We start from the raw sequence: 72089 nt of genomic DNA, 5'->3' as shown, positions 1-72089 counted from the left end.
GGGTCCTGAGAGAGAGCCCCACATTGGGCTCCCTGCTCAGCAGGGAGTCTGCTTATCCCTCTGACCCTGCCTCTGCTCGTGCTCTCTCGCTTTCTCTCTCTCTCAAATAAATAAATAAATAAATAAATAAATAAAATCTTAAAAAAAAAACCACATAATTATATCACGAGATGTTCAAAAGCCATTTAATAAATTCAGCAGTATTTCCCAATTTTGAAAAAGTGTATTTATCCAAAACCAGCAGCTAAGGTTATCCTAAATGACAGAACACTAGAGCAATTTCAATAAAATCAAGAATAAGACAGGGATGGGTACAAACCTTGTTACAATGGAACATTATTGCAGAGGTAGGCTCTAGCGAGTAAATCAGAAGAAACTATTAAATATGTGTAGATAATTTTTTAAAGGAACAGAACCTACATGAAGAAAGCATAAAATCAACTGAAAGAAAATAAAACTTTCACAAATGAAGTCTTTCCATATTTTTCAATGGAAAGATCTGATATAGTAAGAATATCAATTTGCCAAAAATTGTTGCTTAAAATTAATGTAATATAAGCTTTAACATTACTGAAGTTTTGGGGAGGTGGATAGAAAAACTTCAAAGTTTGTAAAGAAGCAAATGTTTCAGAGAATAGCCAAACAAGTTTTGACAAAGATGACTAGTGAATAGGGACTTGCCTTACTATCAGAACATACTATTAAAACAGTTGAAATTGAATTAATATGGTATAGGCATGGCAAGAAACAAATAAACCAGTAGAACAGAATAGAGAATCCCAGAAAATACATGATTTGATATAAGAAAAGAGGGAAAATAATGGATTATTTCATAAATAGTGCTGGCACAAAAAGCTAACCATCTGAAAAAAGTGAAACAACTTTACACAAAAATTAAGTCCATATGGATTAAAACCCTTAAATATACAAAAAATAATAAAATAGAGGAAGACAATTTAGTACACAACAAGTATAATCCAGGGGCAGGAGAGACTCAGCAGCATAAAAATCATTTTGACAATACAAAAATTAAACTTTTTGAATGACAAATTTACCTATCATCTATTATATATTATAATATTAAATATTTGCACATAAATATATCCAATACATTTATAGAATATTTGGGAAAAAACTCACAATTCAGAAGATCACCAGAAGTTTACTAACTACAATAATAAAAAGTTCTTACTTATTGACAAAAATGAAATATGAATCCCAATAGCAAAGGATATGAAGAATCAATCAAATGGCCAACAAATATATGAAAATATTCTTACTTTAATTTATATTTCCCAGTTCTCTTCATTCCCCATTAAATTGACAAAATTAACAACTGTCAAAACACGTATTGTTGTCAGGTTCATGGAGACAGGTTCTCCTATATTCCTGGTGAAAATGTGAATACTTTCAGCTTTTATGGACATTAATCTGGCAAAATATTAAAATATACAAGACATGTACACTTTAACCCAGTAAATCCTACTCCTGGATATCTGTCCACCATGGAGGGAAAAAAACGTCAATTTTTAAAAATGGATTTTATATGACTGGATATATATTGAAGCACAGTTGACACAAACAAAAATAAAATAATAAATTAAATATACGTGAGCAAATAAACAGTAATTTATGGGAAACTACACCACAGGATATAATGGAGGTAGTCATTAGAAAGAATGAATTAGGGGCTCCTGGGTGGCTTAGTCAGGTAAGCGTCTGACTCTTGACTCAGGTCATGATCTCAGTGTTGTGGGATCTAGTCCCACGTAGAGCTCTGCATTCAGTGTGGAGTCTGCTTGAGATTCTCTCTCTCCCTTTCTTTCTGCCCTTGCCCTTGCTCATGAACTCTCTCTCCTTCTCTCTCTCTCTCTCTCAATAAATAAATACAATCTTTTTTTTTTTTTAAGAATGAATTAGAAGTCTAGAAGTTAATTTGGAGAGATGTCCAGTACGTGTTTTTGAATATTTTTTTGATGTTTTGAAATATTTTTGAATAGAAGGAAAAATAAAGAAAAGTATATGATTTCATTTATAAAACAATGATAAGATGCTATATATGGGTATCTGTGAATAGGTAATAGAAGGATGTGACCATAGGAGAAATGTGAATGATACCATACTAAGTTACTAGCATGGTATGGCAGAGTTAGTTAATAATTGTGTCTCTGTTTTTTCTCTCAATTTCTTCCTTTTGTCTCCCAACATTTCCAAACTATCTTTGCAGTTAGTCTGGGGCCATGTGACAAGTTCTGGCCAAAGGGCTGTGAGTAAAAATGAGGCAGTTAAGAAATGATGTGCCTCCTGCATTTCTTTCTTCCCTTGCCTTGGAAAACTTGGAGGCCACATGTTCCAGATGGCATAGCTACAAGTTTGAGGAAGACTGCCAATCTACATTAAACTTTGGATGAGAAAATTAAACTCATTTCACTAAGCTTTTGAGATTTTGGCATTTCTCCTTTATGGCAGCTATATTAATTATCCTAATCCAGAGATTAATATTTTGAAATGAGGTATTGCTGAAATAAAAAATCTAAAATATGTGCCTTGCATTAGTGTGAAGTAGGCAGTGAGAAAAATGACAACAGGGGAAAGAAAGAGAAATGGATGTTATTCGGTGGGAAAGAAAGAAAGAAAGAAAGAAAGAAAGAAAGAAAGAAAGGAAGGAAGGAAGGAAGGAAGGAGGGAGGGAGGGAGGAAGGAAGGAAGGAAGGAAGGAAGGAAGGAAGGAAGGAAGGAAGGAAGGAAGGAAGGAAAGAGAAAGAAAGAAAGAAAGAAAGAAAGAAAGAAAGAAAGAAAGAAAGAAAGAGAAAGAAAAAGAGAAAGAGAGAAAGGGAGGGATGAAAGAAGAGAAAAAAGAAAAAAGAAGAAAGAAAAGAGAAGGCAGAACTATCACTTGTGAGAACTTGGGCATGAGGCCAGACCACATGCATAGCTGAAGAGATTAGAAACCATAACAATTAGAAATGAATATTGGCTATTGCTAATTGCTTTTGTCAAAAAGCAAGAACGTGTTGAACTCAGAATTGGCCAATTTGTAAGCAGAAATTAAAAGAATTACAGAGAGAAGAGAAATTTTAGATCATGCAGGGTTGGAAAACTGATTTTTTAACACCTCAAAGAGTATGAGATAGTAATGGCAAAAAATTAAAGGGTAAATATCCCATAAAACTTCCCTGTTGGCAAAACTGATCACATTCCAATTTCTCACCTTCAAGCCTGAAAGGCTCCAGGTGACTACTGTTAAGCTGAAAAAGATAAGTGTAGAGATAAGAAAGCAAAGACATAAAGCAGATCTGAAAACTATGCGTAAAAAGATTTAGAGTGAGGTTATTGGCACATAGAACGGTGCAAGTAGATGAGAAACCTACTACATTTTTAACATATTAAGCCTACCAAGATTTTAAGGAACTACATTGTCAAAGAAACTAGTAGTTTTAGACCATGGTAACACTTTGCTCAAGATAGAGATTTCTACAAATCAAGAGATTTCTTCTTCCTATCAAAGTGGATTACCATCCCACATAAAACAACTAAGGAACCAAAAAAAATATGTGAAAATTGCTTTTCAAGGCATCAGACATGAGGCAATGAAGGAAAATTATTTTGAAAGATGGAGACAAACAAGGTGAGTCCTACAATTGTCCCAGCTTAGAGTCCAGACAAAGTTTCCAACCAGGGCACAAATGGAGCAATTCAGGTAGATAGTGTCAGTCTCCCTAAATTGAGGAGGCAGAGCTGGGAACCTGGGGGGTATGGCATGGCTAGATCTTGCAGGCAGAGTACCAGAGAAGTGAGAGCTGCACATAGAAAATTCTAGACATCTAGGGGTGCCTGGGTGGCTCAGTCAGTTGAGTGTCTTACTCTAGGTTTCAGCTCAGGTCATGAGATGGAGCTCTGCATCAGGCTCTGTGCTCAGCATAGAGTCTGCTTGAGACTCTCTCTCTCTCTCTCCCTCTGCCTCTCCCCCTGCTCTCTCTCCTCTCTCTCTCTCTCTAATAAATAAATAAGTAAAATCTTTTTTTTTTAAAGAAAATTCTAGACATCTGTAAAGGGTTCTTCTCAAGTATGCAGCTAAATACCGATAAGTATGTGCATTTAATGAAATACCCAAGACTGAGGGAAAAAAAACACCTAAAAAGATCAGTGAAAACAATACCACGAATCAGAATGGAAAGCCTCATAATGCATGGAGCTTTAATTATTCAGAAGGATTTTGTCTCAAAGTAAAGAAAAATCAGTCCCTGACTCAATATTGCCACGTTCTAGTCTAACAAAACTTAAAAGCAAGATCTAAAAGATCAAACCATTTCCAAATAACCTAACAATGTCCCAGAATAAAGCTCAAGAATATTTATAGAAATAAACATGATTAGGGGCACCTCGATGGCTCAGTCATTTAAGCATCTGCTTTTGGTTCGGGTCATAATTCCAGAGTCCTGGGATCGAGACCCTGCTCACTGGGGAGCCTGCTTCTCCTTCTCCCTCTCTCCCTCCCCTCTCATTCTCTGTCTCTCTCTCTCTCTCTCAAATAAACAAATAAAATCTTTAAAAAAAAAAGAAACATGATCAAAGGAAACAAAAAACTCCCAAACCAACAACAATGTAAAACTCACAATGTCTGTCATCCAATCAAAAATTATCAAGCATGCAACTACTATGATTGATAATATAGAAAAAATTAATAAAACCAAATCATAAATGACACATGATATAATTAATAGGCAAGGACATTAACACAATTATAACTGCATTATATATGTTCAAGAAGTTAAAGAAAAGATTGAATATATTAAGTAGAGACAGAGAAGATGTGAAAGAGAACCAAACTGACTTATAAAAATGAAAACTGCAATGTCAAAAATGAAAAATACACTGGACAAGATTAAGTGCAGATTAGACATCACATAGGAAAAGACTAGTGAACTTGAAGACAGAGCAATAGAAACTATCCACAATTAATCACAGAGAGGAGAAAAGGGTACTGAGGAAAGAACAAACAGAGCTTCAGGAAGTTGTGGGGTAACTTTAAGCAACCTAATCTACACATAATCCTAGTGCAGAAGGATTATGTGTAGGAGAGGAGGGGAGGGACAGAAAAACATTTTGAAGAAAAAATGCTGAAATAATGGTCAAAATAATTTCACATTTGATGAACACTATAAATCCATAGGTCCAAGAGACCAAAGAATCCAAAACAAGAATAAAACTGTGAAGCTCATGACACCAGGAACATCATAATAAAATTTTCTTAAAATTAATAAAGAGAAAATTCTTACAAGCAGTCAAAGAAAACACATCACAAACAGAGGGATAAAGGTAAGAATGATAGTATATTTTTAATCAGAAATAATAAAAGAAGGCTGACCACTGTTTGTGACCTATCTGCCCCCTGTTTCCCTGCTTCAACTTGTCCCTGAAAACCTTTCTAGTATTTGGCACTTTTGGAACCCACTTTTCTATCTTAAAACCTCTGTCTGAAGGCATGGAACACACACAAAAATTTTTTTACTACTAAAGTCTCCACTATTTAAAGAAAAACATATCATTTCCTTTAAGAAGACATACTATATGCCATCAACTAAAATATATAGAATTTAGAAGAAATTTATATTCCACCAAGAAAAGAAGGGGTAAGAAATAGATTTATCAAGTGGAGAATTAAGCTAGTTTCCTGAGGAAGTCTTCATGAAGGACATAATCTTGAGTTGTGGCTTAATATACATCCTGGACCTAACACATTGAGAAAAATAGGATAAGTAACGAGATGCACTTGAGACCTTTTCTTTTTGTGTGCCAGTTTGGCACTTGGCAGAGTTAAGAGATGCTGGTTAATGAATGAATTGGAACAGAAGAGAAGGGCAGAAGGTCAGATAGTCTGGGTTTACATTCCTGACTCTGTCACTTACTAGCTTGGGAACTTGGGCCATTCCATAACTTCTCTGAGCCTTAGTTTCCTCATCTATAAACCAGGAATAACTAAATGTACTTCATATGGTTATAGTAAGAAGTAAACAGTTTACATCTGTAAATCACCATGCTCAGTAGATGCATAGTCAACAGCAAGGACAGCAACATATCAAAGTCCTGCTCCCAGTGGAATGCAGGCTGCATATGTGGAAAATATGCTTGTTAAATGTCAGTAGTTTATCAGATGTATCATCCATTATGAGGAATCTTTGAATGAATTAAATTAGGTCAAGACTGAAATAAATGGAGCATAACTCACCAGTTTGTTAAAGGTATTGACAGAGTTACCAGCTTCCACTAACAGTTTTTGACGGAATGTTTGACTTTTGCTTAGTGGCTACATGGAAAGAATACACAGGTACAAGGGGCCACCTGTGATCCATAGTGGAGTTGAATTCATGGTTATTTCATATTTCTTTGCTTTAACAAAAGGGAGAATAATGCAGCAAATTTCCTAAGGGGTTAAAAAAACACAGGCACAAAAGAAATGATTTCAAGAGTAACTATTGAAAATCACTTTATAACCACCCAATACCAATTGAATAGTCAGTAATGATTCACTTTGGGCCCCTGATTTTACCTTTTCAAGGGTTGTGGCTGGTGTGAAATGATCAAGGCTGTGGACCACTGCAGTATTGAAAAAATCACTCAGCAGTTTGGGAGCTGTCCTTTGGACATTAGGAATGTCAAGGGCTCTGAGCAGACTCTGAACCTGATCCAGCTTGAGTGTCACTGAAACAGGGATCTGGCCAGTAGGAAAACTGTGTCCTTCTCCTGTCTCTGTGGATCTCTACTCTGGTTAGTTGGAGAGCTGCCAGGGGCTGACCGTGCATCTGATCTTCATCCTGTTGCCCATGAGGCAATGAGTAGCACCTTACTTTCCTCATCTACAAACTGAAGACGGACTTCTCTCAGCAAACTTCCAGACTGTGTTGTTCTCTGGCTCAAGGGTCAGAACCAATCCTGCTGATTTATTTTCAGGCTTTGCAAATGGGAATGGAATTTAAAACATTTTTTAATTTCCAAATGCTAAATTGGATTTCCCACACACATATACGTGTACATTCGGTTGAGCATCAGGGAAAACCCAGGGTTTGGTGGCTTTGGATTCCCATAAGCCACCATTCTCCGTTCATGTGCTGACTTCCCCGGCCTCTGCTACCAGGATTGCCATGCCTTATCTCTGCCACAGAAATGCCAACCGTGCAGAATGGTGAATATCATAGATTTTGTCTTTCTTCACCTCCTGGCAGCCCAGAAAAACAAACAGATAAACTGAGCCTAACTGTAAGTTAGTTCTTCCATGTAAATATAATAATACATATTTTACCCAGATATAGTAGGCACATAAACACAAAAAGCTTTCTAGCCACTTCATATTGCTTTCCAAAAGCTGAATAAATGTTTTCCTGGGATTCATTTTAGGAGGACAATGTTTTCAGACATGCCTTATGCTAATCTGTGAGACTTATGTCTCCCTTTCACCTTGGAAGCTCTTTCAGTGTTGTACATCATTTTAGGAAAAGAACAAAACACCAAAGTGTTTTCATTTTCCCCTCTTCCCTTATGTTTCTACTACTCCCTGTCTCATCCATGCTAGTATTAGGTGGATTTCTTCCAGAAGCCTTGCAAGTGTCTGTCTTCTTTCTAAGTTGCTCCTTCCCCTCTCCCGGGTGGCTCCCTGGTATTGACAGTCAGTGTTCAAGCCTTCTCTGCCTTTCCTCAGTGCTCAGTGTATGCTTGTTTGTATTTTCCCTGAGGTTGGGCTAACTGTGGGGCTTTCCACAGAAGAGGCAGGAGTTTGGATAAGCCAGCAGTTTAAGCAGGTTTTATGACCAGCCAGTGTAATAAAATGCATTCAGGGGTCACCCAAGAAACTTTAATCAGCACCAGGGGTCACTGGATAGCACTTCTAGACAGGAGAGAAGAAATGAGGAACAGAGATTCAAAAAAAAGGAAGAAGTCTTGGGGGAGGGGGTTAGGGAATCAAAGGTTCTCAAGTTATCAGAAATAACTTAAAAAAAAAAATCAATGTGTCTTGCAATCAGAAATGGCAAGAAGCGCCATAATTGCCCAGCGGAAATGAGAGATCTGCTGCAAATTTAGATGAGAATTTTACCCAAAGACTTAATTTTTTCCCCTTGTGCAGTTTTGCATGAAAGTTTAGCCTTATGATTGGTCTCGGGATGGATATCAGATATCTCACCCTGAAGGGAGAAACATTCCCACCAAATCCTTCTCCCCTGAAAGAAAAAAAAAAAAAAAAAATTCTGCATTCAATAATCAGAGCCTGGGCAGACAAATTGGCACCACTTTTTTGGTTTCCAGCCTCCTTTTTATTTTCTGCTAGAAATAAGACTGCAGACTTGAGTCACAATTCACAAATATTTGGTAGTATTATGTTGCAAGGAACTGGGGGGGAAACCCAGAAGAAGGTAATTCTTAAAAGCTTTGCCTTCACTCATGCAAACAAACTTTATGCTTCTCAATAAATCTCCTGTTTTGTAAGTGGCCATTAAAATAACAGATCATTTGATTAAAATTCTGTTTTCTTTTCACAACGGTCATTTGGAGTTTTGGGGAACCTCCAAATGTGGTCTTGGCCATGATGTCATTAGCATTTTATTAATGCATTCAAAAGGTTAAAAGCTCTTACTTTTTATAGGGCTTTTAAAAGCAAACATTTGATTGTCTCTTGCATAAACTGACTCTGAACCCATTAAAATGTGACAACAACTTCAGAACTGACCCTGTTTAAGGGTAAGAAAATTGATCAAGGATTTGCCACATTTTTAATTGCTTTGAATGAAATGGAAACTGAACTGAGGCCAATATTTAGGAATGGAAAGAATTAAATCCAGTCCAACACCTTTCAATATAATAATGATATTTTTTAAATTAAGGTTTTTCCTTTTTAGAGTTCAATGATTCTTTATGGCACAAAAATAGTTTATAGTATGAAAGGTTTATTTTTTCCTCCAGTCCAGTCACAATGCAGTTTGTCATTAAAAATAAGATGGAAATATTTTTTTTTTAAATATGTTTCAGGTGTCCTAGCCTAAAAAGAAATGCTCAGGGCGGCAACTGTAAATGTGCCTTTGTTGTTTATTTGGATGGAAAAGCATGTGTGGCTGTGTAGATCTGAAATGATGTTATCAAGCTTTTAGGCTCTTATTTTTAAATTAGGCATTTTGGGGAATTATGTAATAAATCCATAGTAAAATAATAAATCCAGTGGTGCTGGGGTTTAGGCAGCCATTTATTGTTACTTTCCATTTTGTCTCATTCTCATCACATATATTTTTAGGTTGGAAGGCCCCATTTCATTGAATATTTTGTATACAAAGAGAAAACTCCTGTTCCCCCCCCCCACCCCGCCACTAGCTTCTACTCTAAATGAAAATATACACCCTCCATTCTTATTTTTTCCTGTTCTTACATCACTGATTATGAAGAGTTTTCAATCACCTGTATTGTTTTATTTCTTTAGTTTTTAGTGACTGATCACATTTCTAACTCTAGCACATTTTGTTTTTTTTCAGAGCACAGGCCTTTATTTTTTTATCCCTCACAAATGAACTACTGAAAAACCATCTCCCTGAGCCTTTCTTTTTTAATTGCTTCTGTGTTCTGAGGCATTGGGGGAGCTACATAACTAGCAGGAGCCGATCAGCAGATAAGCTTGCATAACACGCACTTAATTATACAAACAAGTCTTTCTGGAGAAAGTCTTCTGACAATTACCTCTCGAAATAAATATACCTTGGTGACTGTCAATAGTAATAAAACCTGCACAATCATTTCTTAAAGCTTTTATTGTTTGCCTGTAATTAGCATGTTGATGTGATTAAAGCTACATTTGACTTTTGATAAACCCCAGACTCCTATAGATAACATTTCCAGCAGTTCAAAGCTGCTTTCATTAGAAGCGATATTTATCTGATTTGTAACCAATCAATTGGAAATAAAACTTTCCTGTGGCATGCCGTTAAAACAGCCAGCAGCAGCCCTGGTTTCCTCAAACCCCTCTTCTCGTCTATGTCCTTGGATGAGATGGATTCCATATGGTCAGGCGCAGGAGCCCCGGCAGGGAATTGGAAAGGTAGAGAACGCAGCTCCACCGAGGCCCCTCCACACTTACTGCCTTCTTTCTACTTGCTGCTGTTAGAAGGCACGGTCACTGCTGTAACCAATTTTCCTGAAAAATACACTTTTGTGTGGCAGTAGAAAAGCTGCACAACTGGGGTTTGCTAAGGGCATATTTGCGATGTTTACTGTGCTTCCATATTTTTACATTTATGTTTGATTCTTTTACCAGACCTTTTCAATTCTGTTTTTAACTTTATCCTCTTTGCCCTTCCCCAAAGTTCTTTCTTCCTTTATTTCCATACTATTATTCTCATTTTATATCTCCTTTTTTTCTTCCTTTCTGATTTTTTATGTGTTTTCTGTGACAATATTTGCTTTGCAACTAGTTTAAATTTCCTTGTTCAAAAAATCACAAAGCCCCAACTTTTGAAATCTTGACAAATAGACAAAAAATGATTTTCAAAAGTTTATCTGACCCAGCAAGTATGCTGAGGACGTTCTAAATGTCCCCAACACTTGCGGAGCACGGAGCTAATGGCACCTCTTCATAATCACTGCAGTGACACTGCATCCTACACCTCAATTTCTGTATAATTTCACCTCTGCATAAATTTACTTATTCTTGTTCTCAAGAGGAAGAAAGAAGAAAGAAAGAAAGTCCACTTTTAGAATCAGTATGCATTTATTCAGAGCATTTCTCCCCTCTTATCCTCCACACTCTTCAAACATTTCATATTTTTAGAAATGAAATAGAGAAAGGAAAGTATTTTCTACAATAGAACCAGTGTTGACATGCAAACCTTTATGGATTTCCAGCCATCGCTCATTAAAAGCTGTCTTTAAATATATGGTAAACATGTGCATAAATGCCATATATGCCATGTTTTTTAAGTAGAGTTTTAAAGTGAATGTACATAAACAAAATATTTTATTACTATTAAGAAGAAAACATGAAATCTGTGTTTGTGAAGCCATTTATACTAATCTGGACATGTTCAAAGGTTTTCAAATTTTATTTAATTATATGGTTTCTCAGTGTCCAGGTCAAGCATTTTCTTGAGCACTGTAATTTATAACTTTATAGGTACTCCTATATATTTCCAAACTTATTTAAGCACACATATGTCTTTGCACAGATTCAAGAGCATTACCTGGAAAATATTGACTCTTTCTCATCTTAAAATGACCTCAGTTATGACACTTAATATCTTGGAAATGAACATCATTTCATGTATTTATCACCCAGAGGCAGTTGCATTTAAAAATTGAGGATCTAGGAGGAGGAATCATTTCTGTAAAGTGAACAACTAAGAAGATAGCAAGATTGGGTGTGACAAGTATGTCTTTACTGGTCTGGTGTTTATGAATATGCCCATAGCCAGGAGAATTTCTAGAGAACTCCAAGCTCCAGGGAAAAGGTCAGTAGTACACTATGTGCCTCTTGAAAGCAGCTTTTATCAAACAGTTTAAACATTTTCTTTCCATTTTTTAAGAAAATATTTTAGAAATCATTAAAAATCCATTTTAAGTGAGTCAACTGTAAAGTAGGTCACTTTAAATGCATTCCCTCATTTCTCCACCTCCTAATTAATAAACATTAAGGTAAGCTTGTTGGCAAATATTTTATGCTACTAAAACACAAAATATTTATTCTCATCATCTTAATTTTGGATCCCTTAATTTAAGATTATAAATTGTGTTCTTCGGATAAAATTTTCATTTCTGCTGAAAATATGTTAAGTATATTTTAGAAACTAAAGCTGGAATATTTTTTTGCACATAAATTATCTTATATTTCAGCAACCATACGATCACTAAAATAACAGACAAGTTCAGAGCATTCTGGACTTGAGTAGTGCTTTCAAAATATACTCTACGCATAACTGAAACCACAATATTTCAAGTAATAGAAGGAAAAATCGTTTGCAGATTTACAAAGGGAAATCATATACTTCTGCAAAGTTTTACTCTCGTAGGAGTTGTCAGGCTTACGGACGAGTAAGATTAAGATAATATCACATTAAATAACTAAAGATAGAGAGGGAAATCTGGCTTAACTGGACTTTTTTTCTAAATTGGTGCTTGAGTGTATGCTTCCGTGTGCGTGTTTATATGTTTGTGTATAATATAGGCACACAGGTGACCGTGGCACAATGATTGAGCTCTTTATTTTGTGTCTCTAAGATTTACTTCTCTTGAATTACCTATTTTATATAATTTTTAAACCTTTTTTTTTTTTAGTGGGGAAAAGATATACTTAACCAGTCACTGATTATAGCTACACAATGACAAATATCAGAATGAAAACTGAAAAATCTGAATTGTTTCCCTTTACAATGCCAAGGAGCTGAGGGTCTGAAAATCATCAAGGCACTGAACTAATGGTTTCAGTTTTGCCCAAGTGTTTGGTATCATGTAGACATGGCCACAGGCTCTGTTCCTTCTTGGCTGTGGGTTCTTATCATCTGTAGATACAGGATATTTCAAAAGTACTCAGCAGAGCAATTGCAGAAGTGATCGAAATGACAATCCCCAGGCTACATACTTAAAGGGGGAAGGTCTGACCACTTTTTCTTGCAGTAAGCCAAGCCAAATCATTCCGACTCATGTGTCTCATCTTACACGTCAGGTGATTTGCTCCCACATTAGTCTTTGCACTTGTGTGTGTTAACGCCTTTATTTTTGTTTCCTGAAATTAGTATGACAATTTTTAAAAATCCTATACACAATGGAGATTTAAATTTTGTTCATAAATCCTATGCACATCATCAACAAATGGCTCTGTTTCTATGTCTTTTGAGAAAAGCTCCTGATAGAGTAAAAGGGAAAGAATCTTATTTCAAATTTTACCTGAAGAAAGAGTGGGCTTCATTCTTCACAGGTAAGTCTTTCAAAAATATGGAATGTCCATGAACTTGCGCAGGGTCTAAAGAGTAAAAAATACTCTGATTCTACTGTCTCATTAAACCACAGAGTTAATTCAAATTCACGTAATTCAGTTTGTTAAAGGGATTGATTGGCCCATTTATTTATTTATTTATTTAGCATTCCTGATCTGAAGCACACTTATGAGTGTGTTTTGATGTTAAATGTCCTTTCCAGTCTGATCACACATGATGGAATCAGTAACACGAGCTAAATCCACTCCAGCTCCCCAAACAAGCTGTAAATAAATTAAGATAGTAACCTCTACTCTTTGGATCTCAAAAAACTAGCTCTTAAAAGCAGATTGGAAGATTGGAAGATTCTTCTGAAGGAAGTCTTCCACACAAAACGGCGGTGTTGGGCAAGTCCGCTCACAAGGGAAGGTTTTGGGGGAGCTACAAACCTTGGCAGAGAAGTGGGTCACAGACAACACGCATTTGCCTTTGTGAACATGTCACTCCTCAAGCCTGCTCTTTACGTGTTGTATGAAGGCCTGATGGAGGTGGACAGAGTGGGCTCCAGAGGCACGCCTTGCATTTGCTCTGGTCTTGGCAATTTTTGCAGAGTCACTGCAGAGCCCAGGAGAAAGAACACTAAAAAATAACCCTGAAGACACTAAAAAACTTTTTAAAGGAAAGAAAGGGTGGGGGAGAAGAAAGAACAGGCCCTCTCAGCTCCAACGGAAGCTATGCCAAGAAGCAACTAACTAAAAACAGACTGAACAGAGAGGAGAAATGAGGAAAGAATAAAATGGTTTGGAGTCAGGCTGACAAATGCACGAGAGAAAAATTCACATGGTTTTAGAGCAGCACTTGGCATCTATCTCAGAATTTCGTGCGTGTGTGTGTGTGTGTGTGTGTGTGTGTATGTGTGTAGTTTTTCATTTTTATTTCTGGAAGGATAGTTTGCAATTTCTTTTTACTGAAAAAAGATGAGTTATTTTCCTTCTTTAGGAATAGTGCAGAGGCCACCCCCATCTCCCCTCAAAAAGTCTACCTCCTCCGACTTAATACAGTTTTTGAAAATGTTTTCTTGTGCTGAATCACCGGATTGCTTCCTACTGTGTCTAACCAAATAGAGTACTAAAACCCAAATGCCTGGGCCTACTGTCTTTGAACTAGTTTGCTGACACCCTTATGAGGAAATAGAGGACCACTGGCTTGTTTCAAAAGAAGGCAGGGTACAGCGTGGGCCAATTTTGATTCTGCATAACTTTGAATAGTCGAAGCAGCCCCAGGGCTGCGGTCTGCAAGTATTTGACTTATTAGCTCTAATCCACTGATGGCTTGTGTGGTAATGAATGTCTGAAATGCTTGTCTATGATTAGAAATTTTTAATGCTGTCCTCATGGGCTCGGAGGCGCTCTCCTGCTTGTAAATGGAGGCTTAACGCACTCAAATCATCCATGGAACTGTGTGAGCTGGCAACACCCAGAGAGAAAACTTGCCATTGTGATGCTAATTTCCCTCTCACCTTTGACCAGAAGGGGTAATTATATATAATTTGCAGAAACAGTTCTTCTGGAATGAGAAAACCTAAGGGAAACATGGAAGTTTGTTTAAACTAAATTGAATACTTTTTGATACAAATGCAGTTTGAACTGAATTATTCCTCTCTTTCCCGTGATCAAAGTACTGGGGGATTTTGACAGCTCTAAAAGCCAGGAAACAGTGTGGACATTCTTGTGTGGACCTCTCTCTGCAAGGCTATAAAGACTAGAATTGATGAAGCAAAGACCCTCCAAACAGCTGCCAGGGGGTTTGTTTTCTTCTGTGACTGACATATTCTAAAGGTACTGATAATGACTAATCATAAATGACTGTCCAAAGCGGTAGCATTCAAGCAACCTTTCTCTGTGCCTCCCCCTTGCACTTCCCTTCCCCTCTCCCCTCTACCAACCTTAACCAAGTTGTCAGGACAGACAGACCTGGAAAGTCAGTCTGGAGAAGTGTGTAGATGACTCCCACCTCAGGTGGCCGCCATTGTTGCCCTGAGACCATTTGTATAAGATGCATGTTCCCTGTGCCTCTGAGAGGAGTCTTTTGAAATATTTGCTCTGTCTTGTGTCCCAATTTCCAGCATTTTTTTCATCAGAAGTGAGCTCTTTCAAGCAGTAAACCTTTCAGTAGTGCGGAAGAAGATGAAGTCCAAGCAGACTGATGTGGATAACAGTCACGATTCCCAGGTATCACACTAACCCCCTTTCTGGGGTAGATGGTAGGAGCTGAAGTGCATGTATTTTAACCACAGTCAAGCAAGGAGCCAGAACGTTGGTATTTTGGTATTAACTGAAATATTATTTATATCGATTTCTACTATTGACTAAAAGTTTCAAATAAGTAAAAGTCAAATCTGGCCACTCCCATGTCCTGGAAATAGCATGAGTTTTCAAGTCAGATAGGTCTGGATTCACATATTAACACCACTATATATTAACTGTATGACCCTTGACTTTTCTGACCCTCAGTAGCCTCACCTCTAAAACGAACACCACCTCATGGGATATTTAAGATAAGATACAGAAAGTGCTTAGTATGTTAAAACAAACAAATAAAAAAGAGAGAAAAAACCCTCAACACTCAATGAAAGTTAGTTATCTCTTCTCCCCTAAAAATAAGACAACAATTTAGAAGGGAACCATTTTGTTGCAAATCATTCTAGAGTCTAGTAATCATTTCTCCTTAATAATTGACGTCCTTGCTATACCATGATAGATTAGCATGGCTGCAGAAATTGAAGAAGACATGATGACCAATATCCTAAATGCTGAATTTGCTCTCTAATCTGTCTTTGTACCAAATGTCTCTAGACAGTTTTCTTAGGCTGTAATAATCATAATCATATCTTTTTGAACATTGTGGTGAGAGCTATATATTTTTTTCATTTATTTCACAAAACAAGTTTACAAAGTAGTTATTCCTGTTTTACAAATGAGAGAATTGAAGCTCAAAATGGTAAAAACGTTTGCCACCACATGAATAGTGGAGATGAGATTCTAACCCAGTTCTATTTGGCTCTAAATCCTACACTCTTAACTGCTGTGTATACTGCCTTATGTTGCTGGATGACACCAAACAGAACTTCACCATGGCATCAGGGCAGATAACCGCTTAGACTCAACTCAGATACACTGATGACACGAAATTCACTTTGCTATGTAGGCAACTCATTCCACTTTTGGATAGTTATGTTTTTCTGTGGTTCTTTACTTTGAATTTGATGATCATTGCTGTAAAGCTGGGAGGGATACTTCAACAACTGTCTGAAAAGCACTGTAATAGAGAGGAAACAAGAGAAGAAACTGTTGAATTCTCTGCGGGTCCCCTGGCCATTATCCAGTTTTTAGAAATATTCCCCAAGGTCACTAAGTGTTATTTTTCATTTGTTGGAACATTTTCATGGCCAATATTTTAGAACTGTCCTTGCTACATTTGGCTATTAAGAACTTGAAATGTGGCTAGTCCAAACTGAGATGAAAATGCAACATATACTCTGGATTTCAAAGACTTCACACCCCCCCCCAAAAAAACCCCATAATAATATGTTTTAAAAACAACAGAAAGTTCTTTGTTAATTGATTACATATTGAAATGATAATATCTTGGATATGAAGAAGTACATTATTAAATTTTTCACCTGTTCTTTACTTTTTAAAATGTGCCTACTAGAAAATGTTCAATTACAGTATATACAGATTCACATTTGCAGCTGACAGTATATTTCTACTGCACAGAATTGTTGTGCACCCTTAAGCGTGGAATGTACCAGAGGTTTGAAATGTATCCATACCTTGCCCTGTATAGTCTCAGAGAACAATAAAAGCAAAACCTTATTTTCCTTCCAATCAATGCTGCTTTAGAGTTTAGTTACTTTGTATGCACAGAGACTGTTTATATTTTGGCACGCAGCTATTGCTAAAGTGACTCCCTTACTCACCCTTGTTTATGGTTGACAGAATCTTTCTTTACCCCACAAATAGGACTCTTTGTGTTACAGGACAACGCGTGGCCTCAACCCTTGAAATCCTTGGAGTTAGCAATGGAAAAATTCAGGCACTTGTCCCCAGTTGTGCGGGGTGCGAGTAGATGAGTATGGAGGGTGACAAATGGGGAGCTGTCCTAAACAGACTCCAGGTATAAGGATGTTCACCTGAGTATCTATAATGAACACCAACGTCTTTTCACATCCTGAGGTCTCCGTCTAAACACAACAGAACACTATCCAGGGTAACCAACCATGTTAAGGACCCGAGCCACCTCTGATAACTGTTACCTAAGAAATCAAATGGTGTTTCCAGTCACCCCACCTAGAAATAGGAGGCTACAGCTGATTTCCATCTTGGAGGAAGGAATTGTTCCCGTCAGCCTGCCTGCCGCCTGCCTGCCTTCCTGGGATTGCAGCTGAGCCATATTTAGCCTCTAAAGCTAGATGTTTTAGTGCCTGGCTCTTTTTAACTGGCATATGTTAAGAGCTTTGAATTAACAGGTGCATAAAAACTGTCAAAAAACACTTAAATCTCAAGACAGACTGTCAGTTGTATTAAAAAATATGGTGTTACATAACCATGCACTCTCAACACGTCCAGCGTGTAACAGCTCGGAAAGTTCTTTCTCCCTGCTAGCAGCCCAGCAATGCTAATCCATCCCATGAAACAAAAGGCCACGGTCCCTTAACCTCTTGATGGAGGATGCAGGCTATGTGTGTGCATGTGCTCGCACGCACGTGTGGACAGGGGAGTGGGTCAGAAGCATGGAGGGGGAACTTTTCCCTTCTGCAACAGAATGTTCTTTCAGTTTCCAAGACCCGCATTTGTAAACTAAGCAGATTGAAGGGAAAAAAACTTCCTAGGATCCTGGAAGGCACACTTGAAGCTGTTCTTTTTAAGAAAAATAAACAATTTATCATGTAATATGGTGAAATTTAAATTACAGTTAGCACAGGATGGCAGAGAGAGAGAGGTTTGAAAATGTGTTGCTTAAAGCTGTACGAATGACAACAGTTTCAAGAGAGTGTATAAAAGTCACTATGTGGTTTAAAAAAGTAGAATCAAGAGTGATCCAGTTAAAGCAGAGCATAAATAATGTTTGCTTCCACGATATTAAGAGCTGCTTTACTGTATTTTTAAAGACAATAGTTATATATCATTAACTCTAAAACTGGGATGAGAGAGCCAAGCATTTCTGAATTAAGTACTTTCTTGCACATACTATACACTATAAAAACATTTTAATTTAATCAAATTAAGTATGACCTTGGCTGTGTTTTATAGAGTGATGTCTTGGATTCAGAATTGGGTCCTAATCTACCAAATAGCTGTGTGACTATGGCCAAGTCTGTTACCTCAAACTCCTTAATTTTTAAAAAATTGTGATATGAAGGTGGAGGGGGGTGGGATGGGAGAGAAAGACCCCTTAACATTCATTTTGATTCTAAAAAGAGTAAAATCCTATGATTTATGAAATTCTACCTGGAATAAGAGTGTCACTTCTGGGTATCCCTATGTAGAATATTAGAACCACTCTATTGAAATGATGAGGCAGGTTTTTATCTTTTTATTTCTTCTGTGTCTTGGCATTACACTTGCGTTTTTTTGTTTGGTTTGCTTTTTGTTTTTTTGTTTTGTTTTGTTTTCCTTTTAATGCATATTCCAGAAGGCCATCACAGGTCAGCTTTCCCAGAAAACAGACTCTGGGATGGAGATACGTATGCAAAAGTTGATTGGAGAGTATGTTTGAGGACAACAATGGTTAAGTGGGTCAGGGAAGCAGCACCAGGCAGAGAAAGGTTGTATTGTAAGGTCTGTGACCTCAGCCGGTTGAGGAGTTCTGGCCCCCGGTTCTTCCCAACTGAGACAAGGGGGCCAGTCCTTAGTGTCCCCTCAACTATTAGTCTTTGATTGCAGGCTGCCCCCCGGGAAGGGGGCACAACCTTTGGCAAGGCCACTCTCATTAGCCCAGGCCAACTCCTGGAGAGCATCACCAGTGAGCCATCAGCAGCCAACACTTCCCACAGCTGGGGGCTCGGTGTCTCGGTCCTGAAGGGGTCACCTGGCAGAGTGCACCACAGTACCCACTACAAAGACAAATGTAGGATCTGTTCTCACGGTTATTATTGGAATTTACTCTTACTAGATGTACGATCTTAGACAAGATACTTAATTTTTGTCTTCTTAACCCATACTTTGTGCATTCCCAAACTGGGGAAAATAACAGAACCAGGTAAAGTTATAATAAAGACTAAAGGAAATAATATTTGTAAAGCAGCTAGCGGAGTGCCTGACACATAATGGGCTCTCTTTAAACGTGTGCTTTGCCTTCTGCTCTTATTAAGTGATAATCCTTTTTCATGTCTAGGGGTAGTTTCAAGAAAGGAAGATCTAACACACATTAGACTGTCCTTGAGGTTAGTCTGCAGATCAAAATATTTTCCTGTTGTAAAATGCCTTTTTTTTTTTTTAAGGATGCTGACGTTTTGGATCTAAGTTGTACTTTCTGCCTTCTGAAGGATGTCACTCTTGTCAGAAAAATACATACCGAAATGATATAATCTCCCCTGCCTCACCGCCAACCACCTCATCTCAACAATCATCCCAGGCGCTAGCATCGCTGAGCAGTGACTGAATATATTAGGGCCCGAGGCAGGCTGTGTCCTCCAGAAAGGCCTTTTCTGCCCTACGTCTACATTAACTTGAGAGGCCATCACGAAGCACCCTGCCAGGTTCCTCTGACATCAGTTTATTAAGATGCACAGGTTTGGAAGGGAGAGAGGGGGAGGGAGACAGAAGCCCTTAGTTATTTTGCCAAATCCCATTTCAAATATGAAACCAAGCCAAAAACAGAGTACATGGTTCCCAACACTGTTTTCCCATTGGAAGGTGTTAACATTATTGTTATTGTTTTATCCTTATTGATTGGCAACGACAAGTTAGTTTCTGTAATGGGTATGGAGGAGAAAGAGTTTTTGCCAAAAGGAATTACATTCTGAGAAGGATCAAAGTGTGGGTGTTTCATCTGATACACATTTCCTCTCTGCTTGGATACCAGGTCTTATGGCCTGTTTTGAAATTCCGATGTGCATGTCAAATAGTCAGGGTTTGTTCCTCACTCCTGCTTCTTCCCTCCTTCCCTCCCTCTTTGCCCACAGACGGAGGCTTCCTTGTGGCTTCTCCCCTGCTCAGCGTCAGCTTAGTCTGATGTAACTATCACAGCAGGCCAAAGAAGGACCTGCGATGTCATAAAACCAAACCCTGTTGGTAAATATTTTGATTTCAAAAAGCTGAAAAACAATTGTTATTTTGGAAGCTGAAGGGCCAAGTCCCGGAAGGAAATTCCTGAAAAGGGACCTGGCTCTGGCATTGACCATCTCTTGAGCTGGGAGATATTTTTATCTTTGAATATGGAACAGGAAGATCATTTTCTCCAAACATCAGAATGAAACTGAATCTTTACCAGCCTGCCAGCAATTTATAATAGAAGAAAATTACTTGAGCCCTAACCATGGAGAAGTTAAAACCATATCAATAAAACAAACTAAAAAGACCCAAACAAACAAAAACCACTTTTCATTCCACTGTGTGAGCTAAACAATCCCATCCCTCAGGGTGTATTGGTTTTTATTTTAGTTTATTTACAGTTAAGCATCCATTTTACCTCTCTTTAAAGGAGTCTGAGGTGTCTTAGGAATGGACATTCAGTTTTTCGACGTTATTTATATTAGCAGTTTTCATCGTGCCATCTTGATGATTATCTAACACATCAGATACATTTTTTCAATCTTTAAAATAAGCACATAAGAAGTCCCTGAGAAATATTATTCAATTAAGGCTGTTCATTTTAGGCCTTTAGTTTTGCTAAAAAGAGATACCCAATGGCCTCATAACTGATTTATACCTGATACTTTGTCAAAATTTAATGGACTGTGTTTCTGTGGCACAAACATCAAAGTAAACCAAATCTTGAACTAAACTACAGAGTTCCTTGGAGGCTTTGAATGCTCACAAGACTATGGGGAAAGAATAGGATAGAGGTGTGAGGGAGGGACTTGGAGGTGAACTGACACCTTCTAAGCATCTCTCAAGATTACCTGGGAGCCTCTCATTTTCTGGACCCTCACCTCTTACTTGCCTTGCATTTCCATAGCCCACCAACTCAGCTGAACCTGCTGGGGTGAGCAATCTGCTGCCCTGTGAATGCCAAGCCCTGCCCCCGCGCCCACCCTCGGCTGCCTCTCACGTGTCCTGAGTTTCTGCTTCTGCCCATGACCCCCAGGCTTGGATAAAACAGTATACCACAGGCACACTACACACACCATACATATTACATATCTGACATACCAGCCACCACCAAGATGGTGTCAGCCAGAAGCAGGGGAGCCCTGCCCCATGAGGCAAACTTCAACCAATGAGAAAGAGAAGTAGGTAGGGGCTGGCTAGATGAATTCCCTCTTCTTCTTCATACCCATGGACTGCTCAACATAGCCCATCTGCAGAAGTTCCTACTGGATATGCTTGCTGTGCGACCAGCCACGTCTCTTTACCATTGTGGATTGAGTATCTAAAGCACTGGCCAGTGCAATATTGCTTCCTCTTCTTTCTTACCCTCCCTTGCTTCTTCCTCTCTCTATCTGACTTCCCAAGCAAAGGCTCACCAGTTAGTTAACACTTGCCTCAGGATCTGTCTGCTGGGATTGGGGAGCTGAAGTCTTCTGAGAAACTAGTCTTTTCAACAACCCTTGTAGACTATTGTCTGAATCTTAGAGAAAGGGCTCACAAGTAAGGAATCTGTCTTAGAAGTTTTAGAACTCTTTGGAAATTTGGGAAAGGGGATGATTGCGGGAAGGGTTAAAGTTTTTGCCATACAAGTTGGACCAAATCCAACTGTTATAATGCAGTTGTTGGGTTAAAATGACAAATGACATTCTACATGAGCTAGCCACACTGTGACACACACGTGCTGTATGCTCTTACCATATTTATGTAGGGCACAGTGTGACAACCGTGAGGACCGTTTACTAATGGAATGTATCATGATTGGCTTGACTTTATTATCTCTTTTCCTATATCCTAAGCCCAGTCATCAACCCATGAGACGTTCCATTTCTGTTAGAAATGATCATGCAACACCAACATCAAATTTTCCAATTATATACTCAAAGCTAAATGCCTTTCAGATGATAGCTCTGGGGAAGGTAAGGTAGAAAACTGGACACTTGAAAAAATAATGTGTTCTAGGGGTATGTCTCCTTAGTATAATCTCACTACTTATAATGAAAGGTAACTTTCAGATACTCTCAAACTATGCTTGAGAAATTATTAGTAATTATTAAGCTCGAGGGAAAAGTGACTACAGGGAGAGCAGACAATATGACAGCTAAGTAAGAATGAGAGCAGAACAAATGACTTCTTCCCTTGAATCTTAAATTATCTATGTCATGATTTTTAAATCCAGGAACAACTGAGGGGCCCCCTCAGTTGCACAGCACTAAGTGTCTGTCCAGGAAGGGGATCAGTATGATCCAATTGCATATCCGTACTCCCCACAACCTAGCCAACATAGCTCAAGAGTCCACACCAGCTATAGTCACCTAATTCCTATTTTGGAATCTTATGATTTTCTTTTCCTCCTAACCTTTTCTTTGAATAGTTAGAGGGGCCACTATTGTCTTAATTTTGAAATAAAAATAACGAATCAAAACAATAAAATGTCAGAATTACTATACACAACACAAGATTTAAGGTTCAAAATCTATCTTATTGTCAGTAGATCTGTTACTACTGCTTTATTCTAGTATATATTCAACTGTGATAGGTTTGTACGTATGTTATTATGTATACACAAAAGTAACAAATGGATATGGTTCATTGCTGTCCACGACTGCCTCTCCTCTCCTACATCCCCTCCCCACTTGTCACTATACCTTCTCTTATTCAACCCAGGAATCAAATTTTGGTTGATTTTCATTGATGTATTTCTAGTATCATAGCATGTGAGATATGGTAGATATTCAAGAAAGGTATGTTGAAAGAATGAAATTTGTGAAAGGAGATCAGTGTGGTAGGTTAAATTTCTTGAAACCATCTTCTATTCTGAAAAATATAGACAGGCTTTACTCTTAGGCTGTGCACTAAGCTATATGAAGCACATAATTTTGAGACCTAACACTTATTCCTTTTGTTCTTATACCCTGAAGAGTATATTCCAGTTAATCAGGCAAGTAAGAGACCGCATGTATAACCAGACGAATGGGAGCAATTATGTAAGTTTTCATAGTAAAAATATACACAGCTTTTGTGTGTGTGTGTAATAGGGCATTCTCTTCCTCATCATCTATGTGATTATCCCCATCTTCGTCATCCACTGAGAGCTAACAAACACCAGGAGGCAAAGGTAGTGCCAAGAAGTAAGTCTCAGGAGACAGAAGGATGTACTTGGAAAAAAGCACTGTATTAGGAACCAGGAGATGGAGTCTTTCATAAATTACTTAACCTCTGATCCTCTACTTCTTCAGCTATAAAATAGAAGTAATAGTAATAGTAATGCTTCGTCAATCTTAACTAGTCATGAGGAATATCCGGTGAAATCGATATTTGAGAACTCTGAAGTTCTACATAGCTATAAAATGTTATATTTTTAAAAGATTTTATTTATTTATTTGACAGAGGTAGAGACAGCCAGAGAGAGAGGGAACACAAGCAGGGGGAGTGGGAGAGGAAGAAGCAGGCTCATAGCGGAGGAGCCTGTTGTGGGGCTCGGTCCCAGAACGCCGTGATCACGCCCTGAGCCGAAGGCAGATGCCTAACCGCTGTGCCACCCAGGCGCCCCTATAAAATGTTATTTTATTCACAAAACAATCTCCTTAGGAGGTAATGGGGCATCAGAATCAGACAGGCATGAGTTTAAATCCTGAGTCCCCTAACCAGAACTGTATGATCTTGGCTGGGTTATTTTTCTGAACCTCTGTTCGTCATCTTAAAATGTGGCTAGTCATCCTTATTAGAGTGGACGTAACAATAAAAAACCATCACGTTGCTAGGTGTAGCACTTGAATACCTTGTTCATGTAAGTTTGGTTTAAAATGTGATCATTTGAAACAAACAGACATCTGTGGAACATTTCAACTCAGGAGTTTAACAAATTGAAGCCTGCCATTTATTTCGTGAAGTAGGTGGCAAAACTTTGATGCACTATATAAAACACCTAAGGCTAACTAAATTAACTCCCTGAAGATAGAGCCATAATCTTTCTCCTGACTGGTGGTGAGACCCAGGAGAACCCAAGAAATATCAAGCAATTAGCAGTACCTTGGTCACTTGATGCTTACAAATAGAATAATAGTTTTCCATCAGATCTCAGTAACTAGAGCAATAGTTGATATGGAATATTAAAAGAGCATATGTCAACTGAAACAATGAATCACCCATGATGAGTGATAAATGTTTACAAATGGCAGAGGATATGATAAGAGCCAACAATTTAAATCAAGTTTTAAAAATAGATAAACGACTGGAAACAGTGGCGTATACAGTTCCTCCCCCCAGCCTGCTGGATTCGGTGGGCAAAAATTGTCAAGCCTAGTTGACTGGTTTACAAAGTTTGCAAAAGGGCAAAATTACACTGGTGTCTTTTTCTGGTCATTTTTCTGTCTCCAGTGGGACTTGAAGAAAGGTATTTGCTAATGGAAATACAGCAGGGACTCAAAGGTAAGACCATATTTCATGAGAAAGCAATAAAGAATAACAGAATCATGAAGAAATGTACCAAGGGCAAAACCCACAGCGTAATAAGAAAACAACCACAAAGATTTTTCCACGGATAAACAAGAGTCACCTGAAAAGATGGGTGATGAGACTCTCCTGAACAGAAGGTTTATAGATCAAAGAGCAAGAGAGAGAAGGAGAAAGATGAGGCACACGTATGTGGTCCCAGAGACCGCCCACCACTGGGCAGGAGGGTGGAGGGCTAGCTGCCAGGTGGCAGCTGACGCCAGCTCTGAGACACTTTGCTGAAACCTAGGACTTCAGTCCCGGCTGCCTGATGAAAACCTCTCTAGTATCCACCATTAGATTCTGTCTGATCGCAGCTTCCTTGCTAAGACCCACGTAGTCACCTGTGTCCCGTGCTCTGCATTTGTGTCATTCTGGACTCTTCTATTCTCTTTGGGGGATGACTACAACAAGTTTTTTTTTTTTTTAAATCCTCATTGCTTTCTACTTTTCTGGTTAGGAGAACATGTGAATAGAAAAGAAGTAAGAATGGGTGGAGAGTGGTGAAGGGCTTTAGACCTGCTTGTAATCACAGGTGCCTTGTAGGACTGATTTATGTTTGGCCAACTTAGAAAATGTTTTTACCAAAGCAATGCAGTCTTAATTCATTGAGCTATACAGTCTTTCACCCTCAAGCTGATGTAAACTCCTAACATGATGTAAGCTCCGGAGTGCACATACTGCCCAAGGCAAGGATTTAAAGTGAGAGTCAAGTTTGTCGTCTTTTACAAAGTATACTTTCTCACCCCGTCACTTCTCCAGTTACCAAATCATTTCCAACCTGTCTGGACCTTCTGGGGCTCGGGCATAAATCAGGAGAAATGTGGTTGGAAATGGCTTCCTTTTCTTCAAAGCAACATGTACCCAATGGAGCATTAGAAATCCATAATGATGCATGTGGTTTCCATTATGCCAAGGGAAAGCCTGTCCCAACTGCTCCAAACTGTCTCTCCCGTGTACGACATCACAGCCCACGGTGATTTAAAAAATTATGGAGAAGTCCCTGGGTTACACTCAAGAAGGGATCTTCCAGGATCTCAGACATAGTTTCTCATTCTGATGGAAGAGGCCGATGTATGGTGGTTTGGCATGATCTCTGAAGAAGAGACTCTGTTATGAGATTTCTGGACTTTAAATACCACTATCCTTTGGGGATTTTAGAACTCCTCTGAGGTTGTTCCCAGCCTGAGCCAGAATGATCACGAGAGGCCTGGGAACAAACGTAAAACACGCAGCCTTGAGGCAACAGCAATATGTTCACAGCTTTTTTTTTTTCCCTTCTTCTAATTCTCTTTTTTTCTCTCCATCTTCCTTCCTTCCTCCATTCCTCCCTCACTCCCTCTTTCCCTTACGTCCTCTTTCCCTTCCTCAATACCTTTATTATTGGCAGTTTGACTTTTATTTTTTAGTTTTATGGTATATATCTCAGCATGCTGGGCTGGTGGAAAACGTTAACAAATGTACATATTTTTCAGATGCCTTCTAGCTCCCTTGCTTTTTTCTAAGATGACTATTATTATTACTATTTTTTTACTCTGCTACTACATCCATCTGTGGGGAGTAGCGTTGAAGTTCATAAATAAATGGGTTAATTACCATGATAAGTGGATCTTCATGTGCCATTGAGAGTTATCTAGTATACAGGGAGGCCCACGACTTAGGAGGAAGCATTCAACAAAGCTCCTCACAGTCAGTATACCAAAAGATGTACCCATAAGCCCCGTCCTCTAGAAATTACAGGCTAGTGGAGGAAATAAAACAGAAGAAAGTCAATGTTTACTACACTCTGAATGTTCATTAATTCAGTTAATAAGCATTAATTGAGCACCTACTCTGTGCTCGGAACTCTTCTAGGTGCCAAAGTTAAAGCAGGGAACAAAAGAGACAAACCTCCGACTTACTTTGTAGAGTAAGGGACTAAGTATTCTGTAGACATGACTTTATTTGATGTTACCAAGAGCTCTGTAAGCTGTGTATTATGATTTCCAGTTTACACATGAGAAAAATGAAACTTCAGAGAGGTTAAATTACTACAGTTTGTTAGGGACAGAGCCTCAATCTCCACCCAAGTCTGTCTGATCCCAAAGCTTCACTATTTTCTATTATCCTCGATGGCCTTCAGAGACTAATGAAATCACGAGAGATCTCACAGGGCAAAGTAGCCTAGGCTAAGTACCAACGGAGAGGAATCCAGAAGAGAGCAACCTGGCAAAGGCTGGAGCAGCCCAGGAGAGTCTCATGGAGGCACCCAGTCTGAAGGATAGAAAGACAGAGCTTAGGCAAGGAAGAAAGGGAAACAGCACACAAAGTCTCAGAGGCACATGGGTGTGTGGCGCAATTAGGGACAGTGAGTGAAAGTGGCTTAAATGAAAAGCAAGATTCTTGTAGGACAGAACTGGGAGCCAGAGCCAGAGCGAGGACTGGGACACACTATAGTGTGCCAGAGTTGGTACTGCGTCTTAGGACAGCGGAGAATGTGGATGTTGGACTTAGATTCAAAGACATATACGTCCTCTTGCTCTATGATTGCTGAAAATTGTTCTACCTTTTCAAAGTTATCAGTCCCTTGTCAATAAAAGACAGGATAAGCATGGACATGTTTTTAGGTGGCTTCAAGAATGACCCACTAATAGAAACATTGGTAAATTGCTGGATAAAAAGGCTAGCATATTATTACATTTCCACCCTGGACGTATTTTTAAATACCCACTTAGATTCTTCTTTGGGCTGGCTTGGTGTGCATACAACTGGATACATGAGTATTTAGCCAATAAAACTGGTTGAAGAATGTGAAAAATTTATCTACTTCATGAAGTCATTGTTTCATATTTGTCTGAAGCTCCCAGTGGACTCCGAACACCAGATTTTTGTTCCCTCTGCTTTCCACATTGCTCTTTCCCATGAGGAGATTCTTTTGATATCAGCATGGGGTATATGGAATTCTTTGGGGGTGAAAGGTGTTCTATTATAGTAGCTTTTTATTTAACCAGTTCATTTCCATGTAAAAGTTGCTCTTAATGCAATAAAATTAGAAGGGGCGCACCAGATTTGTTTTTTAATTTTCCTCTGGTGGAGCAGTGTTGCTGAGCAAATTTGTTGAGCAGCTGCAATTGTTAAGGTCACACTAACACTGAAAAAAGGAGGTCCTGACATCAACATACCCAAAGGTCTGAATAATTCTGGGCTGCCTCCAATTTTGAAATCTATTTCTCCGGGCTGTTCATTTCTTCTTTCTTTCTCCCACACTGGTTTCTGGCTTTTTCCCTTCTCCTAATGAACCCAATTTTATGTGAATGTTTTAATTTTGCCTGCTATAATGCAAACAGTTCCTATGGTATAACCTTTAGGTCAATTCTATCAAGTACTATTTTCTCGGGTTGTTCAGGAGAAAAAAAAATCACTTTCTTCTGCCTCGACCTTGTGTAATTGCATGAATTCTCTGATTTAGTTGGCTCTGCAAATCTATTCCAAGGTGCATTGACTGCAGGGATGGAAGGGAACTCATTATGCATTCCCTGCTGAAATGGTGACCTGCAAATAATGATGGGGAAATCAAGCTTGATCGCTGTGCTTTCTCTTTAGTCTAATTTCTGCTGAACTTTGGACTGTAACTTGTGTTTTGGCTGGAGAGCCTCAGGACATACTGGAGTCTGACCAAGGGGGTGCCGAGACCTGGATTTTCACACCATGAAGCTGGTAACAGTTTTGACTTCAATGCCTTGAAAAGTAGGTGATTTCAATTGCCCTGTTTCCTTTCAGGGGAAAATGCTTTCTTTGCACCTAAACAATCTTCCGGTGCTTTTGACTGACAAGCATATTGTTATGATTATGACTGGACTTCTTGACTCCTGCAGGGATAGCATTTAAAACTGCCTGAGACTGGCACAAATCAAAATATTCATCAACTTAAACTATGTCAGCTAAAATGGAAAAGCCAAAATTGTAGTGTTTTATATCATGTCAGAAGTCCATGAACATGGTGCAAAACTGCTTAACTCTTTCCCTGCCTAAAGAAAATTGTAGCCCATAATAGAAATTATCTGGATATATTTTCAAAATTATACCTACCATATAAATGCCGTATTATTCTCCCTTTAAAGTATCCATTGATTTGGAGGGCTTATTGATTTCATTAACTTTCGTTCATTCCCATTCATTGGTTCATTTGATCCTTCAGTGGATACATTTGAATGCCTATCATGTGCAGGGCACTCTGTTTGCCTTTGTGGGAAAGGGAAATTAAGTTCTTGCCCACAAGTTGCTGCTGGCCCATTAGAAGAGACGTATCCATAAATAGCTATAAAATAAGTGGTATGGTAAGTGTTACATGATAGGTACAGGTAAGCTGCCAACGTAGGTTGGGTGAAATCCCCTCATCTAAGGAATTGCTAATCAACCTCCACTTTCTCAAGAATTTTCCTCTCCTCCATTGGTGCTGCACAGTCAACAGCTCTTTTTGTAAAATGGGATTCTGCCCTTCCCTATAAGTACTCCCTCAGGTACAGTTGCTGGATCATTGACCACACTGACCTGACCAGTAGCCCTTCCACTGGAATTCAGGTAGCAAAGCGAGAGATTTCTGTCTCACTGTAGCAGCAGAAGTTGAAATGTAGACCTTATCTACAGAGGGGCCAGTAAGTGTAGAGTGAACAAAACCAACATGCAAAGAAGAGCAGAAATCAGAGAGAGTGTGGTTCTGGTAGGAATTCAGGTCTTCCGTGCCTTGGTAAAAGACGTGATTACATTTCTGTCTCTGCCTCCAGTCCTCCCTACCCCCTCTCCCCACACCTGCATTTCATTTTCAGAGAGACGGTGGGCAAGAATGAGTTGATTTCTATTACTCACATCCCAAAGAACCCTATCTAATGCAGAAGGCTTTGTAAGGAAGGAGAAGGATGGGTTTGTCTCCACTTAACAGAGAATAAGAAAGAGAATAGAAATCCTAGTGTTGCAGGATCATATTTTGATGTATTAACAAATGTGTTTTTCCCTGTGATTTCCTGTTACCCTTGACCCTCCCCCATCTGGGCAGTTAGACCATGAGTCATTCCTTGCCTCAAGGGAGGGTTGTCACAGCAGAACCAGAGAACAAAAGAGACAAATTCTTGGCTTTTGAATTTAAAAGGCTGAGCTTCAGGCTTCAGACAAAAAAGATTTGGAAGAATATTTGATCAATTTGAGCCAATTTTTTACTGCCCACGTAAAATAAAAATTCCCCTGGCTGGAAGACAAGAGGCTCTTCTAAGGCAGAGCAAGAGGGCTGGATGCTGGTGAGTCCCTGAAAGCACTTCTTACACTCTGCTCTTGCCCCGCTCCACAGGCTGACCCCTAGCATGAATGTGGGCTTTTCAGGTTCTAAGAACAAGGAGACCTGTGCCTTCTTTCCAGGTTAGAATCCAAAAGATGGCAAACGTCAGAGAGAGCCCCTCCACCCAGCACTGTGCCAGAGAAGCTGTCGGGCACATCCAGAGCAAAAGGGGATGAGTTTTTGAGTTTTCCATGGTCCCAGAGTGGTAAAGGAGGTGAGCCCAATATTTTCTGTGGCCCCTGGAGACATGTAGAAGGGGCCGAGAGAAAGCCAGCCCTGGAGCTCTCCCACAGTCCGGTGTAAGGGACGTTGAAGATGTAATCTATAAGAGTTGAGTATGAGGGACCAGCGGTACCACATAGAGCTTGGAGGATGCCTATATGGACAGATAACAGCCAAGAACCAGATCCTGAGGGGCACCTGGGTGGTGTAGCCAGTTAAGCACCTGACTCTTGGTTTCAGCTCAGATCCTGATCTCTGGGTCGTGAGATTGAGCCCCGAGTTGGGCTCCGAGCTCAATATAGAGTCTGCTTGAGATTCTCTCTCCCTCTCCCTCTGTCCCTTCCACTCATGCGCTCTCTCTCTCAAATAGATAAATCTTTTAAAAAAAAATAAAAAGGTTAAAAAAAAAGAGAGAGCCGGATGCTGAGACATGTCAGGGCAATTTGGAGAAAGCAGCTCAGCCTCTCTGCAGGTAGCAATTTGAGCTTGACCCACAATTCTCTGTGCTCTGCACTAATACTTCCCCCAATGGATGTTCTGATCAGATGGTGAAGGCATCATTTAGATGGCATACACCTCCCCAGATGGGACAGAGTTTCTGCTAATCACCCTAAGAATGGCTGTCCTCCTTCATGGCCAGCTTATATTTTGTTGCCTCATACAAATACAAGAGCTCCTGATTCAATCTCCTGAGCCATATCAATTACTTATTGCTGCATAAAAAACTACCCCACAAATTATTCTCCTAAAACAACAACCATTTTATTTGTTTCTGATTCTGTGCATAGAACAAAGAACTAACTGCCCACCTGATTCTAGTCCAAATTGCTGACATAGAATGGTGAGAAAATAAAATAGTTAAGTCCCTATTTTTCCTCAAAGGCTTGTTTTTGAGGCATGATTTATACAGAGTGAAATTTACCCTTTTGAGATGCATAGTTTTATGTAAGCCATACCTGAGTGAGATGGTATTTAGATGAGACTTTGGACTTTAGACCTCAGATGCTGAATGAGTTAAGATTTTTGGAGCCAGCATCCCACTTCTTGCTACCAAAATCGGTACTAGCTTGGGCTGCCATAACGAAATGCCATAGGCTAGATGGCCAAAACACCAGAAATGTATTTCTCATAGTTTCAGAGCCTGGAAAATCAAGATCGAGTTTCCATCAGATTTGGTTTCTGGTGAGAGTTCTCTTCCTGGCTTGCAGATGGTCACCTTACTATGCCCTCATATGGAAGAATGAGAAAGAGAGCGAGACAGAGAGAGCCTGTACAAGCTCTCTGTTGCCTCTTATGGGGACACTAATCCTATGGGATCAGGGTCTCACCCTCATACCCTCATTTAACCTACTTATAAGTAAGCCCTATCTCCAAATACAGTCACAAAGGAGGTTAAGGTTTCAACACACATATTTTGAGACACAATTCAGTCCACAGTAGAGGCACTGGGTCACATCTCCTTGACATATACGAAATCAATAGAGGTTTTTATTAAAAAAAAATTACTGTAAATGTGGCTTTGAAATTATGAGTGAACTCCACTAAGAGTCAAAGAGAATCAACAAAGTTTTAAGAGAGTTAAATTGACAAAATCACCACCAATTTGAACTAAAAGAGACCAAGACTTTCCAAAATGAAAAGAGGCCTGTGGACCCTCTAGTTTCCATGGACAGGACGCAGGCTGATAAAGCTTCTCAGTTGGAGGCATGGGTCATTTCTTATGGAAAAGCAAATGTATCTCCAACTACAAAGCTGAGAATTGAGAAGAATGCTGAACTGGGGAGCCATTCCCTGAGATGAGAACTAGGCTCTTAATTACACTCCCTGCCCCCAGAAGAGGGAGATGTGACAACACACCCCGGGCTGGATTTCAGAATGCCTTCTCTCTGCCTTGCACCCCTCTTCTTTTTAAAAGGGAATGCCTGCTGAAGCTATCCTGTCCTGTCTCACCCTGTGTGTTGAGGTGTGGGGAGAACAGGTGACTTTGCATCTTAGCTCACAGGTCTGTAGACTAAGAGGAGCCACACTGAAGGGGCTATATCTGAGGAGGTTCATTCACATCTGGGCTTGATCAGATGATGAGATCGTGGATTACATGCCTGAAACCATAATGGGATGAGGCTTTTGGGGGAGGAGGTAGTACATTTTGTGTGGGGGACAAATGTGAATTATTGTAGCAAGTGGGGGCAAACTGTGTTGTTTGCGAAGATGACCACCACAATTCCTCCCATTCCTAGATGACTCTTCCTTTGCAATGTGAGTCTTCTACTCCTCCCATCAAGATGTGAAGTCCACTTCCCCACCACTGGAATCTGGGCTGGTCTTGTGACTTCCTTTGATCAGCAGAATGCAGCAGAAGTGATATATGTGACTGTAGAACCTCGTCTATAGCTCGTCTTGCCACCTTGAAACCGTGGGACCTCCATGAATAGAAGTTCAAGCTAGCCCTCTTGCTGAGAAGAGACTAGGTGACAGGCCCAGGTGACAGGCATCACCAACTGCCGGAACGTGAGTGGGGCTCTCTTAGATCATGTAGCCCCAGGAAAGCCACCAAATTACTGCAACCACACGAGCGATCCCCAGCAGTGTCAGCTAACTGCCCAGCCTAGACCAAATTATTGGTCAGGAGCAAAAAAGTGGTTGCTGTCAGAGGACACTGTTATGGGATGGTTTACTGTGCAGCCATGTATGTGGCGAGAACGGCAGACTTGGTTTCACTTCTTCAACTACATGTTGCATTACAATAGGAGTCAGGGGTAATTTTCCTCAAATGAAGATTATAATGCCATGGGCAATAAAGGCTCCAGGGACTCATTTCTCAGCTCATGTAGTAGAATGATTGCAGGATCTCCTTCAGCCCTCTTCAGGCAGCTCACTACACCCCCATTCTCACACCTGCTCTCTGATGCTTGAGATGCCGTTAGCTGGGGGTTAAGATTCCCACTCCACAAGCGAAAATACATTGCTTTAATATATCTCATTGTATTAAAAGGAGACACTCAAGAAAAGTAACCTATTTAGTTTCCCTAAGACATAACTGTTGTCTTAGTCTGGTTGGGCTGCTGTAACAGAATAGTACAGAGTGGGCAACTTCAAAACAACAGAAGTTTATTTCTCACAGTCTGGAGGCTCGGAAGCCCAAGATCAAGGTGTTGGCAGATTTGATATCCAGTGAGACCCTGTTTCCTGGCTCACAGACGATGCCTTCCTGCTGTGTCCTCACACAGTGGAAGGAGCAAGGGAACGTTCTGGGGTCTCTTTTATAAGGGCACTAATCGCATTCATGAGGGCTCTCCCCTCCTGACCTAATCACCTACCCAAAGCCCCACCTCCTGATACTATCACATGACAGTTAGGTTTCAGCAGTATGGATTCTGGAGGGATGCACACATTCAGTCTATAGCACTGTCTTCAGTTCTTAAGAGCAGATTTTGGGGGAGGGTGAGAGCAGAGGTCGCCTGGGCTAAGTTAAACCACTGTTTGGCAAGAATTCTGTCCAGGGTACAACCCTAGCCTGTGCCATGGGAGACATGAAGAATCACAAAAAATCTTGTTCTCTGAGCTTGGTTCCGAAGATTTTTAATGATCTTCTGAAGTGATGAATAAGAATCCCAGAAACATGGAGAGGAATCTGGCAGTCAGACAACTGCCTCTATTGGCTTTTCAGGGCATCTGTCAGTCTGGAAAACTTTCATCCCACTGTGCTTAGTGGGTATCTTGCTTCTCATCCAGGTGAAGGGCCTGCCTCTACCATAGTGTGGGGTTCAGTTGGCCACTGGCTCTGGAGTTCTGTCTTCCACCAGCAGCACAGCGGTAAGGAAAGTTCATACTAGAAGACCAGATATTTCCGGACCTGTGTGACACTTGGGCCGTGTCTATTGGTAGTTTCTGAGGGAAATGCACATGAGGTAAATACAACAAAATATTGAAAATGACTCCGTGTGGTTGCTTCAACTATTTTTCAGTTATAAAAGCCAGGTCTAAGTTCCCTTAATTAAAATTCTACCAGACTGTAGTGCCATATATATGGCTACGCACTTCCAAGTCTGTATCTTAATGGCCTGGTTTTTGTTTGGCTGAGAAAATGAGAAGATGGACAATTCTGCAGGGTTTTACTGTAAGTGAAGGCTCCGGTGTAAATTGTGCTTCAGGGCGCTGGATACAACAGCCACATGTACTGTACACATGGAGGTATTGCCCAACAACTGGAATAACAGCTCATGAAATGACTCTTCGAACTCCGATTATTCATTTCCTTCTCCTTCTCCCTCTAACAGTGTGATGCTATACATTGCAGGGTTATTATTTCACTCATCACATGAACCTTCGGCCTAGTGACTTATCCCTTGAGGCATGCTATAATCACTGAGAAATGTGTTCCCTGTCACGTCTTATTGCTTAATTATGGTTCTATTTTAGGCTTCTAGAGTCACTTGGCTTGGAAAGACCTCTCTTCGATGTGATCTTGGAACACGCATCCATGTTGTTATCCTTGAGTTCACACAAGTCTGTTCCATTTCCACCTTGTTCTGGCGTGGGCAGTAATTATTGCTCCTTGATTCAGCAACACCTTGAGTTACTGCAACAAGCTCTTGTACTTATGCTACTTTCCACATAAGACACTATCACCTCTCAGTCAGAAAGGCATGTACTTACTTTTTCTAATACTTGGGGTTTTTTGCACTGATAAATCCCAGTGGTCCCCTCTTAAATCATGCAAAAACCTCCTCGTTTCTCACTACTCTTACTGTGGTGGTGACTATAATTTTTTTTTAACTCAGAATGTGTACATGTTGTCTACCAGAGGCTTTTTGTTGTTTTAGTTGTATGTTGCTCTTTATTGCTAAAGGCAAACTGAAAGATATGGTAAGCCCTAGATACATTCATAAATTGCCAAAAAAAAAAAAAAGTGGACAGAATATTTAAAATTAGAAGTGTTCTATAAATTTGGGACTTCTGGAGGATGCAACCATGTTGTGTTTCAACCACTCCTATTGCCTCCCATCAAGAAGACATGTTCTGTATCAGCCTTTGAGTGTAAATCTTGGTCCTTCGGGTAGATGATACACTTATGGACAAAAGGGGCAGATCATACGCCTCTCACATGGCTCTGTCCATATATGTAGCTACATACAGTGGTTTGAGCAATTGCATAAAGAGATAGTTGCATTTTCAAGACAGCTGTTTGGGATTAGGAGCTTGCAAAAGTAGCTGACATTAAGGTAAAGGCAGATGGAGAATAGTGTCCTGCTTCATCCCTCCAGAGAGTAGTTCAAGTCAGGCCTGGGGTAGATGTATGTTGAGAGGGGGTATAATTACCCTGGTCCAGAGTGGCCCCAGGTCTTGTCTGGCAGACTGAGTTATATCTATCGGGGCCTTTTAAAATGCTGACTTGGCTCCTTAGAAATACAAAACCCAAAACATCATTTATAAAGGTCACTGTGAATGGCCTGGGTCAGAATAACTTGAGTCCGTTTGTGCCAATGTTTCGGAAGAGGAAGTTGCTGAATACTTAGATAAAGCTCCTTGAGAGTACTATGTCGCTAAATCCAAACAAAGAGTGAGAGAGGTTTATAGCTGAGTTTTTACTCTATAATTCAAATGCCAATCTAGCAATAAAATATGTTCTAGAAATTCCAATCAGAGATTTCTATCATCTGACTTGGAAAGCAGCTGTGCTCTCAGTGAGTTACAAAGATTTACCACCTGCAAGTGCTGTAATTCAGTAGAATTATGCAGAGGTGAAAAGCGTGAAAAACTCTCACTGTATTTTAAATGCAATGAGAACTGTGCTTTATGAAATTCTCTGAAACCTATAAAAATGATTCTACTTAAAGTAGCAGGAATGAAGGTATAAGAACTCTTAAATTCGGGAATTCAAGTTTACCCTTTAGAGTATGATTTTTTTAAAGACAATGAGTCATAATTATTACCACTGGTTATCTTTCAAACAAGTGAGAGAACACAAAGTAGTTAACTCCTAAATTACACATCACATTATCAAGAGCCCTGATAACCTTATGCTCCAACTATTTGAGAAGTAAAACCAAGAGAAGAGGAGTTTAACAACAGAGAGGGACAGATAGTTCCGCAAAGTGCTCCAATAACCTCAGGGCAGTAACTTTGAACCAATAAGTTCCTTCACAGAAAGTAACAATTATTTGTGGATTTGTGAATCCATATATCAAAAGTCTTTTGAATGTGTTTTATGATTTTAAAAGATATCAAGGCTATCCTGGCAAAGCCAGTGCATATGGTCCTCATACCAACGAGTCCCCACTTCTTCATTTGCTCTTATTCCTCCCACACATGGAATACAGCTGCCTTATACAAAACTGATGCAATATAACTTTGTCACTTATATCATCACCTGAGCACTCAGATACCACCCTGGGAAAGCCAAGCAAAGCAAGTTTTTCAAAATAATGATATCAGTGGACCTTTTATAGACATATTTGAGAGCATTTCACAAGCACAAACACAATCCCTGGGTGGGTTATAAGACAAAATTTTCAAGTGGAGGGATGCAGTGAACTTTACCGTTGAATGCATGTAAGAGATACACCAAGAGTTTTAGAACTGCGACGTTACTAGCACTTTAAGTTTAAAAAGCCAGCTGACCAACATGCCATAAGTGAAATCTCTGGCTCTCAAACTCCTCTTCTGTAAAGTAAGATGATAAAATCAGATGATCTCCGAGGTCCCTTCCAATTCACTGATTTCATGGTTCTCCTTTCTCTGTATACCTTATAAATACTTCGACTGAGAATTAGATTGTAGCTCCCTGTATGTAGCCGATCTTACAGAACCTCATTCACTGATGAAGTTCCCTTAACAGGTTCATACAAAAGCAGACGACTACATCTACCACATGGAAATACGGGCGCATGACTGCCACACTGTGTGTAAGAACACACACTAAAGTGTCAGACTTTTTTAAGAGTAAACAAAAGACCATATTATAGATGTATCAGACTTGTTTATTCCTTAGAAAAATAAGAGTGTATTGGACAATGATGCTTTCAGTTTTTACAAATATCATTCATAAATAAAAACACAACTATCTATATAAATGCCTCTGTTTAGATAAGTCAGAATAGAAAGCTATAATTTTAACTCAAATTACACAATATAAAAATACACAGCTCATCCACACTGCTAGAATACCCTCAAACAAACTCATTTAAAGATAGGATGTCCCCCACTTTTTCATCATTATTATAAATACAATATTACATTTGTCCTTATTCTCTTTTATGATCGTTCTTTTTTCAAGACTTAAAATGTAGTATTTGTACTTTTTGGAATTTCTGATAAATAGATCACAATTTAGTGTGAAATTCATAGATTCTGTGACAAACCAACAGTATTTATTTACACATTCACATATAGCACAATGTGGTGGTCAAGTATTAATGACAGTAATTAACAAACTTAAAATACTAAGAAAATCACCATTTTAACATTGCTTTCTGACAGGATAATTAATGCTTTATGACAAGCATCAAGTAGAACAGAAACACATATTTACAGACAACTTCAGAAAAAAGCGTATCAATTGTTTTGATAGGCTTTCTGTATTATTTTCACCCTCATTGTAGAAATGTTTTCGTTGTCTAAATTTAATCAATGTGCTGATTAAAGAAAAGACAATATATTAATAGTAAAATTACATGTATTAGTTAAGGTATACGTGTGTGTGTATCAACTAATCAAAACTCAGGTTGTGAATTAAAGCCATTTAAAAGGCAAACTGAAGATAAAAATAACGTTACTTAAGCTGTCTTTCGTAAACTGCAAATCCCAAGCTGTGTTTTGCAGCTCTAGTAAGATCCAACAGACAATTCAACATGCTACTTTTGTGATTTTTTTTTCTCCTTCTGCCTCTTTTTCACATGTCAATTTTGGTGCCTCTTCACCGACTACATAAAATAGGACTCTGATCATCAACACCTCTCCTAGGAGGAGTCAAATGAGTTTGATGAGGTGTCGAATATTATTTTCCATTTTACTTTTCTATATTTACCTGGTCCAACAACACTCTTAACCGTGTAGTTTTTCTTCCATCTTTCTAGGTTGTTTGTTTTCACCTGGTCATCAGGGTACACCGAGGGAACTGGCCCTGGATCAAGGTGAACTGTGTGCTTATGTATAAAATTATCGTAATTTGAGGGTTTAGAATGTCAAACATGTTATACTAAAACTAACCAGGGATTCAAAAATTAACACCGTTTTAAAGACGCACTTATCCGAGCTCACGGTGGAATCTACAACGGCTGTGTACTTTACTGAATCCCGCACTAGTTGAAGGGAAGAAACACTGGCACTTCATGTGGTCAGAGCAGCTGAAATGGCCTTTACAGGAGTTTTAACTTCCTGATTTTGGTCTGGATTTTGAAGGGGAATGCTGCTGGGATTTTCACACTGTTCATCTACCTTTAGGGAAGTAGCGTGTTCTTGATGATTTTTGATCTCTTCAGCAAATCCTAATGTCCTGCTCTCCCCAGAAGGCTGAAATGGCCTCTGCAAATGAACCAGCTGTTTCTCTGCTTCGGCTTCCTGTTCGCGCAGCAATCTCTCCACCTCTACCTCAAGCTCCAAAGTCTCCTCGTCAGCTTGTACATCCAGTTGTTGCATCAACTCTTCCAACTTCTTGGCCTTGCGGAGCTCATTTTGCTGTATGATTGTACAGAGGTGTTCGGTGAGCTGCTCTTTAATTTCAGTCTTGCGCTGCAGATCTAGCTTTGCTGTAACATACTCTGCTTCAGCCCTGTCAAAGCGCTTCCTGTAGGGACATGTACAAAGATTGGTCCATTGGTTTTCCACTTAAGAAGATATTCAAAGGAGGGCCTAGAAACAATAATTAAACTCCAGAATTGGAAAAAAAAAAAAGAAGTATAATGAAGATATGGATACTAATATTTTATCCACACTTGTCCTACACGTCAGACAAACCAGGCTGTTGCTGCTGAAACTTTTACAACATTCACATTTGGACCCTCCTAATATAACGACATTCTTCTGCATTCATTTCCTCTTCCCGAAGCTGGGCTTGAACGTAAACAGGCTGAGAGGTTAATCCAGTGGTAAGCTAGCTCTGGTCAGGGACAGCCCAGTTTGTCAATTTCTGTATTAGAAATACTACCACCACCACAGCCAATTTCAGGCTGTTAATGTGACATCACTGACTGCAGAATTGGAAAGAGATACACAAAATCTGCTCTCATGAACCAGTGCAACCTAGCTCCAGCACACAACTGGTCAAAATGTGTGAGAGGTAAAACAGTAACAGAAGGAAAAAGTAGAAAAATCTGCATCTCTTGATTAATGGATTAGAAAAGGAAGAATTTTGGTGGAGAAGGATATGGCAGTGGTTGCAAGGTGAATGTAAATACTAGGTGAGGCAAGAAGCAAGCATCAAGCAGAACAGAAACACTTCAGGACAAGTTTAGGAAGGGTTTCTCAATCTTGGCACTATTGACAACTTGGACCATATCATTCTGTTTTGGGGAGCTGTCCTGTACATTGTAGCATGTGCAACAGCATCACTGCTTTCTCCCACTCCCGCTGGTAGCACCCAATACTTGTAATAACCAAAAAGGTCTCCAGATGTTACCAAATGTCTCGTCAGGGGCAGGAGACTTCCTGAACTAACCCTCAGGGGCAGGAGAATCCCTGGGTTAAGTCCTTCTCTCTCTATTCTGCAACAACAGACTACTGTTAGACTTTGATTAGGGCATTTTATCTATTTACATATATATACAAACTGCAAAGGTAGGCAACGCCAATTTCAGAAGTAAAGTAATTCTACTGGGGAAGTCACCCTGTGATCTCTCTTTTTTTTCTTTTGTATTAGGTTGACACAAAAAGAAAAATTATCATAGGCTGGTTCATTGTCTTTTGCCTTTTCCATATAATTTGTTCCTTTTTTTCTTTTATTTTTGGCCAGGAAAAGAGACTGGCCCACATTTGTCAACTAATTATTCAGTTTAATAACCACTAACAGTTGGGAAAGCCATGGTGCTTTACCTGTTATGACTGCCTACATTAACTCAATGTAGTAAATAATTTCTGGTACTACAGTTACAGCAAAACAGAAACAGTTATATCTCCTAATGTAAGATTCTCTGTCTTGAAAAAGAATATAGTGAAAAAATGAAAGGCTTTGATTTTAGAAAACCCATGGTTCAAAACCTGCCTTAGCCATTTACCGTGTATGTACCTGTTTTGGTCAAGGCCTTTTTTGGATGTAAAGAACAGATACCCAGTCAAACTAGCTCAGGTGAAAAGTGGATTTTATTGTAGGATACAAGAGGCAACCTCACAGGCATGTCATCAGAATCAAAAGCTATTCTCTTTAATGCTTAGAAACCACAGTTTCTCTCATTTTGGCTTTCCAATCATACTCACAGCCCAATATGGCCACCAGCTGTGGCTCTACATCAAAATCACTTCACTCAATTTCTGAGTGTTCCAATTGCAGGGGGAGGATCCAGGTTGGCTTAGCTTGGCTCATATCAGTTTGAACAGAGCTCTTAGTGTCCAGCCATGCCATCAACCCCTACTTAGCCTTTGGATTAAATGTTCTGGAGTCAGTAGTCCATCTCTGTTCTAATCAGGTGTGCCCCACCGTCAGCACCATGAGTACAAAACACAGCTAGGTTCTTAAGGAAGAGGCTGGAGAATATATGTGCAATGTCTGAAAATTCCAGTATAGTGACCCTTGGTAGTATCTTCATCTGAGTTTTGGTTTATTTGTAAAATGGTGATGATAACTATTACTTCACAGGAATGTTAAGGATTAAACAGTATAAACAGGGCAAGTGTCTCACCGAGTGCCTCGGAGGCACTCAAGGAACAGAACTTCTTCAGAGCACCAGAATCAAAAAGCATTGCTAGTGTATCACTAAACGCGTACTGTATCTAAAACTAAAATTATACAAAGTTAAAGACTCGATGTTTATACTTAAAAATTGTTGTTTACATAATGTTCATTTACCATTTTTAATTTAACTGTCATCTAGTAAATAGAAGAATGAGAAAACCAGCTGTTTTTCGATTACTCTCTATGTTAAAAGAATTGTTCCAAAGGAGCTTTGTTGACATGTGAATCCCTTATTTCCACACTTGGTAACATATTCTGTTTATGAATGTTCTTGCATCAAGCTTAAGAGCTCTGACAATATTCTCTACAGGTATATGAATATCTTGCCCCTTCCCCCAACTCAAACCTCCCTTCTGTGGTCTGGGGTCTCCCTCAGCCAGCCAGAGTCAGTTAGTAAAGATTTACTGACTGGGCTCATGAATGCTGAATTGAAATTAAATTTGCAAATAGGTCCCTAGGTTTCCATTGATCTTTCACCCTGGATAAATCACTGAAGATTTTGCATTTTGTTTATTTATTTAAAATTCTTCTGGCTAGAAACATGCATATATATTCTTGCAAAGAGTGATTTATGTTTGAAATATTGATTAATTTCACCAACTGCACCATGAGCCGGAGGGTCAGGTGGATAATACCAAATCAGAATATGAGGACATGTTTTGGAAGAGAATAATAAGAGCATTATATATAACACAGTAAGATAAATTGAACTGGAAATGTAATTACAGAATTGTTTTGTTATTTTAAAGGGACATCGAGTGATTTAATGAATGTTATTTAAAGGATTCTAGAAACTGTCTCTTGGTTTGGTATCCTGAAATTTTTTAAGAACTAATCATTAACCCCTGGCATGCTGTTAGGTTCCACTGGTCCACTTTTAGTTTTCTGGCTCCTTTTCTGAGCAGTTCTAGCTATTTGTAAGGATCAACATATCAAAGCTTTTATTCTAAGGAAGGACAGTGTAAAACTACATTTTGCAATTATTATATGGGTCCACTGGATCCTTTTATGTATCTGAGATACATTACAGGACTGTTGAGACAGGATATAGTGTCCCTTTATCTTGAAACAGTTTGCCATTTTATCACCCTGGGAATTATTTCATTACTCATCAATTATTCCATTTATGCAGAAAAAAAATTAATTAGAAAACAGAGAATGATGGAATAGCCTAAAGGCTGATGCCACAGTGAAATAAATCATCGTTTAGTTTCCTTATTGTGTTGTTCAAAGTATTACATCATCTTTCAAAAAGATATTAAAAAAAAGACTAGAAACACCATATCTGTAATCTGTTATCAGCTTTCACTGAACACATTCAGAATTAGTACTTTTCATTTTCTGCCCACAGTGACAAAGCAGAGAAAGCTGACAGATGAAGACATTTTGCAACTATTAGACACATCAAAAGACAAATGTTGTGGCAGGCTAAAAACATGACTACCCATAGATATTCACTTCCTGATCCCCAGAATCTGTGCGTATGACCTTATATGGCAAAAGATGTGATTAAGTTAAAGATTTTGAAAGGAATTTATTCTGAATTATCCAGCTGGACCCTAAATACAACTGCTTGTATCCTCTTAAGAAACAGGCAGAGGAAGTTTTGTGAAAGAGGAGGAAGCAATGTGACGACAGAGGCACAGAACTGAGTGGTGCAGCCACAAGCTAAGGAGTGCCTACAGCCACCAGAAACTGGAAGAGGCAAGGAATGGATTCTGCCCTAGAGTCTCTGAAAGAAGACTGACCCTGCCAACACCTTGATTTCAAACTTCTGGCTTCCAGAAATGTAAGAGAATAAATTTTTGTTGTTTTAAACCACCCAATTTGTGGTAACTTGTTATGGCAGCCCTAGGAACCTAATACAAAGGCCGAAACAGACAGCCTAGGTTCTAAATGGTGAAACCAATCACATATGTGAAATCTCAAGAGTATGAGACTTCAGAAAAAGACATCCTAGATGAACTTTCTTAAACTCAGAGTCAATGAATGAAAAACATATTTCTAAGGATAAAAAGGGAATGTTATTCTCATAGAGTTAATAATTCTAACAGAAAGAACTAGATTACATAGTATTTTACAAGTACTTGGATCATCTTGTGTTGTGAAAGGATGTAACTGCATTCTTTCAGCTTTTTATAAGGTTGGGAGTCAAATGTTACTTGACACAAAGAAGTCTGCTCTGCTTACATTCTTACTAAAATTTTTAATAAAGTTAATAATCCCTATTATTTTTACTTCTGTAAATTACACATAGAACATTTATTTACATATGTTACGTGTATGCATGTGTATGCATACATGTTAATGGGAGTGTCTATTAAACATAGATGGCAAACAGGGATTATAGTTTTTCCTGGTCCATGAAGGGTCAAAGAACTGTTCTACACACAGCCACTCTGTTCCACAAGCTGGTCTATGCAGCATACGGCAACCTGGTAGTCATAGATGCGAACAGCAGCAGTAACTCAATTTGGTTCACTCAAAGTGCTGGTCTCCTACTCTAACAGTGCTCTACAGAAGCCAATTTAAAAGCAAATTCTGGCCTATTCATTATCTAAGAACCTTTTGTGGACACTGCACTGTACTATAAAACTACAGTATTATTTTTATTTAAAAAAAAAATCAAGGAACTCTCCAATAGAAACTGGCTGCCCTGGGGATTAATTACCAGTAGAAATCTAAACCACCATATTGTATCACCAATATCTAATTTCTCGATAACCACAGATATAAATTTAGGAAATGCTGTCTTAATCTTATGCATAAACAAGATACAATGCCGGTTGTAGTCACAATTATCTATGGCTTCTCTTTGATTTATCGCAAGAGCTTAGATTTTAAAAAATAGCCTCACGCATACAATATGGATATTACAACTATGTCAATATCAGTACCATGAGAAACTGCCACCTTTAGTTTGTTAAAAGATGTACAATTTTATGTAAAATTTTTTTACTATGTAAAAATTTACTAAAACTTCATTAAACACATTTATATATTATGGGATATTTTCTTCTTTAAATAGTAATCCCACCTTCTTTGTGATTCTCTGAAGACTAAAACTATGACTTTTTTTTTTAATGTTCAGTTAGCCACTGTATAGTATATCATTAGTTTTTGATGTAGTGTTCAATAATTCATTAGTTGCATATAACACCCAGTGCTCATCACAACATTACTTTCAACATACAAACACATCCTTCTCCAGCCTCCTCTAGGACAGAATTAAAACATAATGAGATGATTTTCTGTTAAAATATCCATAATAATCTGAATTATTCATATAAAGGGCTACAAAGGCATAAGAATGTTTCTCTGGTGAATGTAAGTTACAGAGAATAAAATATGCTAAAAATCTAGGATTAGTTTTATCTTAATAAAATCTTGGTTATCTCCTTAATGAACTGATTAATAGGAATCTGGAACCTCCAGTTATCAGCTACTGATGGCATTAATTTAAGCAGTTAATTAATAAAGGCAACCCATTAAGTCTAATAGCATATGGTCAAACAACAATTACAAAAATCACAAGGACACCACAAACCTCTTTCTTAATAAACAGTGAATTAAAAACCACAATCAAGCATTTCCGCTTTATTAAATTATTATATAAACATTCTGATGCTGTGGTTTACCCTGGACTAATGAGGCATTCTGATTGATTTCTAGTGTTACAGAGAGAGATGCAAAACTCAGTCATTAACACGGCATTCCCTTGTGAAAGAAGACAAACCAGGATGATTAAAGCAACGCTGAAAGGACTGAAAGCCCTGAAATTGGACCTAATTTTTTGCCCTTTTATCTGCTTGCAAAGTTCATGTAATTCTTTACATGTGCTAGTTCATTTTAAAAATACTCCATGATGAATTTTTCACTAAAAAAAAGCCAATGGTTGAAACCAAGGAAATACATGATAGCAAACTATTATATACAGAATACAATCGAAAAGAAAAAAAAAAGAGGAAAAACTTCAAGCTTTCGAGACAGAGTGGTATTTTCTTTAAAATACTCACAGGCTTTTTAAAAAAATAAACCAGATCTTCTTTCTTTGATGAAAACTGAAATGAGAACTAGGCTAATCTCTAAGGACCATTTCAGATAATCAAAATTTCTTAACAGAAAGAGTACAGACTTGGTGTTAGAGTAACAGAATGTGGGGACAAGTCATTTAGACACTTAAGAGTCCAAACATTACACAGCTGATGGTCTGGCAAGAAAGACTAAAATGTAAATACATAATGCAAAAAAAGCTCTAACAGGAATATAAACAAGGGTGTGGCAAAGTTAAGAAGACTTCAAGAAGAGATGCTTGACTGAGTACAAAATACAGATAAATAGAGTACCTAATGGTATTGTTATGAGGCTTCAATGACAACATACCTGAAAGCTCCTGGCCCAAATAGCAATAAACATTAACTTACTCTGACTCCTGGTTCAGTGTTCTCTCAACTCACCGAGCATATGAATATTCGAGGCTGGCCTGATCAATCCGGTTTCTGAGGATTCCAATGTCAGCTGACACCATGTCATCCAGAGCCTGTAACTCCTTTTGAATCCGCTTTAGTTTCAAGGTCTCTGCTTGAGTTCTTTTAGATCTAGAAAAATGAGTAGAAAAATAAAGACATTTTAAAATCACATATCTATACACAATATAAGTGAAAAAAGCAACCTACTGTGTATACAATATGGTTTTAATGTATAATTTTCAAAAATTAGAAAAAAACAGTACAAATTGAAATAAAACAAATCCTGGCTACATTTTGGTGTATCTCTTAAGACTGCATTTGTGGGGGCGCCCGGGTGGCACAGCGGTTGAGCCTCTGCCTTCGGCTCAGGGCGTGATCCCGGACTTATGGGATCGAGCCCCACATCAGGCTCTTCCGCTGTGAGCCTGCTTCTTCCTCTCCCACTCCCCCTGCTTGTGTTCCCTCTCTTGCTGGCTGTCTCTATCTCTATCAAATAAATAAATAAAATCTTTAAAAAAAAGAAAAGACTGCAGTTGTGCTGCTTTCCCTTATTATTCCAATACACAAAGGAAAAAGTAAGATTAAAAAAAAAACTAATAGTTCACTTATAGGTCTATATTCATTCCGTGAGAACGAGAATAAGCACTGGAAGAATATATCTGTATTCTCTTTTACATCCAACAAAACTTTCTCAATTTCTACCCTTAAATTCTTGTTAAGCCCATTTTCATTTGTCTGATACTTAGTGGACAAAAGAACTGATGCCTGCATTAAACACCATTTCTTTTTGTTTTTTTAAACACCATTTCTTTATATGTCTATTTGGTTTTAACCTTTTTAGGACTCATTTCCCCCGAACTTTTATTACTTTGATTCTTGTTTTTTAGGCAATACTACAGGTCCTCAAAATTCCTTCTGGGGCTCAAAACCAAATATTCTTTTTTTCCCTTTGTTTAAAAGCACATCCAACCTCAGTCCCCTCACCACCCCCAAATACTGAAGAAACAGAATAAACAAACACAAAAGCCAACCTTCAATCTGATTTCACTTATTTCAGAATTTCATACCCTTTCTCACAGAATAAAACTCCCCCAGAAAACCACTATATTGCAACTTACATTCTCCTGATTTCTACCCGTTACGTATTTTCCCCTGTTTTCTGCCTACAAAAGTTAACAGTATGATTCTTTGACTTCAAGTACTTCACTGGCGCATTTATTAATAATCTAATCAGGTTATATTTCCTTACATTTCTGCTTGTACCAATACTTTGTCTTCAATCAAATGCATGTAAAGAACAAGTGCTGAGCCTATAAATCTTTTTGTAAAATCCCCAGTGAACGGCCTCCCCAACCACTTCCAAACTGAAGACTACTGAAGTGATTTCCAAAATCACTTTTCACTTATAATAATCACATTGTTTTTTTTCTTGAAACGTAAGTTCAGTAAGTTGCATATTTCGTATGTTTAATGAAAGATCAAGGTGGACTAGCTGGAGAAAAAAAATCATCATTTTCAAATATATATATCCCTGACAAATAAAATTCTGAATGACTCTTATATACCTACCTGCCTTTCTCTCTAGCCCTGTCCCTTCCCCTCCCCCGAAACATACGCCAGCTTCAATAACCAATAGTTTTGCCAGGCTTTTCTGGAGATCTGAAAAGAAAATGCCAAGAATACTCGCTTGCATTTCATTCTCACTATTCTCAATCATTGCTTCATTGACTAAGCTCAGTTTCCTAAGGCCACAGCACACTGGAAATTACAAACTAGAAGGGCAGAAAGAGTGGGTGGGTGGAAAGTGGCTCAAACGGGAATGTTGCTGTTGGAGGCCAGCACAATGTAGTACAGGAAAAGCGATTGCCGACAAACTGACACTGGGAGGTGACAGGAAAATCAAAGTGCACATAATATAGCAGAGCGCTCACAATGGTGACCTTGAGTCACTGATGAAAGGTTTTATCATGTATCAGTGGGAGCAGGTAAATTATTCAAGAAAAATGTCCATGGAACACACAATTAAGATTTCTGGGAGTGGAAGTCACTTATGTGTAATAAATAATCTTACTCTTCTACATGTCACATGATTAAAGCCACCCCACGTCAAAATTAAAAACCTGCATTTGTTGCTAATGCACTTATACTAATGGTTATTCACCGCTTCCTTAGAGTGTGCAGATGGTTAAAATTGAAAACACCGAGGCTGATTCTGAAGTTTTAACTGCACCTGTATTCACAAAGTCAGTACAATTTAGGCTTACAAAGTCCTCCTTAATAAACAAACACTGGAATTTCAGTATCATTTATAAAGCATAATTTGTTTAGTTAGCTTTAAAAGTAACGCTGTAGAGGGGTGCATGGCTTGCTCAGTCAGCAGAGTATGTGACCCTTGATCTCGGGGTTGTGAGTTCAAGCCCCACAATGGGCATGTAACCTACTTTACAAAAAAAAATTAAAAAGGAATGTTGTATAGAAAATGTCAATTTATCAAGAGACAAGGGAAAACAAATATAAAACATGACAGAACTGATCACAGGTTACAAACAACCCTCCTAGTTCAGGTGCCTCACCTTTCAGCAATAGCTTTAGCCAAAAGAGCTTTCTTACGTTTATTTTTCTCTTCCATTAGCCGTTGTTCTTGCTGGAGGACTTCCCAACGAGATTTTTCTTGCCTAAGGAACAAAAAAAGTATAAAAATGAGTTTCTGAAACCCCATCCTACACCTTACCAGTCTCAGTCCCCTATGTATAAAATTTAATCAACCAGATTATGTATATTTTCTTTCAAAAACCCTCTTAAATAAACCCATCTGCAGCTCATTATTTTGTTCTAATAGGAACAAAGATTATGATTCGAAGTAAAGAAGACTTACATAAACTGGCCCTTTGAAATCCATTATATATATATATATAAAATCTAGGAAGCCACAAACTGGAAGCCAGAGTACATGGCATTTCTTAGGAGAATAAAGTTGTATAAGTTAATTATGTATTATATGCAAAATGGAGAGTAAAATAAATTGATATGTAGCTAATGTCATGTTCTATCTTTTAGAGTTTTCTATAATGAAAGTCTCTACCATCTAATACCCTCAGGACAACAACCAATGTTTATTTCATTCATTTTTTTTTTCAATTTGCTCACTTCTTTCCAGCTTTCAAACATTTAAACAGAGCCCCACAAAGTGCCGGGCTACCGAGAAACTTCAAAGATCTGAAAACAGCCTTCTACCTGTACAATTCTGAAAGACACAGATTAAAATTTCCCATAAATTCAACAACTTGATGTCAACTCAAACAAGGTCACAACAAAGCTATTTATTCCTTTTACTGTCATTTCTTATGGCCATCGTTATCAAAATTCTCTAGTCCCAGACCTGTAACCACTTCCAAATTTATCATTTTCTTCCCATTCCCTCAGCCTCCATCTGGTGCTGGCACTGGTCTGCTTCCATTTTCACTATCGTGCGTATCTTCTCACCCGGCGCTGAAGTTCCAGCACAGCCAGCGCCCTCCCCAGAATGCGCAGCAACGCTGACACCCGCATTTTCTCTAGCCATTGTTTTGATCAGGGCATCTGTCCCTCAGAGGCCTTGGTGATACACGACTGCATCGGGGAGCTCGACAGACAGGAACCCTCAGCTTCCACATCCTTCTTCACCTCCCTCATTCTCTACTATTCTCTGGCCTCACTTTTGCCTCTTCCAGAGAAGTGAGATGCTATCTTTGAGCATTCTGTAGGATGGAGCTTTCCTTTCCTCTTCTTACAGGCTCAGAATTCCTCCTTTTCAATGACAGTTCCTGAGACTGCATGTCTTTTATGAAAATCTTCCCAAGTACCTAAAATAAAAATTATCTTCCTAACAACAATCTAAATTGTCCAGCTCAATTTAAACCCACCCTCCCCTACTTGTCTCAGGTCTGTGCTGGTAAAGTACATTTAAAGACATTTAAATATATGCACTTGTTCCATGTTGTTCTCATAATTCATGTGACTTTTTATCTCTTTGATTTCTTGGTTATGAACTCATTGCACGGAATCTGGATCAGAGAAATCCTAAGATACTGTGAAAGACTCAGAAAATGGAAAACAGAAACAAATGCCATCCTGATAAATCAGGAGGAAACAAACATGAGTGGATATTAAAATATAAGCTATAGGACAAATATTCTGAGAATTCACAAATGATAGAATGGCAATTTCCATAAGAATGTTTCTAAACTAAATTCTGGAGGTAGTTTCTAATATAAGCACATTAAATATAGAATAAAAAGAAATCTAATGATGGAGCTGAATTGTTTTATTAGTCCTCTCAATTTCCTCACTTTCAACTTTCCTTTGACCATCCTTCATATCTCTTCACAAAAACCCTTCTCTGGGCCAATGGAGATGTAGTCTGGAAGGTGAAGAAGGGGTTCAATATGGGGGTGAAGTGAGTACTACACATAAAAACTAATTTTCGTGAGGGTAAAGGGCAGAGACTTTGGATCCAGAAAGACCTGTATGTGAACCCCAACTCTGCTACTTATTAGCTATGTATTTGCTCTGGGAATAAAGTTATCTTTTCTGAGTCCAAGATATCTCATCTATACAGTGAAATCATGAGCAGGTACTATAAGCTGTTGCAAAGACTAAGCAACGTAACATGTACAACAAGCCCAACACTGACTGGCTTACAATACGTTTAGGGGGTAGCTACTCTTTAACAGATTATCCATTACACTTCTAGGATAGAATATAAAAGAGAAAATGTTAAAACCATTATTTCTTCAAAGTCTAATGGAGAAAAAAGTAAAATGGAAAAAAGTCTCATGGATATATAGACTTACTAACAATTCCACTTTCTTTTTTTCCATTTTGCAATCTGGCTTTGGGGGCAGAACCTCGACGCTTTTGTGACTATCATGGGCATTCTCGAGTCCCAGTTCCCTTGGTTGACTTTCAATACCCTGTGGTTTTCCATCACCAACAGGAGAGGTGAGTGTAAGAGGACTAGGAGGAACAGGGAGAGAAGAATGTGGTTTAGAGCTATTAAAGCTTGATTTTGGTGCAGAAAGCAGCTGCTCTGGAGGTACTGAGGTTGATCCATCTTGAAGTCCAAGTTTTTGGCTTTGCTCTTGAAGGGCTTTTTCTCGCTGAAGCTGTTGTCGACTTTTCTTCACAGGAAGACGCCGCTGTGGTTCAAATGGATCTGTGTGAAGAAAGACAATGGAGAAAAATTCCCTTGTGTGAGCAGCAAATAATTAGAATTTCTCTAAGAAAATAAAGCATTAACATTAAACTTTGATGATAATTCTACAGGGTTTCTCCCCTCTTCTCTACCATGAAAGCCCAGGGAAAAACAGCCATCTTCCTGTAGCGTTTTTCTCCAATCATACTGTTAATATTTAACAAAAACTGTCCCAACTCAAAATTTACCTTAAAAGAAGTCCATTTGTCTGTTGAGTTAGACCTCAGAATAAAAAGCAAGGTTTCTTTTTCAACTTGAATTCAGAATTGCCTCAAGAATCAACTACTTTGACCAAACAAAGTAGACAAATGAATTCTGGATAGGTCTTAAATTTGCTTTATGATTCTATCTGCTCTCCTGAAATACAATGGTGCTCACATTTACAGATGGGCTGCACCTTTCTTAAATAACAGCAGATCTTAGGCCAATTTTATACACAGGTAGATGTTATACATAAAGTATAACTGAATGAAATCTATTTCCAAGAATGCTAGTTAACCCTCAATTGTTAGCTTTCATCTTCCACAGCAGTGCAAGGTTGTGTTCCCCAAAGTCAGTTAGCCATTAATCGAAATATGTAAGCTAATTTTAATAGCAGCCTAAGCAAACCTATAGAGGAAGATAAAACAACTGGGAGAAATTTTTTTAAAAAGCACTATAAAATAAATAATACCCCTATTATACTTTTTGGGTTGTCCATGCCAGTGTTACCCTTGTAAGACTGAATACCAGAGAATTTACTCACATTCACACTATATTTAATAAGATCTGTAAATGGTATTGTTTACAAAATACCTGGGAAATGAAATTGTGGTAAGTCCTTGTAAACGAACTCAAATAGGGCTTTTAAAATTCTGCATGTTGACTTCTGAAGCAACACAAGCCTAGTATTTAAATCTCCTATAGGAGAATTAAAAGCTCTGGAGTCACAATTCTGGTACTACTTTTGTCCAGCTCAATAATCTTAGGCAAGTCAATTAATTATTCCATACCTCAGTTACTTCATTTGTCAAAGGGGTTGAAAATTTACCTGCTCCACTTAATTCATGGAGTTGGTGTAAGGATTAAATGAGATAGGTAAAGAAAATATATTTTTTTAAAGATTTTATTTATTTATTTGACAGAGATAGAGACAGCCAGCAAGAGAGGGAACACAAGCACGGGGAGTGGGAGAGGAAGAAGCAGGCTCATAGCAGAGGAGCCTGATGTGGGGCTCGATCCCATAACGCCGGGATCACGCCCTGAGCCGAAGGCAGACGCTCAACCGCTGTGCCACCCAGGCACCCCTGTAAAGAAAATACTTTTGAAAGATACATGTACCATTGAAGGTAAAATGTTATTATTGTTGACTTTTGCCAGAAACACAAAGTAGCCTCCTCTATTTTAGGACAGGAACTTATTCTAACCACTGATCTTTATGCACACCATCAGAAAATGCCATTGAGCCTGTTTACTTCCCAGTTACACTCACTTAGCTGAATTAATAGTCCCTATGAAAACCAGTACTGCAGCTTCCATTCTATTTTGTATTTTCACAGAACCTGTGTATGAGATTAAAAATGCTACAATAAACAAGTAACAAATAATAAACCAAACAAGACACAAATCAGGCCACTTAAAAATAGAACGTATGATATAAAAACTCCTGGAACTAATAAGCCATTATAGCAAGGCTGCAGAATGCAAGATTAATATACAAAAGTCAAATGCTTTCCTATGTAACACCAACAAACAAGTAGAGTGTGAAATTAGAAACATGATACCATTTGCATTAGCACTAAAAAAAAAATGTAATCCTTAGGCATAATTCTAAGAAAGAAAGTACAATATCTATAAAGAAAACTACAAACTCTGATAATGAAATCAAATAACTAATTGGAGAGATATTCCATATTCATGAATAGAAGATTCAATACTGCCAAGATGTCAGATCATCCCAATTTGATCTACAGATTCACTGCAATCCCAACCAAAATCCCAGCCAAAACATTTTGTGCATACTTTCACAATAATTCTCGAGTTTATATGGATAGGCAAGAGACTCAGAATAGCTAACATAATATTGAAGAACAAAACTAGAGGACTGGCATTACTTGACTTTAAGTCTCACTATAAAGCTACAATAATAAAGACAGTGGGTATTAGTGAAAGAATAGACAAACAGGCCAATGGAACAGAACAGAGAGCACAGGAATAGACAAAATGCCCGACAAAATAGAAGAACACAGAAACAGGTTCATATATGTACGAAGCACTGGTATATGACTGAGATAGCATGGCCTATCAACAGTAAAAGATGGAATCATTCAATAAATGGACTTGAGGAAAAAATTGCTATATGGAAAAGATAAAATCAGATCCATACCTCACACACTATAAAAATAAACAAAACACTCTCCAAATGGATTAAGGACTTAATGTCAAATCAACACTTTAAAATTCTTATTAGAAACACATTTCTTTATGCAGTGTTTTGAAACTGTTGTAGCTTATAATAAAAATGATTGTTAAAAACTCTTAATTGAACATAAGGATTAATATCTTATGGTAGGGTGCTACCACCTCATGGTAGGGTACTAAATTCTTACACAAAAATGTTGATAAATTTGATCATTTTAAAATTAAATACTTTGTTTATCAAAAGGTAAAAATTAAAAGATAAGTTACAAGCTAGGAGAAGATATTCAGAGGAGAAGAATATACCCGGCAAAGAGCTAGTATCGAGAATAAATAACTCATGAATATTTTCTTTAGACATTGACAGCATTGTAGCGGCACTGTTTTTTTAATTTCCAGTTCTTTAGTATGAAAAAAGTCATACATCAAATACATGTATGTGTTATAGACACATAACCAACCTGTATGATTAAAAATAGTAACATTTTAACAAATAAAATATGACTATAATAGACATAACTGCTATTTAATGATAGACATGTTAAGCTCTCTTTTGGAACACACAAGATAACTGTATTTATTACCCTCCAAATCATATTACTTGCTTTTGATAAATGAAATATAAGTATGAATGACGCCTATCATTTACTGATGGAAGCACTTAGTTGCCAATGCTCAATTCTCAATCTTTTTCTCCTCATGCCACGGTGAACTAAATGACAGCACCAAAACACAATGTGAAGTAATCATGTGGAAAAGAGTGAACTTGTGAAAAAGAAATCTTTATTATTTTAAACAATTGATATATTAGGGCTATTTGTTACTGTAGCGTAATTTATCTCAACTTGATTTCATTATTATGAATACTTTTGAAATTCCCTATGTATTTGCCCCTTCCTGATAATATTCCCTTGCCTCTCTACTATCCTATATTTTGATGTACTATGTTCCCAAAAGAATATACTTGCTTTGTATGATTTTGATCTTCTACGGATGGTATCAGCTTGTTCCTCTGCAACTTGCTCTTTTTCTGCATTACATTTGTAAAATTTACACGTTAATGCATGTGGGTATACTTCATATATTCCCACAGCAATATAGCAGCCCACTGGATGGTTATTATTACAATTTATTTATCCACTTCTTTTAATGAACACTTGGTTTGTTCCCAGCTTTTTAATATTATAAATAAGAATACTAAGAACAGGGGTGCCTGGGTGTCTCAGCGGGTTAAGTATCTGCTTTCAGCTCAGGTTATGATCCCAGGGTCCTGGGATTGAGACCCACATCAATTCCGCTCTGCGGGGAGTCTGCTTCTCCCTCTCCTTCTCCCTCTGCTTGCCACTCCCCCTACTTGTGTGCTCTCTCTTCCTCTCTATCTCAAATAAATAAAATCTTTAAAAAAAAAAAAAGAATTCTAAGAACATTCTTGATCTTTCCTAACGTGCATATGGGTTTCTCTAGAGTACTGTCAGGCTTACTTTTGCTGGCAACCAACTCCATCTTCATGGATTACTTAATTATATTTTTAAGGTTGGAGAACAACTGGAAGGAGCCTTAAAAATTAAAAATCCTAATCTTCTAGTTTTACAAATGAGAAATCCAAGGCAAAAAGATTGAGGGGCAGAACTAGATCTATATGCCAATCACTGTGTTTGGCTATCAGTGTACAAAGATGCTAAATAGGGTGGACACAGACTAGTGGTTGGCGTCTATGCTCTAACATCTCACTATGGAATGACAGGCCTTGAAGCCAATGTCCTTCCAGCCCCTCTTTATCCCAAATTGCAGAGATATTTAGAAATGTACTTCTACATAATCAATCTACTGTTATAATTTAGTCTATATTAAGTCTTCTTTTCCTTGGCAAACTCACCTCTGCTAACACATAATCTCTGTGAAATCTTCCCAAGCTCCACCCAACCCCCAGCACAGTCAGGTTCCTGCTAGCTATATAGCAAGCTCTTGTAAATTATCTATTATCCATTATATTCAGTTTGACTCCTCACTAGACTATCAGCTCTTTAAAGGCAAGGATGATGCCTTGTTCATCTTAGTATGTGTAACACAGAAGCTGATACCTCTAACTTTGGGTCAGACCAGAAGCAGGAATACTTGTACTCTGTACCTTCAAATATGTGAATGAATGTTCAAAACACAGAGCAAAAGAATTTGAGAACATCAAGCTAGACAGAGTCAATTAACTACACGCTGTAGTGTAACTTTTATGATACAACTTTTAAAGGCCTCTAGACCAGTCAAAAATTCCTCCATCCATATAATCTACACTGGCCCTATGTTACTACTTTATTTCCTTTTCCACTTGTCAGCCTTAGATTATTTTTACATCTATGCTAATAATGCACAGACTTACCTGTGCAACATCCAATTTGATCACAAACTCCAAAAAAAGCACACCAGGGTTCATTTAATTTTCTCCCAAAGTATATAAATTACAGTTACTCAGAGTGATGTAGTGTGCACGACCAGATCACCATACAGATTTTCATGAAATTTCAACCACAAACAAATATACCAAGAGTTTCTCACCAAATAAGAGCAAAATTATTTCCTTCATTAAAAGAAAACAAAACAGTACAAGTTCCAGCCAGGGAAGCACAAAATTTTAGCTTACAACACAGCCAACAGGTATAATTTCACATGTAACCTCTCAAAAACTCTTGGTTCTTCTCACTCTGAAGACTTATAATTACATAAGTCATCTGGCAACCAGAAGTGAATGCAAGACTCCAGATGTATTACGAAAAGCATGGTCCTTTTGCGTTTATTCAGATCTCCGTGCTCCCTTCTTCCCAACCATTGTCAACTTCGATAAATTCATCACAATTCTAATGGGTTTGTGCCCCTCCTCCTCCTCCTACCCGACCCCAACTCCCCAGCCATTGATTTATGCAGTAATCTTCCTATAGAAAACATCTAGGCTGTAGGCTCACTTCCTCTCCCAAGTCCCATTCCTTTCACAGGAAAAAATCAAATTCAAATCCCTGAAACGGAATCCTGAACTTTCTTCTCTAAAAGAAGAGGCCAGTCCCTTGGACTCGCCCCTCCCGCCCTGGCTCCCAATACGTCCACCTCTGGAGCCCCTCAATCCCCTCCTCCCATTATAGCACCTTCCCCCAAAACCAAAACATTACCCTCTTTCCCGCCCCCTTCCCCCTCAAAAGCTGCAGCCCCGCCCCTTCCCCTCAACAGACCCAACGATTAAACCTCTGCCGGCACGTCCCGTTACCTTTAGCCTGCTTTAGTCGCCTCAGCTCCTCCTCAGAGAAGCCGGCCCAACCCCGCGCCATCCGCCTCGGCTGCCAGCACCCCCAGAACTCCCAAACCTCGGAGCCCCGACTGCCAACACGACTACTCAAGCACATCCGGGTTCTTTCCCGGCCGCGGTCGACCAACCAATCAGCGCTTCGAACTCTGGCTACAAGGCCCCCTCTCGCCCGCTGCAGGGCCCGGCTGCCGTCGAGTTGCCTCCGGCGGTGCCGGAAAAACTGCCTTAGGAAATCTCGGCCGCGGAGACATTTAGGACCTTTGAACTGAGTCTGCTGGCTCTCCCTGTGTCCTATTCTCGTTGGGTTAAGAGTTTCACGAGGTAAGGGGAGTAATGGCGATAGGATGAGGGTGCAAATAAACAGGCAGTTAGGAAGTGGCTACAAGTTGGTGGCGGAAAAGAGCGGCCGCAACTGCCTCCCGGGTGCTCTGGGAAGAGACTGGGGCGGAGCCTTCTCTTTGCGCGGTTAGGGAGGGTGCCGTTCGCGGCCTGTGGAGGGCTTTTTAAAACTGCGCTGGGCTTATCCTGCGAATTGACTCAAGAGAACGTTCAGAGTTAGGCCTTTAGTTGTGAAGAAGCATTTCAGAGGGCTGGGGCATAATAATGGGAAGCCGGGTCTCCCAAATAACCTGCTTGTGGGTTGTTGCCATGATGTTTTGTGAATGATTCTCGCATATCTGTAACTTTTCTCCTGAGGGATGCCTTAATCTACTTAAAAATGATCTCTCATCAGTTTTTCATTCAGAGAAGACAATGTAAAACAATGTCGGCGCTGAGGTGTGGGGAAACACTAGGCTTTTCTCTCCTGGAGTCCTAATTTCATTGTTTGGTTCGACTTTGAACACTCGTCTGCGCTTGCATTTTCTCATTTCAAGCGAAATTAAGATGCAGAACACGTGTAGATCGAAACGATTTAAAAGAGACAAGTTACTCTGTTTTTCATGATTCTCATTATATTGCATTAAAAAAAAACTCATTATTTTGGCTTACATTTCAAAGTCCCAAGTGTGACTTTTGGCTTTGGTGTACCAATATTTTTAAACAAATTGAAATGAAGTAGACTGAAAATAAAATGCCACACCAAGAAAAGAGGTGGAATGAGTATTTCAGGTTTAGATAGGTGACCAGAAGGTGAAGGATGTTTGGAATTCCTCCTGACACCTTGAACTTTTAAAAGTGATTTCTGAAATTTAAGTCTGCACAAACAATTCATTTTAAATGTGGACTTGTTTTCCCTAACAGTTGAAAATTAAGTGCAATTTAAAAGGATTGGCAAGACAGCTCCTCCAGGTTTGGGACATGGGCTAAATATTTTGAAGAAACAGATTATCTAGCAGATGGGGATCAGTACCAACGGTAATTAACTCGGTTTCCCATTTACAAGCATCAGCCATGTAGTAAAAATGAAGCACCCTGTATGCCTCGTGTTAAATTTTATACCTAAACTTTTTTTTTTAGCTCTGGGTGAATTTCAAGAATTATCAATATCCTTAATAGAGATGGATATTATGGTATTTTAAAAGGTTTTGCATCAGCTCTGAATGAGAACCAAAACGTGAGATTATATAGTAAAAAATCTGTATAAAATTACAATTTCCAGTTTGCAAGGTTCTAGCTCTTGTTTCTGTTGGCTTTCCCTCGTGGTGACTGGTTTCTTCAAATGACGTAATATTTTATTGGGAGCTTAGCTTCAAAGAAGTTTTTTGCTTTGTGAAAGTCCTCTGTATCTTGGGTTGAGAGACTGTCTTTGCAGATTGGTTTTGCTGGGTGCTAGAACTTTCAGTTGCTTTAAATCAAATTTAAAGTAATTTTTTCAACTTGTGATACAGATTTGGATCTCTCCCCCACATATGATCAGGGCTCAGGTTATCAGTAGGCCAAGTTTTTTCTAATTCTCTGTTATCACATGGACCGTCCTTTCCAGTCTGTGAACTTTATTTCAGTGATCTTGTCTTCAAATGTGTACAGGACTCCCAACCCCCAGCACTTATATTCAGGTAGACTTCCCCTTGGGTTTGCTTTCTACACCTCTTTTTGATTTCTTTTACGTTCTAGGATATATTTTTTCTTTTTTTTTTTTTTCCCTAAAGATTTATTTATTTATTTGGGGGGGGGGAGAATGGGAGAGCATGAGTGGGGGGAGGGACAGAGGGAGAGAGTGAGGGAAAGAGGCAGACNNNNGAAACGGGATGCAGGGCTCAATCTCATGACCCTGACTGAGATCATGACCTGAGCAGACATCAAGAGTTGTAGGCGCCCCTATATTTTTTCTTTTAAATAAAAATATATTTTATGTTTTTCAGCAGTTTTATGTGTTTATGGCAAAAGGGGTCATCTGTGATAACTTAGATCCTTATATTCCCTCCAGTTGATTCTCTACCAGAACAACTAGAGATAATCTTTTAAAAAAATGAAAATCTAATGTGTGTAGTCTGGTTAAAACTGTAAAATGACTTCCTGTTGCACTTTAAATAAAATACCAGTTCCTATGTGAGCCTGTGTGATCTGACCCCTACGTACCTCTCTTAAGTGATCATTAGGCTTATCTTTCCCTTTTACTTCATAGTCCCTACACTCCAGCCAGATTGACTTTCTTTGGAGGTTTGGAACATGTCAGGCTCTCTCCCTACCAGCTACTGCCCTACACAGGGCTTTCCCAAATGCTGTTCTATTTGGCCATAATAATCTTTCCCTTGTCAGGCTGGTTCTTTTTGCTTCAGATTTTGACTTGAATGTCCACTTAGACTTTCAACGACCACCCTATCCAAATAGCACCCCTCCCACACCCCCATTTCTGTGTTCTTTATTACTTTAATAACTAATTACAACTCTTAAGTAATTTGCATTGTTTGCTTGCTTATTTTCTATTTCCCTCTATTAGGTAACAGCTCCATAAGATCAGGGGATGCATCTTTTATTCAACCAGTATATAACAGAATGTTTGATGCCTACTGACCTTTCAAATAAATGTTGAAAGAACCTTTCCAAGTTAAGTATTGAGATGAAACATTTCCACATTTCATGTATTCTGAGATTCCTTTTTAGTATGAATTTCTGTGATGGTAAACAACATTAACCCCATTCATTACTTATTGCTAGTTGCAGCCATGGACTCATTGGTTAGTTAATAAAAAACTAAAAATAGGTTGAGAAGAATCAAGATGCCATTTTATTTTTTTAAATAAAGGCTTAAAATAGTATTTCAACAGTATTCTGCAGTTTTCAGTATATGGATTTTGCACATCTTCTGTCAGATTTACCCCCAAATAGTTAATAGCATGACCTATTGTAAATAGCACTTTTAATTCAATATTCAATTTCTGTTTGTATCTACTATATAGAAATAAAATTGATTTATGTTTGTTGATCAACCATGATAAATACACTTATTAGTTATAACAGCATTTTTTAAGGTAGATTTAATTGGATTTTCTACAGGGGTGATCGTGTCTGCAAATAACAATTTTATTTCTTTCTTTTGAATCTGCATGCCATTTATTTATTTTCTTGCCTTATTGCACTGGCCAAGACCCACTAGTATAATGTTGAATAGAAATGAGATTGAATACCCTGTCTTGTTTCTGATCTTAGGGGAAAGCATAAAGTCTTTTACCATTAAATATGGTGTTAGCTTTAGGTTTTTCGGTAGATGCCTTTTATCATGCTGTTGAAATTCCTTTCTGGTCCCAGTTTGCTGAGAGCTCTTAACAGAGATGGATAATGGATTTTCTTGCATGCTTTTTCTGGGTCTGTTAGGGTGATAATAGGATTTTTCTTTTTTAGATTGTTAATGTGGTGAGTTGCATTGATTGACTCGTGTTACACCAATCTTGCATCCTGAGATAAACTTTACTTAGACATAATATATTACACTTTTTATATATTCTTGGACTTGATTGACTAAAACTTTGTTTAGCATTTTTGCATATGTTCCTGAGGGATACTAGTGTGTGATTGTTTTGTGTGATGTCTGCCTTGTTTTGGGATCAGGTTAATACTGGTCTCACCAAATGAGAAATATTTTTTCTTTTCAATTTTCTGGAAGACTTGTGTAGCTTTGGTATTAATTCTTCCTTATATACATGGTAGAATTTACCAGTGAAGCCATCTGCAGTTTTCTTTGTGGGAAACTTATTCACCACAAATTGAATTTCTTTGACAGATATAGGGCTATTTAGATTATTTATTCTTGAGTGACTTTTCATAGTTTTTCTTTCAAGATATTTGTTTCTTTATATATATATATATATATATTTTTTTTTTGTTATATTAGTCACCATACAGTACATCCCCAGTTTTTGATGCAATGTTCCATGATTCATTATTTGTGTATAACACCCAGTGCACCATGCAATATGTGCCCTTCTTAATACCCACCACCAGCCTATCCCAATCTCCATCTAAGTTGTTGACTATATTGGCATAAAGCTGTTCATAATATTTTCTTAGTGTCCAGTAAAGGGTTCACTTAGAGGGTTTGTGATGGTCAAACCCTGCACATTTCAAAGAAAGGAGTAGCCATTGACTGGCTCCTGGGAGAAGACCTCTAAACCCTTGGAATGTCCTGTGTGATAAAATTGTCTTTATATACCTAGGGCTTTTGTGCTTATCAAATGGCTTATGCTATGTAATTTATGGTGAATGCCTGCTTTTGTCTACCTGGATTCCTAGGCCATGCTTTATCAGTTTGATCTCTGGAGGGGCTAGAGACTGGGTAGCTAAAGTCAGTCATATGAGTGTTCCATGCCTGCATGACCGTCCAATAAGAACCCTAGACAACAAGGAGCTTCCCTAGTTGATGATATTTCGTACGTGTTGCTGGGAGAATTAAGTGCAGTCCGCACAATTACACTGAGAAAGGACAACTGGAAATTTATATCAGATTTTTTTTTCTGGACTCGTCTCTAGATGTGTTTTGCCTTTGCCGATTTTTTTTAAAAGAGTTTATTTATTTATTTATTTATTTATTTATTTGAGAGAGAGATTGAGAATGCACAAGCCAGGGGGAGAGGCAGAAATAGGCTCTCTGCCAAGCAAGAAACCTGACGCAGGCAGGGCTCGATCCTAGGACCCCGGGATCAAGACCTGAGCCTAAGGCAGACGCTTAACCAACTGAGCCACCCAGGCACCCCATTGCCTTTGCTGATTTTAATTGTAATTGTTCATTGTAATAAACTGTAATTGTGAATATAACAGACTTTGAGTGTTTCTAGTGCTAATTATCAAAACTAAGGGTGGCGTGGGGACCCCAAACGCCTACATCCTTTTAATGACTAGGTTTTTTACTGTATCACTTCTGTAATTCCTGATATTGGTAATTTACATCTTGTCTCTTTTTCTGATCACTCTCCTTAGAGGTTTATCAATTCTATTTTTTTTAAACAACCAGCTTTTGGTTTTACTGAATTTCTCTATTTATTGTTTTCTACATTTGTTATTTCTTCTCTAATCTTTACTATTTTATACTTACTTTGGGTTTCCCTTGCTCTTGTATAATGTAGAAATTGAGGTCTTGATTTAAAACCTTTCTTCTTTTCTAAATAAATGTTCAGTGCTATAAATTTTCTCCTCTGCACTGCTTTAGCAGATTCCCATGAATTTTGATGTATTGTTTTTATTCCTTTCCTTCAATTCAAATTTTTAGTTTTTTTAAAAAAAGTTCATCTTTTAGTTACTGATTATTTAAAAATCTGTTGTTTAGTTGAAAATATTTAGATTTCTAGAGACCTCTGATTTATTTTCAATTTAATTCTGTTGTGATCAAAGAAGAAGTTTGTATAATTTGAATGCTTTTATATTTAATGAGACTTGTTTTATGCCCCAGAATAGTCTCTTTTGGGAAATGTTTTGTGTGTCAATAAAATGAATGTGTATTTTATTATTGTTAGATAGAGTGTTCTGTTAGTACCAATCAAGTCAATTTTGGTTGATTGTGATTTTTAAGTCCCCCATATCATTACTGGTTTTTTACTTATTTATTTATTTATTTATTTATTTATTATTTATTTATTTATTTATTTATTTTTAAGATTTTATTTATTTATTCGACAGAGATAGAGACAGCCAGCGAGAGAGGGAACACAAGCAGGGGGAGTGGCAGAGGAAGAAGCAGGCTCATAGCGGAGGAGCCTGATGTGGGGCTCGATCCCAGAACGCTGGGATCACGCCCTGAGCCGAAGGCAGACGCTTAACCACTGTGCCACCCAGGCGCCCCTGGTTTTTTATTTAATCAATTGAGAGAAGAGAATTGAAATTTGCTACTGTAATTCTGGATTTGTCCATTTCTTTTTGCGCTTCTGTCAGTTTTGCTTTATGTGTCTTTTTTTAAAAGATTTTATTTATTCATTTGAGAGAGAGAGACAGAGACAGAGAGAGAGCCTGAGCAGGGAAGAGAGGCAGAGGGAGAAGCAGAGGAAGAAGCAGAGGGAGAGGCAGAGGGAGAAGCAGATTCCCCACTGAGCTGGAAGCCTGACATGAGGCTCCATCCCAGGACCTGGAGATCACGACCTGAGCCAAGGACAGACGCTTAACCATTTGAGCCATTCAGGTGCCCTGCTTTATGTGTCTTGAAGCTCTGTTATTAGGTGTGTAAACATTTAAGATTGTATGCCTTGTTGATTATTTGATCCACTTATTACTACTATAAAATCTTCCCTTCTTTTGCCTGATAATATTAGTCTGAAATCTTAGTCTGATATTAATATACTAGTCTAGCATTCTTTGATTAATGTTAGCTTGGTTTTTCTTTTTCCTTTTCTTGTTTTTTTTTCTTTACACTTTTAACCTACTTGTAACTTTCTTTTAGGCAGCACATAGTTGGTCTTGCTTTTCTATCTAATCTAACAATTTCTGCCTTTTAATTGGTCTGTTGATACCATTTACATTTAATGTGATTATTATGTTTAACATTTAATGTGATTATTATGTTTAGGTCTTAAACCTCTAAGCTAAACCTAAAATCAAAACAAAACATTCCAGTCTTTGCTGTTTTTGTCTCATATGGTGTTCCCTTTCCCTATCTTCCTTTGTATTCTTTTTTTTTTTAAAGCAACTTGAGTATGATGTTTCATGGTGTACTTTTCTTCATATTTCTTTCATATTTCTTGTGTTAAGGTTATATTGATGTGTCGAGTTTTAGTTTTCATCAAATTTGAAAATTTTCTGGCTATTATTTCTTCAAACATATTTTGCATCTTCTCCACTCTCTTCTTTGGGGACTTCCATTACATGTTTGTTGACCACTTGACATTTTCTTATTGTTTCCTGATGCTCTTTTCATATTTTACTATTTTTTGCTTCATTTTGTATAGTTTCTATTGCTATGTCTTCAAGTTCACTAATATTTTCTTGTCTAATGTCTAATTTCTACTAATTCCATTTGGTGTGTCTTTTTCATCACAGACATTGTAGTTTTCATCTATAGATGTTCAACGTGGGTCTTTTTTTTATATCTTTAATGTCTGTCCATACTTTTTGAACATGTGGAATATAATAATGATGTCATTATTAATTATAATTAATGTCATTGTCTCATGATTCTAACACCTGTGTTAGTTCTGGGTCAGTTTCAGTTGACTAATTTTCCCCATTTTGATTTATATTTTTCTCCTTTTCAAAACTGGTAATCTTTGACATGATTCATGCTGTGAATTTTACCTTGTGAATTTGGCTTGCTATTTTTGTTTTCCTATAAATACTTTTGAACATTGTTCTGAGATGCAGTTGCTACTTGGAAATAGTTTTATCTTTTTTGAGAATTATTTTTTTAAAGATTTATTTATTTATTTGAGAGAGAGAGTGAAAGGGAGCACACAAATGGGGGAAGGGGCAGAGGGAGAGAGAGAATCTCAAGCAGACTCCACGCTGAGCACAGAGCCCAACGCAAGGCTCAATTCCATTACCCTGAGATCATGGCCTGAGCCTAAATCAAGATTTGGACACAAACTCCTGAGCTACCCAGGCACCCCTTTGAAAATTGTTTTAAAATGTGTTAGATATGACAGAGAAATATTTAGTCAAGACTAATTATTTCCTGTTACTGGGATAAGAATCTTCTGGGTACTCTACCAAATGTTCTGCGAATTTTGAGGTTTTTCAGTCTGACTGGTGACAAAAGCCACTATTCCTGGGCCTATGTGAGTACTGTGTACTATACTTTCTGGTGTTTTGGATAATTCTTGCCCGGTCTTACATAGTTTCCTCACATGGTGTGTGCTTATCACTACTCTGCTGAATACTTGAGGGGATGCTCTGTTGATCCCCATTGTTTGTTTGTTTGTTTGTTTTGTTTTGTTTTTGTTTTTGCCTTTTTATTTTTATTTTTTTCCCAACTCTCTCCTTTCTGGTACTTTATCTTGCACTTTCTAGCCCCCTTGTTCTTCTGCTCACACTCTGAACTCCATCTCCTCACCTTGGGGAGTCCTGCAAGCTTTGCCTGGATCCTCCCCTTAACTCCCTTCTATACTGTGGCCTAGGAACTCTCTCAAGTTAGTAAATTAGGGCAATCATTCAGGCTTGCTTCATTTGTTTCCCATGTCTCAGGGATTACTGTCCTCCATTGCCTGATGTACTGTCTTGATAATCATTATTTCATATTCTATTTCATATCCTATTTGGGTGTTTTTGGTAGCTTTAGGAGGGAGCATAAAATCAGTCCCTGTTACTCTGTTTTGGTCAAAAGGGCAAGTCCCAGCACTGTTTTAAGTGCTTTACTTATATTAACTAATTAAACCTTTCAACAACCTTGTGGAATAGTTTCAACTCTTATTCCCATTTTGTAGATGAGGAAACTAAGACATCAAGAGATTAAATTAGTTGCCTAAACTTGCATAGCTTGTTATTAGTAGAGCTAGGTTTCAAATTCAGACAATATGGCTCCAGAATCTATGATCTTAACTACTTTGCCACTCTAACTTTATAGCATTCCTCAGTTTACAAAGAACTGTGCCAAACATTTCATTAAATTCTTATGTAGCTCATACAAGCAGAATGTGAATGACTGACGGTCCTTAACTCCACACCCCCATGTTATTTGTATTTTCAAAGGAATATGATTATTCATCCAGAAGAATCTTTAGTAAGTTAAATACTGACAAAGAGAAATGAGAAATATTTCTGAAGTGTAGCAGAAACTCTTTCTAGTCACTAACTTGTCCAATTTCACTCTACCTTGGAATTTTCTGGCTTGGTTTCCCTAAGTTGTTCTTGATATTTGCCAATTTCTCTTACTCCATTCTTTAGATTGTTACAAATGACCTAAAAGTTCCCCCCCTTTTTTTAGGCTTTGTATCTATGCCATCGTACTAGGAAAGATGGTGGTTATTTGTATGTTAGGGTATTTTTAAAATGAAGTGCTACACTTTGACATTGGCTGTAGCATCATTTTTCTAGATGTCTCCTGAGGCAAGGGAAATAAAAACAAAAATAAGCTATTGAAACTACATCAAAATAAAAAGCTTCTGTACAGCAAAGGAAATAATGAACAAAACTAAAAGGCAATCTACTGAATGGGAGAAGATATTTTCAAAGGGCATATTTGATAAAGGGTTAGAATCCAAAATATATAAAGAACTGATACAATTCAATACCTCCCAAAAAACAAATAACCTGATTAAAAAATAGGCAGAAGATACGAACAGATATTTCTCCAAATAAAACATCCAGATGGCTAACAGACACATGAAAAAATGCTCAACATCACTCATCATCAGGGAAATGCAAATCAAAACTACAATGAGATCACCTCACACCTGTCAGAATGGCTAAAATCAAAAACACAAGAAACAAGTGTTGGCGAGGATGTGGAGAAATGGGAACCCCTATGCACTGTTGGTGGGAATGCAAGCTGGCGTAGCTGCTGTGGAAAACAGTAGGAAATTCCTCACAAAGTTAAAAATAGAACTAACATACAATCCAGTAATCACACTACTGGGTATTTACCCCCAAAATACAAAACCATTAATTCAGAGGGATACATGCACCCTTATGATTTGCCAGCATTATTTACAATAGCCAAATTATGGAAGCAGCCCAAGTGTACATCAATAGATGAATGGTTCAAGAAAAGGCGGTATCTATACACACAATGGAATATTATTCAGCCATAAAAGAGAATGAAATCTTGCCATTTTCAACAACATGGATGGAGCTAGAGAGTATAATGTTAAGTGAAATAAGTCAGTCAGAGAAAGACAAATACCATATGATGTCACTCCTATGTGGAATTTGAGAAACAGAACAAATGGTCAAAGGATTAAAAAAGAGACAAACCAAGAAATAGACTCTTAGCTATAGAGAACAAACTGATGGTTATCAGAGAGGAGGTAGGTGGGGGTGTGGGTGAAGTAGGTGATGGGGATTAAGAGTACACTTAATCATGATAAGCACTGAGTAATATATAGAATCGTTGCATCACTATTGTACAGCTGAAACTAATATAACACTGTAGGTTAACTGTACTGGAATTAAAATTAAAAACTTAATAAAAAATGAAGTGACATAAGTCATTTAACAGCTTGCATTGTCCTTTGGGAAGCATTCAGAGCTCTTTCCATCAGCTTTTGGATTCCAATTTATTTCTTTGTATTAGAATTTTTGTCTATCTCCAAGTGCATAACCATTAGGCAGTTAGGAGAGGTATGTGGGAAAGTATTTTTATTTACAACTACGTAACAAGTAACTAGAGCAGTGCCTGAGGTGATGGCTCAATATTGTTGAGTAAATGAATGATCGGATGATGAATCAAGGTATGCTGGCGGCCAGCTGGAGGAACCAACGGGAAACTGGACCGAGCAAAAACATGCGGCAGACAGCATATTCACTATGAAGTGAATACCTAGCACACAGGCAATTGAGTCTTGAGTACATGACGTTCTGGTTTTGGGATGTCTTTTCTACTTACATTTGAATCCAGTTGTGTTTTGATTTCACAATTCATCATACTTAAAACAAATCATACTGATTCCAAGATGATCCTGGAAAACTGAGTTTCTACTTCTTTTCCATATGCCATCTTCCCTGGAATTTTAAATATGTTTCTCAACGAAGAGGCAGTTCTTTTTAATTGCCCTAGTATTTCAAGCATTTTTTTAAATGAAAATGCATTAAAAAGCACTAACGTGAACTGCTGTGCAAAATAGCTCTCCTGTTTAACAGTTTCCATCAGTCCTCAGTTTAATTACTACGTTATTCTGCCAGCTTTCTCCAGAAATAATTGACTGAATGAAGTCATTTCATTGGATATTTACAAACACTAGACTTGTAAAGGGGGTGTCTGTCAATTCCCCGTTGGCTTGGAAATGACTGAGGCCAAGCTGGCAATATGCAACTGCTATTTTGGACTTAGCATATTTTCATAGTCACCAACTCAGGAAGAAGATGGGAAGGAAACACAGGAAGGTAAAACGTTTGGCTTTTATACTCAGTCCTGGTTTTATATCTGGACTACAAGTTTACTTGAAAAATGAGAGGGTAAAGCCTTTATTTGGTCTAAGACACAGAGTGGTTGGATAGTGATTTGTGTGTGTGTGTGCGGTTGTTAGCATATCTTGTTAAATTATGAATAGTCTGGATGACATTTGCAAAGTTTTGAGCATCAATAGTCTAAGCTTAAACACTGGCTTCTCAATCATGGTAAAAATGAATTACTAAGGCCAGCCTGTGAAATTACTGATTTAATATTCATAATAAATTTTTTGTTTTGGATTAAATGATAAGATTTGATTTTGAAGGCATATTGTCAAATGAGAGATCAGACAAGACAAAGACTAGGCTGGAAATTATTTTATCTGAGGCAGCCTACGGGAAATTCCAAAAGACAAGATCAATATAAATGAAGCTTTTAAAGAATTGAAGTAGAATGCCAAATTGAAGTGCTGTAGATTCAAGTTTAACTATGGCAGCCCCCACTCATGGAAAAAAATTGATACAGAAACTTCAGATGGTCGTCAGAAGGAATTCCATTTGTGGTAATATTAACAACATGATGATTTCAGAGTGGCTATTCATAGTCTGAAAATATTGAGAGGTGGGAGAGTGGAAGTAAGACTATTGGGTAAGATGCTTATTTAACCAGATAGTAGATGTAGTAAATGTCTTAAGAGGAATGCTAAGAAGTGAGATGGTTAAAGTTCATGTAATTATGAAGAGTATAGAAATAATGAACCTAGATTTAGTTCTTATTTAGATATATATTTTAGCCACATAGGAGGATAAATCTCTCTCTCTCTCAAGGGTGACCCCAGAGTAATCCAAAATGTCTCAATCACAACTTATAAATTTGGTGAAAACCCATTGGGCTATTTTCATCTTATATGGTCGCAGCAAGTTTACAGGATATAAAGGCTATACAGTTTTGTGGGGCTTCTTCAAGAAAAAAATATAAATACATACTTACCTGGATGCCTCAAGAAAGCAGAAGGCCCTCGAGCTTGACCTTTTGTGGCTTCAAGTCAATGCTTCTAGTTAACAAATTTCGTTTCATTTATATAGATGAAATGCTTCTTATAAGTGAAGAGTAGCTAGAATATCAGTGTGGTAGAAAGAGGAGTGGATTAGATTTAAAAACCTGTGTTTTAGGGGGCGCCTGGGTAGCGCAGTCGTTAAGCGTCTGCCTTCGGCTCAGGGCGTGATCCCGGCATTCCGGGATGGAGTCCCACATCGGGCTCCTCCGCTGGGAGCCTGCTTCTTCCTCTCCCACTCCCCTGTTGTGCTCCCTCTCTCGCTGGCTGTCTCTCTGTCATATAAATAAATAAAATCTTTAAAAAAAAAAAAAAACCTGTGTTTTAGCCTAGGCTGGTCCATACATTTCATTATTCATTTACTGAGTGCAGCATTATAAAAAGCATTACAGAAGTAGCTGTGAACACAAAGAATCTGTACTTCAGGAATAAAGCATTCCAAGCCCAATTTGAATTTGGGAAATAGTATATACATTACTCTCCCCTCCTTAGATGCAATAGACTTCAATATATAAATGGCTCTGAGATATACTACTGTTTAAGAACACATACATAAAGGTTGACTTCATTTATTCCAGTTTTTAGCTCTTTTCTTTGTAAATGTGTGTAACACAGAGCAATATCACCTGGACAACATTTTGGGCAATACTGCTCTGAGGAATTATCTCTTTCAGCCTCCTTAACTGTTACAGGTGTTCTCAGGTTTTCTTCTTTGGCCAAGTGGGAGCTGTCCTTCTTAAAGAAATTCCAAGCAGTGTATTTTAGACAGACTTGCACACTTGGAGTCAGTCGGGGGCTCTTATTAAACGGTACCCCCCATCAAGCAGAGATTGGCCATGGGGTATGGATAGTGCTTCACTGGGATGGAGGAGCTAGCCTGTCACAACCCAGCTTGTTCCTCATGATTCCTGAGAAGACTTTCTTGAAGCATCTTCCAGCTGTCTAAATGAGCTCTCGGCTTCATAGTGCTGACTTCTGTGCCTGTGTGTAGAGGTCACCGCACTGAGCTGTGAATACCACCCAAGCAGCCTGTGCACTGGTCAGAGGGCCAAGCAAGAGGGAGATTCTGCCCCTTCTTTGGAGTATTTCTGAACGTGGAGGCCTGAAAAGAGGCCTTTTTGCCAAGTATGGCTTGAAATTCAAACTTAATGTCAGAGCCACCACACCTCTTTAAGGTAATTACCACTTAACCAAACATTTCTGAGTTCCTTATAAATTGGTCCCCTCAGCCCCTTAATCCTTTTAGTAACTCTTCTCTGAACTTGGTCCAAATATTCTACAATTTTGGTAACAAGGTGCTCTGCAGGGAATGCAGTGTCCAGGTGTAGCCGCCTTGCCAGGGCATTTGGTGTGGCGGGAGGGAGCCAGAGAAAGATGACAACCACCCAATATCCCTTAGGCTCTCATAAACATATGGCGGCTTTCCAACAGATGGAGTTACGCTCACAGTAAATGCATAGGTGAGTAGACTGGAAATCGCCCCTTCCTTGATTCAGGTGGAAGAGAAGCCAGTGGCTTGCAAAGCAAGTACTGAGGGTGTGTGGGAAGTTGAAGAAATCCTTCATTTTCCATACTTAACATAAGAAATGACGTGTAGCCACACTTGACAATAAGAAATCATTCCAAGGCAAAGCTGAGAGGTTCTTAACAGGGATATTTTGAGGAAAGGTTAAAGCCTAATCTGAAAGTTACTGTTCTAGCTTTTCTCAGTATTAACACCATATTTATATAAATAAGATCATTAAAAGAGTGTTCATTATTTTTGTTTTCTCATTTTTTGGTGGATCTGAAAGGAAATCTGATGAAATCTAAAAGTCATTTGAAGTCAAGTGACTTTCTCAGGGTCAAACAAATGAGTAAATGGAAGAGTCAAAATTATACCCGAAGTATGGATGGTTTCAAGCCCTTTACTTTTCACTTAACGCTAAGCAAACAAGCCAAACAAAAACATTCCCACCCCCATATCCTTTTTCTAACACTGGTGCAGGAAGTAAGATGTTAACATTTACCGACAAGTCTGTTGGCTTTTAAATGTGGTTACTGTATCGTTTGTGTCCATAGTTTTTGATCTTGTAGTCATTAGTTCACTTTTTTGGGATAACTTTCTTTAATACCAAAAAATGAAATTCCAAAGACATAAGCATCTGGTACTATGGTAAAAGTAAGTTACGTCAAAATTTGTTGGGGTTCCTGGAAACCCTAACAGGGGTGCTAGTGAATGATTGTTAAGGTTTAAGTGCAAAAGTCAATAATAAATTCCTGAAAAATATAGGGTACTCTTATTTCTTGATATTTGGGACATTTAAACAAGTATTTAACAACCTGATTCTAAGGCTAATTAAACATATGTATAACGGACCACCCTAAGAAATACATAAATTACTCATACAGGAAACTAAATATCTCTGTGGCAAACTAACGTTTAAATCATATTTAAAATGCATAAATATTGCTATAAAACAAAACTGGGCAAGGAGAACCATACCAGAAGGAGTATAATATTTAACGGCAAATATGCATATTATTGCAGCATTTTAAACATACTTTTTATAATCACGAAACTTAAGATTTCAACTGAAATGCCATTATTTCTCACAACCCTGGAAGATTGCTTGCTATTAAGATTCTCAGTTCACCGTTTCTGATGGCGGGGGTGAGGGGGGTTACACCTCTTAATATTGGATTGGGCTTTTGTTCTAAGCATGCTCTAGTGTAGATTTCTCCCTGACCACTGTAGGGTGATTGTGTCATTAAGGAACCTCTAATCAAGTGAGGATTTTTAGGGGACCAAATACTACCAGAACTATCCTTTCCTTCTCAGGTCTAACAACCCTTTATACCAGCCCTATCCAACTTTGGAGGCTGGGTTCTGGAGATCTTTGAACACAGCTGGACTCTCAGGTAGTTTGGTCTTTGGGGGCTGATATACCTAAAATAACTTTGAATAGTTAAATCTGACCACGTGTGAAGTGGCAGTTGCCTTTTAATTTTAATGGAATATTTTAGAGCATTTTTATGGAAAAGCTCTTAAAGTTCGTTTTTTCACTACCTTAATGAAAGGGGAAAATGTGTTGCTGTTGCTG

At 38.3% G+C, this 72089-nt stretch overlaps 1 protein-coding gene and 1 long non-coding RNA gene across 4 annotated transcripts; one reads left to right on the top strand and one right to left on the bottom strand.

Moving 5' to 3' along the window:
* The first annotated feature begins 27991 nt into the window (after positions 1-27991).
* LOC121104001 lies at positions 27992-45589 on the top strand. 2 transcript variants are annotated; one of them, XR_005836367.1, is made up of 3 exons: positions 27992-28471; positions 42749-42949; positions 44833-45589. It is a non-coding gene; the product is annotated as an uncharacterized LOC121104001 (long non-coding RNA). The 2 variants fall into 2 exon arrangements; XR_005836366.1 differs by having other exon boundaries at positions 42512-42949.
* GORAB (golgin, RAB6 interacting) lies at positions 37235-56687 on the bottom strand. 2 transcript variants are annotated; one of them, XM_008696014.1, is made up of 5 exons: positions 56510-56687; positions 50466-50823; positions 48203-48304; positions 45618-45758; positions 37235-39060 (listed from the first exon to the last, which is right to left on the bottom strand). In XM_008696014.1, exons 1-5 carry the CDS (start codon positions 56643-56645, stop codon positions 38604-38606), a joined length of 1194 nt encoding a protein of 397 aa, XP_008694236.1. In that variant the 5' UTR covers positions 56646-56687; the 3' UTR covers positions 37235-38603. The 2 variants fall into 2 exon arrangements, with proteins under 2 accessions (XP_008694236.1, XP_040492135.1); XM_040636201.1 differs by lacking the exon at positions 56510-56687 and having other exon boundaries at positions 50462-50604.
* Positions 56688-72089: the final 15402 nt, after the last annotated feature.

The sequence above is a fragment of the Ursus maritimus genome, unplaced genomic scaffold (assembly GCF_017311325.1).
Source record: "Ursus maritimus isolate PB19 unplaced genomic scaffold, ASM1731132v1 scaffold_2, whole genome shotgun sequence".
NCBI lineage: Eukaryota > Metazoa > Chordata > Mammalia > Carnivora > Ursidae > Ursus > Ursus maritimus.
The sequence above is the reverse complement of the archived record's forward strand: the minus strand, read 5'-3'. Positions and strand labels throughout refer to the sequence as shown.

What these genes read in the sequence shown, in the direction of transcription:
- GORAB (XM_008696014.1), bottom strand. Translation starts at nt 56,645, where the DNA reads ATGTGCTTGAGTAGTCGTGTTGGCAGTCGGGGCTCCGAGGTTTGGGAG. An exon ending in GAAAAAAAGAAAGTGGAATT is followed by an intron (nt 48,305 to 50,465) that starts GTTAGTAAGTCT and finishes TTTGTTCCTTAG; the next exon opens with GCAAGAAAAATCTCGTTGGG. An exon ending in CTCGAATATTCATATGCTCG is followed by an intron (nt 39,061 to 45,617) that starts GTGAGTTGAGAG and finishes ATGTCCCTACAG; the next exon opens with GAAGCGCTTTGACAGGGCTG.